The sequence below is a fragment of the Lissotriton vulgaris genome, chromosome 9 (genome assembly GCF_964263255.1).
Source record: "Lissotriton vulgaris chromosome 9, aLisVul1.2, whole genome shotgun sequence".
NCBI classification, from domain to species: domain Eukaryota; kingdom Metazoa; phylum Chordata; class Amphibia; order Caudata; family Salamandridae; genus Lissotriton; species Lissotriton vulgaris.
The window spans coordinates 947,479,096-947,551,184 of NC_141697.1; the positions used below are offsets into that span (position 1 = coordinate 947,479,096).

Genomic DNA, 72,089 nt, shown 5'->3' on the forward strand with positions numbered 1-72,089 from the left:
GACAAATGCAGAAAGAGGCAACAGAAGTCCAGAAAGACGAAGAAAAGTGCAGGAAGAAGCAAGAGATGTGCAGAAAGAACCAACAGAGGAGCAGAAAGTCCTCCTGTGCCTCTAGTTTTTTGCTGACAGGTACTGGTGGTAACTGACTCTGACTAACCAGGCCTAGAGCCAGTGCTATGCTAAACGACACTTAGAATACATTGAAAACACCTACATATACCAGGGAACACTACACATTGGGGTAACCCTGTGATTAGCATGACCTCCTCTGTATTTGCAATGAGTTAGTGCCGGGGTCATTGCATGAGTACATGGGTACTGACTGGAAGATTAGAGTACTGCAAGGAGAGTGCATGGTGAATTTATAAGTGTTTGGGTTTTGGCTGGACTGATTAGATAAGTACATGGTGCTGACTGGGTGATTGAAGGAGTGCATGGGTAGTGACAAGGAGATGGCTGTACTGTATCATTAGTGTTCAGGGGATTGTAGCAGTGCGTGTGTTAGTGCCTGGGTCATTGCATGAGTACATGGGTTGTGAGTGGATGATTAGAGTGCTGTAAGGACAGTGCATGGTGATTTTATAACTGCTTGGGTTTTGGCGGTGTGATAGGAAAAGTACATGATGCTGGATGGGTGATTAGAGGAGTGCATGGGTAGTGACAGAGGCATTTCTGGAGTGCATGGGTACTACCTGGGTAATTGGAGGAGTAAATCAGTAGTGTGTAGGTGGTTAGAGGTCTGCATGGGAAGTGCTCAGGGGATTGTAGCAGTGCATATGTTAGTGCCTGGGCCATTCCAGAAGTACATGGTGCTGGATGGGTGATTGGAGGAGTGCATGGGGAGTGACAGGGCGATAGCTGGACTGCATGGGTAGTGCTCAGGGGATTGTAGCAGTGGATGAGTTAGTGCCTGGGCCATTGCATGAGTGCATGGATAGTGACAGGATGATTAGAGTGCAGCAAAGAGAGTGTATGGTGAATATATAAGTGCTTGGGTTTTGGCGGAGTGATTTGATAAGTACATGGGTACTGACTGGTTGATGAGAGTACTGCAAGGAGAAAGCATGGTGAATTTATAAGTGCTGGGATTTTGGCAGAGTGATTGGATAAGTACATGTGCTGACTGGTGATTGGAGGAGTACATATGCAGTGACAGGGAAATGGCTGGACTGCATGGGTAGTGCTCAGGGGATTGTAGCAGTACACGTATTAGTGCCTGGGTCATTCCATGAGTACATGGGTACTCACTGGAAGATTAGAGTACTGCAAGGAGAGTGCCTGGTGATTTTATAAGTGCTTGAGTTTTGGTGGAGTGATTGGATAAGCACAAGATGCTGGCTGGGTGATTGGAGGAGTGCATGGGTAGTGACAGGGGGATTGCTGGAGTGCATGGGTACGACCTGGGTAATTGCAGCAGTGAATCAGTACTGTGCAGGTGGTTAGAGGTCTGCATGGGTAGTGCACAGGGGATTGTAGCAGTGCATGTGTTAGTGCCTGGGTCATAGTATAAGTGCATGGGTACTGATTGGAAGAAGAGAGTACTGCAAGGAAAGTGCATGGTGAATTTATAAGTGCTTGGGTTTTGGCAGAGTGATTGGATAAGTACATGGTGCTGGCTTGGTGCTTGGAAGACCGTATGGGCAGTGCACAGGTGATTATACCACTGCATGTGTTAGTGCCTGGGTCATTGCATGAGTACATGGGTAGTGACTGGATGATTAGAGTACTGTAAGGAGAGTACATGGTGAATTTATAAGTGGACTGATTGGATAAGTACATAGTGCTGGCTGGGTGATTGGAGGAATGCATAGGCAGTGACAGGGAAATGGCTGGACTGCATGGGTAGTGCTCAGGAGATTGTAGCAGTGCTTGTGTTAGTGCCTGGGTCATTGCATGAGTACATGGGTAGTGACTGGATGATTTGAGTGCTGCAAGGACAGTGCATTGTGATGTTATAAATGCTTGGGTTTTGGCGGAGTGATTGGCTAATTAGATGATGCAGGATGGGAGATTGGAGGAGTGCATGGGTAGTGACAGAGGGATTTCTGGAGTGCATGGGTACTACCTGGGTAATTGGAGGAGTGACTCAGTGGTGTGTAGGTGGTTAGAGGTCTGCATGGGAAGTGCTCAGGGGATTGTAGCAGTGCAAGTGTTAGTGCCTGGCCCATTGCCTGAGTACATGGGTACTGACTGGATGATTAGAGTACTGCAAGGCGAGTGCATGATGAATTTATGAGTGCTTGGGTTTTGGCGGAGTGATTGGATAAGTACATGGTGCTGACTAGGTGATTAGAGGAGTGCATGAGTAGTGACAGGGCGATGGCTGGACTGCATGGATAGAGCTCAGGGGATTGTATCAGTGCATGAGTTAGTGCCTGGGTCATTGCATAAGTGCATGGGTAGTGGCAGGAGGATTAAAGTGCTGCAAGGAGAGTGTATAGTGAATTTATAAGTGCTTGGATTTTAGCAGAGGGGTTTGATAATTACATGGTGCTGACTGGGTGATTGGAGGAGTGCATAGGCAGTGACAGGAAGATTGCTGACTGCATGGGCAGTGCTCAGGGGATTGTAGCAGTGCATGTGTTAGTACCTGGGTCATTACATGAGTACATGCGTACTGACTGAATGATTAGAGTACTGCAAGGAGAGTGCATGGTGAATGAGTAAATGCTTGGGTTATGGCGGAGTGATTGGATAAGTACATGGTGCTGGCTGGGTGAATGGAGGAGTGCATGAGCAGTGACAAGGAGATGACTGGACTGCATGAGTAGTGCTCAGGGGATTGTAGCAGTGCATGTGTTAGTGCCTGGGTACTTGCATGAGTACATGAGTAGTGACTGGATGATTAGAGTGCTGCAAGGATAGTGCATGGTAATTTTATAACTGCTTGGGATTTGGCGGAGTGATTGGATAAGTACATGATGCTGGATGGGTGATTGGACCAGTGCATGCGGAGTCACAGAAGGATTGCTGGAATGCATGGGTACTACCTGGGTAATTGTATGAGTGAATCAGTAGTGTGTAGGTGGTTAGAGGTCTGTATGGATAGTGCACAGGGGATTGTAGCAGTGCATGTGTTAGTGCCTGGGTCATTGCATGAGTAATCGGGTACTGACTAGATGATTAGAGTACTGCAAGGAGAGAGCATGGTGAATTTAGAAGTGCTTGGATTTTGATAGAGTGATTGGATAAGTACATTGTGATGAATGGGTGATGGGAGGAGTGCATGGGTAGTGACAGGGGGATTGCTGGAGTGCATGGGTACTATCTGGGTAATTGCAGGAGTGAATCAGTACTGTGTAGGTGGACTGATTGGATAAGTACATAGTGCTCGCTGGGTGATTGGAGGAGTGCATGGGTAGTGACAGGGCAATGGCTAGACGGCATGGGTAGTGCTCAGGGTATTGTAGCAGTGGATGAGTTAGTGCATGGGTCATTACATGAGTGCATGGGGAGAGACAGGATGATTAGAGTGCTGCAAGGAGAGTGCATGGTGAATTGATAAGTGCTTGGGTTTTGGCAGAGTGATTGGATAAGTACACACATGTCACATCAGGTCCCGCCCCCTCCCTTCACCACTGTGCAAATGCACCCCCTGGCGTGTTTTAAGTTGGGGGATTAATTGCCCGTAAATCCTGAGGGTCCCTGGGGGCCAACTAGCCCACCAGCTACCCCCAGTAAGCGCCACAGAGCTGCGTTGCAGAGTGAGTGGTGTAAAAAGGGGCTTGGCCTCAGACCACCTCTCTGCAACACAGCCCTGTGGCGCTTACTGGAGGTACCTGGTGGGCTAGTTGGCCCCCGGAACCCTCAGGACTGAAAGGGAATTAATCCCCCGACTTAAAACACATCACCGGGCGTATTTGCACAGTGGTGCATGTAGGGGGTGGGGCCTGATGTGACAAGTGTGTAAACGCGCCCCATGGCGCGTTTTGAGTTGAGAGATTAAGTCCCCTTGAATCCTGAGTGTCCCTGGGGTCCAACTAGCCCACCAGGTATCACACCCAGTACCTGAGAGCTCAGTCAGTCAACATAATCTAAAGGAGAGAAATAATTAAACGTTTGTATAGCAAATGCAAGCAGCAGTTTTGCAGATGAAGGAACAGGCCCAGGTCCTCTATTTGTCAACGGTTTGTAAAAGTACCCTCATGGTGCTGCTTCGATGGGGCCCTTTACATTATTATTCCAAGAAAGCCTATCAATAAACCAACATACTAGAAAGCTGTTCCTGAAGTTAACAACAACACAGTCACCTATTTCAGTTTTTGCCTGTGAACCTACCCATGAAACACGTTCAACATTATTTATATTGTGGTGCAAATCGTCACTTCTTGACCAATCCACTGCTTTTGCCAGCCAATGTACTGTTTTATTCTTAAGTTGCTTCCAGTCTTCCTCCTTATTGGTTGGCAGGAGACCAAAATTTTTAAGGACAATGACATATGGAGTAGTTTCATGGGGGAGGTGAAGTATTCTCTCTGCATCTTTTCGAGTGCCCGCTGTATGTTTATTATGCTGGCTGTCAGTAGAATTTGGCCTACCAGTCACCCTTTACGAAGATGTTGCACCTGTCCGGCCAGCACCTATCATATTGGTGTCTATTGTTGACAGTGCGACTTGCTGTGTTACAGTCTGAGTGATCTGAGGGGTATTACTGGGACGATCTTGAGCTGGGCGTGCCAAAAGAAGAGATGCTACCTGGGGTGTATCAGGATTAGAATTGGTGATGGGGTTCGAAACAGTGCCCTGGCCAGAGGTCATCTTCGAAATACTAGAACCGATTAATATTTTTAGGGACACATCTATACTGTTCAACACCCCTACAAGTGGTTCAAGAATTGACTTAATGATAGCCTCCAACGAGCTGGTGAGATTGGTAAAAGGTACAGAATCACCTGTGGACTCAGTATCCTTTTGGCCCATGACGGTGGCTGTAACAGTTTCTGAAGCTTGAGCCCTTGGTGCTCTCCTTGGGAGAGAAGCCACAGTTTTATTTTGTGTTATCAAGGGCAGTGCGTCTTTCTTGGCCTTACAACATGTATTTGATTTTCTAGATGGCGGAGGGCATAAAGTATCCAAGAACACCTCCCTGTTGGGTGGTGCTAATGTTGTCTACATTCCTGCATTTATTCAGGCCATTAGATGCTGGGGTCCCTGTTTCTTGATCTTTACTTTTATGGTTACCACCATCACCACCACCACCAGCGTGCTCCTCTGCAAGATCAAGCTCCAGGTCGATCTCCGTTGATACGTCGTTATCTAAGGCTCTTTGTGTTGCCCCCAGTCTTTCCTCTACAGACTCAATTCCGCTTGTCATTGCTCCCATTGCTGTTGTCAGAAAGCAGGTAATTGATGTATTTAAAGGGTGACACTTTGCAGAGGGCATGACGGTTTTGCACTTCCCCATCTCCTTACCTTAAAATGAGGTGTCCCAGCAGTCTGCCTTTGGTGAAGCAACGACCCTTGTATCCTGAATAAATAGCCAAGGGACCTGGCCCAGCCTCGTCCAGTCACGGATGGGCGCAGATAGAGCCGTCCTTGGCCCGGGCTTTCCCCAGGCTTGGCCCAGGCACGCATGCAGGCATCCCGTGCTGCGGGGGCCCGCAGCCACTTATATGCACCACCCAGCACTGCCTTTGCACAAAGGTGCCTCCCGGCGCTCAGCCTGCTGGGAGTTGCAGTCCCGTTGGACCCACTGGTCCGGGGACAGTGTCCTGTGCAAATAAAATGCTTGGTGCCTTGGTACCTCGTTGCTGGCAAGTAGTGTCAGGTGCTCCCACCCCGCGGGAGCCTGCAGCCGCTTATATCAGCCATCCGGCGCTGCCAAACCGTGTGGGCGCTTCCCGGCACTCAGCAGGCTGGGAGTTAAAGTTCCGTTGGACCCACCGGTCCAAAACAAGTTTCCAGTGCAAATAAAGTGCCTGGTGCCTTGGTACCTCGTTGCTGGCAAGTAGTGTAAGGCGCTCCTGCCCCGCGGGAGCCCACAGCCACTTATTTGCGCAACCCGGTGCTGCCAATGGGTGTAGGCGCCTCCCGGTGCTCAGCCTTCTGGGAGTTGCAGTCCCGTTGGACCCGCCTGTCCGAACAAAGTGTCCCATGCAAATAAAGTGCTTGGTGCCTTGGTACCTCATTGCAGGCAAGTAGTGTCAGGCGCTCCTACCTCGTAGGAGCCCACAGCCGCTTATATGTGCCACCTGGCACTGCCAATGCGCGTAGGCGCCTCCCGGCACTCAGCCTTCTGGGAGTTGCAGTCCCGTTGGACCCGCCTGTCCGAACAAAGTGTCCCATGCAAATAAAGTGCTTGGTGCCTTGGTACCTCATTGCAGGCAAGTAGTGTCAGGCGCTCCCACCTCGTGGGAGCCCACAGCCGCTTATATGTGCCACCCGGCACTGCCAAAGCATGTAGGTGCCTCCCGGCGCTCAGCAGGCTGGGAGTTGCATTTCCGTTGGACCCGCTGGTCCGAACAAAGTTTTCAATGCAAAGAAAGTGCTTGGTGCCTTGGTACCTCATTGCAGGCAAGTAGTGTCAGGCGCTCCCACCTCGTGGGAGCCCACAGCTGCTTATATGTGCCACCTGGCACTGCCAATGCGTGTAGGCACCTCCCGGCGCTCAGCCTGCTGGGAGTTGCGGTCCCGTTGAACCCGCCGGTCCGAACAAAGTGTCCCATGCAAATAAAGTATTTAGTGCCTTGGTACCTCAGTGCTGGCAAGTAGTGTCAGGTGCTCCCCAAACTGTATTAAGGTTATGAGAAAAACAAAAAAATCTATTTACAGTGAATGCAAAAACCAACAACACAGAACACTTGGAAGAATATTCCTTGTATTCTACCAATTCCTTGAACTATTAAAACAAGCATTTACAATGCAACGGTTTCGCCTTTGGAAAAGTTTGAGCTATTGGCTTTGTAAATGACAAAATTTGTATTTATGTGTTGGTTTTGAAAACAGATAAATAAATGGCATTGTCATTTACATTGCCAATAGCTCTAACTTTTCCAAAGGCGAAACTGTTGCATTGTAAATGCTTGTTTTAGTGTGTGAAGAGAGTGGAGAGGACACGGTGAATACTGTTCAACATATAAGTTAGTGGGTGTGCACAAACTCAAAGGTCATTCGAACACCACTACTACGCTTTCACACCTTCTTTTAGCTACAGTATGTAGAGTTGCAATAATGTGTGAAAATCTGAGACCTGCGACAATCCAAACGTTTATATAATATCAGCATAATCAGAGAGGCTCCCATAATTTGTCACATCACTGCATGGCACCAATTGGGACAAGTGGTGTCCATTTCAGAAGCATTACACGAAGGAATTTAAAAAAAAAAAATCACACCCCTGGGGTGCCAAGTGGCGTTTATTCCAATCCTAGCACTGCCCTCCCTAACTCTGTTCTTTTTCTGCTGCTTGGGGCTGCTCTATTGAGAAAAATTGTATTATCTTAGTGACGCACGCTGTTAGACCGCTCCATGTTTATAACTTCACCCCTCAATAACTTTAACAAAGTACGAGACCTATTTCTTTAGCCAACTAGCCGAGCTTGTCGATTTTACATTCTACAAAGCCACCAAATGCGCTGGGCTCCTTTTATCGACACAACCTCGCGTCTAATATTCATAAAAATAATTTGTGATCTTCAAATAATAAAAAAAGATGGAACGTTGCTGACTTAGTGACTCTTCGTGAAAAAGAAAATCGTGGAAATAAGAAAGCTGAGCCAATTCCCCAACGTTGGGCCTCTGGCTGGTTCAGCTATCACACCACCATATAATTCCAACCAGGTGCTGGATAGCAAGGAAGGCGGGGTGCAGGGGAGCCTGGGGGAGGGGACCAGAAAGTTAAAGGCAGACAAAGGAACACTAATCTACCACCTCTTTCGTGTTTGACTTTTTTATTTATTTATTTTATGAGTTTTTATATAGCGCGGACTTTACCCGAAGGTGTCAGAGCGCTTCACTATAGGAACAGTACTGATACATGAGGAGCAAATTACAAGTAAAGACGTGCACCCATTTTACTATCGCAACAACCGAACCACAAAAATGATGTAGTAGTAGCAGAAACCACTTGAATTTTGATGATGGGAATACCAAGACTACCAGGCGGGTCCCCCACAATTAGTTGCTACGGACCAGCTAACCCTCCAAAGCGATCTCTGTTTTTGGGGAGTTTTAAGTAGCGTGAACTCGAGCCGAAGGTTTTGGAGCGCCTTACATGAGCACCGGTACGTTACAGAAGGACACATTCATTTGGGGGAGGGGGTAGGCACCGGACGATAAAGTGATTTTCCAATTTCACAGGCTGTTGAGCTGACAACGAGATTAGAACCCAGATCCCCAGCTGCAAAATCGACAGACCCGTGAAAGTAATCCAAATATCGACAGAGGACAAACTAATCATATGAGATATCTATCCAAACGATACTATAACCTACCTCCAGTTCACACAGATCAGTGCGTAACTCGCGTTAGCCACCTGAGCTACCTCACCAGGACTGGAAGTTGTAGGCTCCTGGTAAAATAGTGCTCGCAGCAACAAAGGTATAATAACGCCTCTGAGCCAATCCGTTTGCACCGGAATACAAGGCAAGGGCTACACAGATATCTGCGGCAGGCACATGAACCCGCAAAGTCATTTAATGAGACGGAACCTCGCGCAGGAGCATTCACCCCGAGAGCTCCACAGTTCAGAGAGTGGAATAAACAAATAATGGTCGGTGAACCCGAGAGAGTACTATTTCCGGGGGTGACACGAGAATATGAGGGGATCAGGTCGAACAGCGTCAAGGGGGCCTCGGTTTTGGAAGCCTCGCGAGCTCGTACCTCTCCGGCGGACGCTCGAGGCGCACGGGCTGCGGTCTCCGAGTCTTGCTGCAGTTCACGACCGAGCACTGCCACTTCCTTTTTCCTCCACAAAAAAGGGGAAACAAGAAACAACGGCACAAACAGGGGGGCAGAGGCTTACCTCATGGCATGGCCTCGGTAGACGCTGCTCGGAATGCACAGCGTCCTGTAGGGATTCAGGAGCGTGCTCTCCCCTTCCCATTGGCTGGAAGGTAAAATTCCAGCCAATGGGAAGAGGAGAGGGCGGTACTTAAAAAAAGACCCAGAAACGCCCCCGAATCGGGTCAAGGCGGGCCCTGAACTGAGTGACGCTCCTCTTCTCCAATGGCTGGCCAGCATTTACGAGGCCAGCCAATGGAGAAGAGGGGCAGGTTCAGGCCCCCATACTACAAACATAAGATTTCGGCTCCGCCCACTGCTTACGCAGTGCGATGGTAGCCGAAACCTAAAAAAGAAAAAGCTATCAAGAGCTACAAATAGAACAATTCCTAACTCAAAGCATATCATAGTTACACAAACAGATTAAATGAATGCGCAATATAGTAGCAGCAAAATGTTTATATTTTCTAAAAGCCAAGGGCTGCCTTACCTCAAAACAACAGTCAAAATACTACTCTAAAAGAACATCAGAATCAACATGCCTTAAAAACAATAATTAACATTAGACCAATATCTCAAATCTAGCCCCTAAAACAATTTTATAAATAACAAAAATGTAAATTTATTTTTAGTACTCTAAAAGCAAAAATAAGCATTTTAAAAACATTTAGAATGATAAAAATGGACAAAAAGTATTATTATTACTCAAAAAATACATTGACATAAAAAAGAAAAACACTCAAATATAAAACACACATATCAATAGCATTATAATATGACACGTTTTAATACAAACACAAAATATAAAAACCCATTACAAAATATTAATCACATCCAACAATTAAACATTAATAAAAATCAATTCATACTTACAATTTTGAAGAAGAAGTCTTCTATATAGAATAATATTCAAAGTCAATCTATGAATCCACCAAAAAAACTTAAATAATTTAGATTTAACCAAAAATTTCAAAAATATATTAGGAAGAATAGAAATATTCAACCAGTGAGATTACACCAAATCCATTGACAATGTGGAACACCCAAAATATATTAAAAGTTAGAATGAATGCTCCAGGACACCTGCAAAAAACCCAAGGAAAATTCAAATCAAAAGTTAGTAGAAAAAAAATCCCAACTGATTTTCCTTGAAACAAAATTATACATGGCCACCTTCCAAAAATAAGGTTCCCTCAGAGATAATAAATCCTGCAAAAACGAAAACACAGAAACTCAGCCTTGAAGCAGAAGAAACTCATACAAAACCATAAAACACAACTAAAAACTATTACAGTAGTATAAAATATAACATACACACCTAACTGCACATATATATCAAACACTACACAATTAGGCCTGCAACCAACCCTATGCTACCTAACTCAAATCGTACAACTATACTAACCTATATTATTTCATAACCTAAGAAACTACCCTCCCAGACACCTAACTACTTGATAGATACGTGAGAAAAGGTTTTTACCTGGACTGGAGAACCACAACGAGGAATTGCGACGCAGGGGAACGTTGTTCAACTATGAAGACACACTGCAAAATATAATCAACAGTAAAGAAACATAGGGCAGACAAAAAAGACTTACTTTAAATTTAAAGAAATATAATACATATAAATGCCCATTGGATATTATGTTTAAAAAATGTAGAATTTTTTTTAAAATTTTTTTGAAAACTGTTATACATGTTAATGAAACCATACATTACAAATGCTCATAAATAATAGAAAATGTATTTATAGTATGCATTAATATGTAACAAACCTCAAAACAATTAAACTATGTCTTATATGTATTATAAAAATGTGAAGAAAATGTTAGTAATGCAATGGTAAAACTTATGGCTATTTGTAAAATAATGTTCAGACATTTATAATTGTATTATTTAAGCAACACAAAATAAAAAATAAAAAACATTATAATTTAAATATATAATTTGTACATAGAACTTATTTAAATATATCATGCCTTATATTATTATTAAAATGCAGGTAAATCAATAACATTTTATCACAGTATGACTTTGGGAAAATAAAACAAACTATTGCAACTCCAAAGTATGTATGAAATAAGTAAGTGGATGGAATAATGAAAGGATGAATAGATAGACGCTTGGATGGAAGAGACAAGAGAGCTTGTCTGGGGGTGGGGGGGTTGTAATGACTTGCTTCATTTGCTTGGTGCCAAAAGAGTTTTGGTTCAAATGGGGGTATTTTATTTTCCTAGCTACTTCCTTGACTCGAATGTGCTGCTTTTTGATATTTTTTCTCAAGGACCATAATTTTGTCTTTTTATGTTCACCTTTGGGGCCAACATACTGTGGGACTCTTTCAGTGGGTATGGTTGGACTGATATCTTTCTGTGGGGGCGCCAAAAAGGCATCATGAGATCACCAGTGCACAGGAGGCATTTTTATGTTTTAGCCATTCTTTTACTCATCCATCCTTTCATCTATCCACCATCCCTTTCACTTATCCATCCTTTCAGTCACACATCCATAAACACGTTCACTCACACATACAACTGTGCATCCTTTTACACACTCATTCACCTTTGTCTGCCAAGTTACAGACAGATGAGACCCATCAAGAACTTCACCCTACTTTAGCTGCTTTAGTTGAGGGTTCATGACACCCCAGCTCATCCCTTTCACTCATCCATCAATCTATCCTTTTTCTCATTCATCTACCCACCCTTTTATTTTGTCCATCCAGCCACCCTTTCACTCATCATCCATCCACCCTTTCACTCAGTCATCCATTTACCCTTTGATCCATCAAATCCACCCTCCCTTCCATTCATCCATGTATTCTTTCAGTTATCCAGCAATCCATTCTTACACCCCCTTTCACTAATCCATCCATTCTTTCATTCATCCACCCTTACATCTATCCAGCCATCCATAAACACATACACCCTTTGCGTCACACACCCACCCTTTAACACATGTACCTATCCATCCGTCCTTTCAATTAATCAACCCTTTCTCGTTATTGATGAGTTTTTGTCTGTCGAGTTTGCAGACATAAGAGGTTCATTCAGAACTCCACCCCCGCTGTAGCTTCTAAAGTGGGTGGTTGACGACGCCCCTGAGGAGGCAGGGCAAATGTTCTCTTCCACCTCAAACTAAGTACTATTGTGGATAGTATTGGACTTGGATGGGTGGCAGGGTTGTCATGTTTATTATTCTCACTCCAAACATAGCTATATTAGGGAAGAAAAGAACCTGAAGTGGATCTCTACTATAAGCGTGTTGCAGTCATGACAAGGGAATATGGTTTATGGACTTACTGGGGAGAAGAATAAGAGACAGAACCAACATTATGGACTTCCTGAAAAAGGTCTTGCCTGAAAGGTACCCTTGAAGAAATAAGACCAAGGCCTCATTGATAAAAAGTGGAAACAATTAACTACTCTGATCCTGATTCACAAAGGTTGGATGACAAAGTTTTGTGCTGACAGATGTTACTCACACGTCCAGCACCGACCGCTTATGCGGATATTTCTGTATTTGTGAAAGCTACTGTAGAAGTTTTGGGTGTTTCCTTGGAAGTATCAATCAATCAAACGGGTTTGTATAGCTCAGCTACTCCTCTGTGATGGTCTCAAGGCACTTAGGGGGAGGCTGCTGATCCATCTGGGTTCAGTCGAAAAACCAGTGATAGAATTGAAACGTAACATTGTCATATTACTCGTATTTTACCCGATATTATGTTAGCATTTATATAGCTAATACATTATATTTGCACACTGTGTATAGACGCAACTAGTAGATGCAGAAGTTGTGTTAGTTAGGTTGACATCTGTGCCACCATTTTAGTTCTCGAAGACGCCATTTTGTATTATAATCGAAACTGTTACTAGCTCATTTACGAGAAATGGTCCTTGGTAAGTTTCGTTTCTGCATTGTTGAAACTTGCTCATTAACGCATGCCTTTTCTGTTACTTAGAGGCCCTCTCCCACCTTTCTAAAGGGGAGGATAGGCCCGACGACCTTGGATAGTACATAACTTGTTCCAGGCTGTGAAATCAAAACTTATGCTCTGTAGCCCCATTGCAATACGACAGCTACCATAATTGTTCCATAGTAGAGGGGTCTTTGTGGGCTCCGCAACATACATAATGTAACTTTATGCTTGTTAGAGTAAGTCCCTCGTCGGCCATCATAGGAGGCTGGTCAGATTGGACTCCACTGCAGTGTACTTTGTGAATAAACTAGTTTGCTTGTATTCTCTACTGCGCCATCGACTCTTCATTCTTGGAAAGCTAAAGGAGGTCGAGAGTGACCCGGTGGTCCTAGTTGGGTCACTTCCTTCCCCAAGTCTTGAGATCCTTCCTGAATTGGGTCAGCAACGGGGATTGCCTGAAGTGGAGGGGCAGGGTGTTTCAGGTCTTGGTGGAGAGGTAGAAGGATCTTCCAATTCTTGTCTTGTGGATCTGAGGGGCAGAGTCAAGGGCCAGCAGGGCAGAACAGAGGTATCTGGCTGGAATGTGAAATGCGAGGCGGTGGTTCAGATATGCTGGTCCAGCAATGTGGAGGGCTTTGTAGGCGTGAGTGAGGGGCTTGAAGATGATTCTTTTGTCGACTGGGAGCAAGGAAGTTCACAAAGGTGTTCATCATGTGGCTGCAGCTGGGGGGTGTTGACGACCAGTCTGGCTGCGGCGTTTTGAACATTTTGGTGGTTCATTGTGAGCGAGGAGTCCAGTATGCAGTATGATGCCACGGTGTGACATGAGTCGTCAGGTAGAAGAGATTAACAACCACAGAGTCATTACCTTGTGAATTTTCACAAGCATTTACAATGTCTTATTACACTTTATTGCACTTCAAAAAAAACACCTATAGAAAACAGGCGTAATCTCAAAGTTGAGTATTAGAGAATGCATGCACAGCAGAGCCACATTTTTCATGGGTGGAAATCTTCACATAAAAAATTTATTCTATGTGAAGCAAAAAGAAAAACAGTTGAAATATCACAAATATGCTAACCCTATACTATTATTTCTTCCATAATGAAGGGAATCTATTTCAGAGGCAAGGGCATATACCAAGGAAATTACAAAGTTTGCATTGGACTGTCTCTTGTGTGAATCTCGATCTTTATTGGCATGTATTTTTGGATAGGCCTCCTGTGCTCGGGGGTAACCCTGGATGCAACTCAGGGAAAATAAAATTAACTTTTGTGCACTCAGAAAGGCACATTGTGTGCAGCTCAAGACAAACAAGGTTACCTCGAGATTAAACTCAAGGCCATCTAAATTAATTTTAGGTTTAACTGTTAAAGAGGAAAGCCTGCATGGGGCTTTAGGGCTTTCCAGAATGAACTATTGTTGCAGATCCTAAAATAAGAAGAGGAACAAGGCATTTGTTCTTACTTGAATTAGAACTTCAGGGGCACAGCTACTGCACACTCTATGTTAGCTGGTGGGAGACAAAGACCCTAGACTGGGTTCAAGCAGTGCTTTAAGTGGTGCGGGTCTTGGTGTAACTCGGAACCTGCAAAGTCATAAATCAATTGTAATGAGACAAGTCCCGCGGAGCCCTTGTAATGACCTCTGCAAAAAAACATTCTAGAGGAGGGGTGTGTGAAAGCAGGCCATTTATCTTGATGTGTGTGTAATTAGGATGTTCACTGTAAATATCTTACACACTGGTGTGATTCTGGAGCTGCCCTAACTGCCTCCTAGACTGGCAGTCTTTCCGCATCTGGGCACATAAGGGTGCACTGCTCCCATTTTCTCTTCAAGACATAAATACAAAACAAAAATAGAGCCCTTGCGGAAGTCAGTGACCTGAAGATTATCTATTTGAACCATTTGTCGATTTTTTGGGGATCAGTGCTTAATTTGTAAAATAATAAGTGCAACGGGTCTGACCAGGAGGCCAGTGCAGCTTACACCACCCATTGCCCCTGACATCGCTGCCAGTGACTCTACCAAACATCAACTAATCATCTCTCTCGCCTGCCAGTGCTACAGTTCTTATTATTGCAGGCCCCTAAAGCTAAAGGAATGGCTGAGGAGCCAGGTGTTATTTATTTTAATGTATATCTATACTAATATAATAAAGAGAGAGCCCAAACCTTTGAGGCGGGTAATCTCAGGAACCACAGCACCAATCACAACACCCAATACAGCGTTGGAAAGGGCAGTTGCAGCAGAAGGACATAGGCTATGCAGACGCCCACATATACATTTAAAGAACCGTGCCAGCAAAGCAGTCCCTTGTGGGCGTGTCTGCGTTGTGCTGTGGGCGTGTGCTGGGGGCATGACAAACGCTGGGGGCGTATGGTACGTTCTGCCCTTCATGCCATGTCTCATATTGTGTGCTGTGGGCGTGGGCGTGTGCGGGATTACAGAAAAAATAAAGCGAGCGTTGTGCCCAATATTTCATTGGTTTTTCTTCCCAGGTTCTGTACATTCCAGCTCCGAGTGTCCATCCTGCTCCCTTTAAATACCCGTGCACCCCATAATCATAACCCACCCTTACTCCTTAAAATACCCCAACACCCTTAAACACTAACCCATCTTAACCCTATAAGTATACACTGTACCCCAAAACCCAAACCTATCCCTAAACTCTAAAAATGCCCCTGTACCCCAAAACCCAAACCTAGCCCTGAACCGTTTAAATACCCCTGTACCTCAAAACCCAAACCTACCCCTAAACGCTAAAATTACCCCTGTACCCCAGAACCCAAACCTAGCCCTGAACCCTAAAAATACCCCAAAACCCAAACCTACCCTTGAACCCTAGAATACCCCTGTACCCCAAAACCCAAACCTATCCCTGAACCCTAAAAATACCCCTGTACCCCAAAACCCAAACCTAGCCCTGAACCCTAAAAATACCCCTGTACCCCAAAACCCAAACCTACCCCTGAACCCTAAAATACCCCTGTACCCCAAAACCCAAACCTACCCCTGAACCCTAAAATACCCCTATACCCCAAAACCCAAACCTAGCCCTGAACCCTTAAAATACCCCTGCACCCCAAAACCCAAACCTACCCCTGAACCCTAAAAATAACCCAGTACCCCAAAACCCAAACCTAGCCCTGAACCCTAAAAATACCCCTGTACCCCAAAACCCCAACCTACCCCTGAACCCTAAAATTCCCCTGTACCCCAAAACCCAAACGTAGCCCTGAACCCTAAAAATACCCCTGTACCCCAAAACCCAAACCTAACCCTGAACCCTTAAAATACCCCTGTACCCCAAAACCCAAACCTACCCATGAACCCTAACAATACCCCTATACCCCAAAACACAAACCTAGCCCTGAACCCTAAAAATACCCCTGTACCCCAAAACCCATACCTATCCCTAAACCCTAAAACTACCCCTGTACCCCATAACCCAAAACTATATCTGAACCCTTAAAATACCCAAACACCCCAAAACATATACCTCAGTACCCCAACATATATACCCCTATATCCATACTTACCTTATCCAAACATTAATAAAAAACATGCTTTTACCATTCATGCATTTTCAACGAATTTCGTTGTAAATGTATGCGTGGTAAAAGCATATAAAATGTAATGCCATGCGTTATAATGGCATTGCGGAGTCATGGTACTTTCGTAATGAAAGTATGCGGAGTGATGGTGTGCGGAAAAAAAATTGCGGAATAATGGGTGTTTACCCTCCCCCGGTAAGTACATTGGTGGCACGGCGGCCCACATCTCCAGCAACATACTCATATGTTTTCACCACCGATTTGAAAAATGCACAGGTCTCTCTCAGTGATGGCCAGCACCGACATACACTTTTAGACACACCTCCCGCCACAAGTTCTAGAATTGCGAACTTTAGAGCTGGGGAGCTACTTTCAAATCTCGGCATCAGCTCAACATCCTGTGATTCCAGGCAAATCGCTTTGTCTCCCCGTGCCTACCACAAATGAATGTGTTCAACTGTAATGTAAATTGTGCTCATGCCATGTTGTCAAGTTCGCGCTATATAATATTGCAAGGAAAAATAAAGTAGGGAAACTCGAGTTCACACACTACTGAACACGCACTCTTAAGTGCATCAGCAGTGCACTGTGAATCAGAGCGTTTCACAGGCCTGTCACAGATAAGAAATGCTATCAAAACGAAATCCTACAAAACAATATACTACTGGCCGGCAGCAATTCATACCCGGACAACGTCGGGACGGGCTGCTAGTTGTATTCATAAACAACCGATGTTCTGCTCATCTCTAAATTAGATGAGCAGCACCACCATGTGGCAGACTGTCATATGTGCAGTGCTCACAATTAAGCGCCGGTGCCGAAAAATGGAAACCACTGGCTCAAATTAAGCACTGTTTGGTATAGTTAAGCGTCCTGGCTTGGTCTCGCTGTGAGCAGACACATCTTTTTTGTTCCCACACACCGTTGATTAGATTTTCTGCTTCATTTCACAAGCCAGCTGAGAGCCAAAGTGAAATCTAAAGCTTGGGTTCTCGCAAACGTTTTCTCAAGGGCCACAAAGTTTGCTCTGCAATGTGACAAGGGACACATCGAAGTCAGCAGCGTGGCAATTTGGGGGGTGGGATGCGGTAAGGAGAGTATAGGGGAAGCAAATCATATACATCTAGGGCCAGATGTAGGTAATTCATATTTACCGACTCTTAAATACCGAATTTTACCAATTCGGTATTTAAGAGTCGGTAAATATGAAGGGGGGAGATGTAGGTAATTCGAATTTAAGAATTACCGAATCGGTAGGATTCGGTATTTACCGATTCGGTAAATACCAAATCGGTATTGCCCATTGATTCCTATGGGCCTTGAAGCCCATAGGAATCAATGGGCAATACTGATTTGGTATTTACCGAATCGGTAAATACCGAATCCTGCAAGGGTGCAGGGGGTGTCACTTTGACACCCTCTAGCACCCCAAATACAGGCATGTGTGACATGTGGCACACATACATGCCCTAAGGGCATGTCTGTGTGTCACATAGCACAGGTGTGCATGCACAGATGTGCATGCACACCTGCATTCAGTATTTTACCACCCAATTGGATTGGGTGGTAAAATACCGATTCTTAAGGGCCTGTGACACTCTTAGGAGTGTCACCTACATGTGGATTTACCGAATCGGTAAAATTACTGATTCAGTATTTTACAGAGTCGGTGAATTTACCGAATCGGTAAATTTACCGATTCTGTAAAATGATGGCCCCTACATGCCAAATCCTAAATACCGGTCGGTAACGGCCGAAATCGGTCGTTACCGACCGGTATTTTCTCACCTACATCTGGCCCCTAGTGGCTGAATTGCACAATGTGAAACCAGAAATCCTGAGATTAACCCCAGCTTCCCCACTTTACCAAATTGTGTAGAATGAAATACACTTTTTAAATTTTGAAGAGACATTATCATATTTTTACACTTTTGCTGTGAGATAGCTTTGAAAATTAAGGTATTCCTAGAGTTACGTTTAGCAGGACACAGTGGCGGCTCCTCCGCTAAGGCGGAGGAGCGTCACTTCACTGCTTTTTAGCACTGCAAATAAAAGAAATCTAAAATATGAATAACTTGTTGTTGGCAGGGGAAGAGTGGGTGGCCCACTCCAAGTGCGAATGAAGGCTTGGCCGGCCATTTCGGGCTGGCCAAACATTCATGCACACTTTGCATGTTCTCCATGCAGGCTGCATTACAGCCTGGGTGGAGAACATGCCCAGGGCCCCAGTCGCTGGCTGAGTGCCAAACCACAGCACTCAGACCAATCATAACGCTGCATTGCAGAGTTGTGATTAGCCACGACGGACACGTGAGGCGGGTGCTTTCTGCTACCCTGTTCCAGACTGTAGGGACGGCGGAGGAATGGCCCATTATCTTAAGTAGCATTTCCTATACATTGACTTTCACGTTAATATGAGTCATTGTCTCTATATAATGTGTGTGATGTAACGCACTCCGACACCCTGCCCTACATAATTGGGATGAGTAACACTATAAGAGAAATTAAATACACATGAGAGACAGTCTAAGTGAAGATGAGGGGCACCATTGAAGGGTGAAAGCAAGGCAGGACTGGCCGGACTGGGCATCGGGTGTTTCCCTGGGAGGCTGGAAAGGGGTGGGGGGCTATTTTGTTACAGGGGGCTGGTACTCCAAAGTTCCTTATATATCCAGTAGTTTTCAATCAACAATAAAAGCAGCTTCACTTATATTCAGGTTTGGTTCACCATTGTCTGGTGATTAATGTACCTGCTGGAATGAGATGCGAATTTTGAATTGTCTAATGCAGCAAGCTGCAGCCAAACTGAAAAACCGTGAAGTGCACGATTGTCTCAACCTAATATAAACCTATTTTGACTTGTACTGAGATGGTTGTCTATTTACTTACATATATACTATTGCGCGACCACCTCTGACTTATCTGTAAAACGTACCTTCTGTCCCGAAGTTTTGTCCTGAATTTTGACCTTTTGTCGTGAATTTTTGTCCTGAATTTTGACCCTTTGTCCTGAATTTTTACACTCACCGTCCTGAATTTGCACCTATGCCAGTTGGTCACCCTATCTCCACTACTACTCTACTCTCCCACACCGCCTGCGCGACCCAATGTGTTGTCTTGAAATTCGGAACACAATTGCCTCCATTTACGAGTGTAAATTCATGTTCTTGAACGTCCACCTGTAAATGGACTACATCTGTATCCAGTGTGGGTCTGTAGAGGCCATCTAAACAAGCATTGGAAATGCAATAGGTCTCGCAGCATTAGAGTTAGTGCTTTTAGAATTGTTTAAGGGTTTTTTTGTAAATCTTTAGCATTTTTGTTTCCTGTAGCCAATGCTAAAGAATAAAAAAAAAAGCCATAAACATTTCTAAAAGCTCTAACTCAAATGCTCCGAGACCTATTGCACTGTGTGAGGGTGAGGGGTTGAGGGTGAGTGAGGGTGAGTGAGGGTGAGGGTGGGTGAGGGTGAGTGAGGGTGAGTGAGGGGTTGAGGGTGAGTGAGAGTGAGGGTGAGTGAGGGTGAGTGAGGGTGAGTGAGAGTGAGGGTGAGTGAGGGTGAGAGTGGGTGAGGGTGAGTGAGGGTGAGGGTGAGTGAGGGTGAGGGTGAGTGAGGGTGAGTGAGTGAGGGTGAGGGTGAGTGAGGGTGAGGGTGAGTGAGGGTGAGGGTGAGTGAGGGTGAGTGAGGGTAAGTGAGGGTGAGTGAGGGTGAGGGGTTGATGTTGAGGGGTTGAGGGTGAGTGAGAGTGAGGGTGAGTGAGGGTGAGTGAGGGTGAGTGAGGGTGAGTGAGGGTGAGTGAGAGTGAGGGTGAGTGAGAGTGAGGGTGAGTGAGGGTGAGAGTGGGTGAGGGTGAGAGTGGGTGAGGGTGAGTGAGGGTGAGTGAGGGTGAGTGAGGGTGAGGGTGAGTGAGGGTGAGGGTGAGTGAGGGTGAGTGAGGGTGAGGGTGAGTGAGGGTGAGGGTGAGTGAGGGTGAGGGTGAGTGAGGGTGAGTGAGGGTGAGGGTGAGTGAGGGTGAGTGAGGGGTTGATGTTGAGGGGTTGAGGGTGAGTGAGGGTGAGTGAGGGGTTGAGGGTGAGTGAGGGTGAGGGTGAGTTAGGGTGAGGGGTTGAGGGTGAGTGAGGGTGAGGGTGGGGGGTTGAGGGTGAGTGAGGATGAGTGAGAGTGAGGGTGAGTGAGGGGTTGAGGGTGAGGGGGTGAGTGAGGGTGAGTGAGGGTGAGTGAGGGTGAGTGAGGGTGAGTGAGGGTGAGTGAGGGTGAGTGAGTGAGGGTGAGTGAGGGTGAGTGAGGGTGAGTGAGGGTGAGTGAGAGTGAGGGTGAGGGGTTGAGGGTGAGTGAGGGTGGGTGAGGGTGAGTGAGGGTGAGTGAGGGTGAGGGGTTGAGGGTGAGTGAGGGTGAGTGAGGGTGAGGGTGAGTGAGGGTGAGTGAGGGGTTGAGGGTGAGGGGTTGAGGGTGAGTGAGGGTGAGTGAGGGTGAGGGGTTGAGGGTGAGTGAGGGTGAGGGGTTGAGGGTGAGTGAGTGTGAGGGTGAGTGAGGGTGAGGGAGTGAGGGTGAGTGAGGGGTTGAGGGTGAGTGAGGGTGAGGGGTTGAGGGTGAGTGAGGGTGAGGGTGAGGGTGAGTGAGGGTGAGGGTGAGTGAGGGTGAGTGAGGGTGAGGGTGAGTGAGGGTGAGGGTGAGTGAGGGTGAGTGAGGGTGAGTGAGGGTGAGTGAGGGTGAGGGGTTGAGGGTGAGTGAGGGTGAGTGAGGGTGAGTGAGGGTGAGTGAGTGAGTGTGAGTGAGGGTTCAAATCGGTATTTGGGGGGTAGCTTTGAAATCAGTAGTCTTCGATCTGAACCGGGTGTGTTGGAATGTAAGGTGTCTGGCAGTGGATTAATGAGTCATGACCTGTATTTAAGACCATCCGCCTCGATATCAGGCGAGACGAGATTTACTCGTACAACCGTGGGCTTCTGAGCAGAGCTTCGGGCATAGACACTTTGTTTTTAAAATAAATTAAACACTGCTCTTAGTCCCAAATCAGACACTCTATCACTGACGCTTTGGGAGCTTACGGGATTATTGCCCCAGCTACCATGTCAGGGAGGGAACGAGAGAAGCACCGGGAAGCCAGCAGCTCCCAGTGCAGGATATGGGCTGCCACGGTATACAAAAAGAGAATGATAGTAGGAGACTCGTAAAGTGCAAAAGGCATATACGCGCACAGACAATTATATAAAATCGGTCCACCAATGGTGCCAAAGTAGGAGATTGCGAGGGCGTTAAAGTTTGTGGTCATGAAGAGAGCACTTCCTCCTCCCCACGGGGTCTGTAGAAAGGAGCAGAGGAGGGAGAGAGGCTTGAATGGAGCGAGGGGAACCTGCATAGATAATGAGCCCCATTCACAAAAATGCACGGAGAGGGGGAGGGGAGATGCTCGCAGCCTCTGCTGAGAAGGAGCTGAGTGCAATTAGCTGCATCCATCACAGAGAAGAGGAGGGGGCTTGGGGGATGGGAGGGGGAAATGGGATGTGCCAATTTGCCAGCACATACAAAAACATCCGCTTGCTGCCAAAGGCAAGAGACACTTTTCCAGACAGGGGGAGGGGAGACAAGCATGGGGGAGGGGAGTTATGACTTATAAAACAAACCCCACTTTAAAAATGTATAATACGCCATTGTGAGCGAGCGGAGATAAATACATGCCAGATGGTGGGTGCCCAAGTGTCACTAAAGCTAGGGAAATGTGTGTGGGGCTGGTCCGACGTGGCGCTCTGAGTGACGGACCAGGAAGTTACATAGCGCCTTCGATTAGATCTGGCAGCTGTTTAATTGGACAACAACAAAAAATCAAATTGGATTGTAAAGAAATCGCTAAACCCTTTCATGTTATTTTTGCACACCGCAAAGTGAAAGAAACGGGGCACGAGAAATTGTTCACCTAAGTCCTTTATTGGTGGGGAGGGGGCACATTTTATGCGGTGGCTCATATGGTGGCTTTAAGTTTAGTTGTGCTTGAATGTTACGGTAGGTGTATTGGGCACGCAGCTAACATCAGACACACAATTAAGGGGCATTTTAGCAAGGGAAAGGTGTCTTAGTAAATAACGAATTGCGTTTTTAAAGCATAGAGTAAAAAAATGCCTCTCCGTACTTACGTTGTTGACATGAAATTGCACGTCTCGGCCGGAGCAGGGGGCGGAGCAGGGAGAGCGGGCTTTGGAATGTAATTGACACGGCCGGCCGGTCGTGAAACTGAAAGCATGGCCGGCCGGCCGTGAAAGCCTTTGATGCGGCAGGGGAAATGCGAGACGGCGGGGAGGGGGCGGAGCGGGTAAACAAAGACGGACGTGCACGCGCTTTTAAGCTCAATGCGCATGCGCATTGAGCTTAAAAGTCACGGGCACTGCAAGGAATCGCCACGATTCCTTGCAGTGTGGATAAAGAGTAGATAAGTCCCAATACTCTCGCCTTGCTCGATGCGCATGCGCATCGACAGGCGAGACCTAAAAAAGTAGGGGGTTTGTAAGAAAAGAGTTCTAAAGAAGTAATCATATTGGAACGTGTTTACGTCTGGATGGTTGTTCCGCATAAACGTGATTAACTATCACCAAATTCTAATAATTAAAGTGCATTATACTGCTTAGCTTTTTTAATGTGCCTATGAAATGTTTTTTGAAGGAATCAAGTCTACTAATTGTGTTTCTGCATTGTTTATTTCATTTGTAGTCTCAGTAAAATTTGGGTCAGTTTGGGAATTTGTTAGGCATACATGTCTAGTTCACAAATATCAGGACACGCCCCGAGCTAGACCATCTATCTTTCTACGGGTTTATGAATGGCTTCTTAGGCAAAACAAAGTGTAAAGAGCCCTCCTTTTTAAAGCACTGGGTTCGAGAGCTCGTGGAAAGGACTTTTGAGCTAGAACCTTCGGGGACAGGCGCACTCTCACTGCATTTCATTGACCGCAGACATGGCGCCGGATTGCTGTGTTTATAGGAAAGGTCCTGGCATCAGTGCCTCTCTCTTCCTCTCGCCTGGACTGTCGCTTTCAGTTAACGTCAGCAGTGCTCGCTTCATTTACCCATGGAACCGCGTGTCAGAGAGATGCAAAGATGCCAAGACAAAACTAACCCATATTCCACAAAATCACCACTGACCTGTTAAATCTGATCTTTCCCAACCTCAAATAGAAGCAGACTTCGAATCTCGGTGCTGCCAGCCAGGCCTCACTGCTGACGAAGTATAGCGAGGCAACATAATTTATGCGAAAATTCGAGCAATGCGACATATTTTTTAAGTTGTAGGAAAAATATATATTTTTTTACTCTTTCGGAGGTTCCTCTGACCTACCACAGTTGGTAAACATTAAAATCAAGCTCAATGCAATACATTATGGCTTTCGGGTTTCACATTTACTCTATGATAACAGTACGATTGATATCCTCTCCAGTACATTAACTCGTGCATTCAAATGTATTCTGGGAAATAAAATCCAAATGTTCTAAATTATGAGTATCCCACTCAGGAGTTGAACATCATTTATCCCAATATTACACCGAGGATACGCCATCTCAGATTTGGTGTGAAAAATTCAAAAATTTCTCTAAATTCGATTTGGATTCTTGACAATAATTTGGGAAACATGCCCAAACGTCGCTGCACCGACTCTCATATAGATACACCGACACCCACTGGAACGTCCTCGTGGTCTTCTACTGATTGTGACGCCACGGCTTCTTCTTCTGATTGTGACGTCACGGGTTTCTTCTTCTGATTGTGACGTCACGGATTCTAAAGAAGCGGCGAGCCATAGTGACCAGAAGTGAACAACGCCGGTGCTTCACAGACATAGCTCCCAGCCGCAACCATGTAAGCACAGAGGTGTAGGCGCTGGGCTCGGAAAACGAGGCAAAAAACTAACAAATAACAATGAGCAAAGCGGAATCCTCGCGGGTATCTCAGAGTCCTTTGACCTTCTCTAACTCGAAGAGCCCCAGCTCTCGCGGCACCGCATTTGCAGATCATGACCCGTCAGAGAAGTATAAAGATTTTGCGGCGATTGTGATAGACACCGGCACAGGTTTTACCAAAGCTGGTTTCTCCGGCGATGAGAACCCCCGGTGCATTCTGAAGACTAACGTGGGTGTCCCGAGGATGAGAGAAAAGGACAGCCCACTCTACTACATTGGCGACGGCATCCCCAAGAACCGGTCTGACGTTCAGACCAGGAACGTGATGACGCATGGCGTGGTGACCGACTGGGATGCTCTGGAAATGTTGTGGCATCACATTTTCTACACGGAGCTCAGTGTCTGCCCAGAAGAGCTTGCCGTCCTGGTCACCGATGCCCCCATGTCCCCAGGTAGCAATCGAGAGAAGGCTGCTGAGCTACTGTTTGAGAATTTTGGGGTCCCAGCTATGTACGTGTCACACCAGTCCCTGCTGTCAATGTATTCTTATGGTCGTGTCTCTGGCCTGGTGGTGGAGTCTGGCTATGGGACCTCCTACACAGCCCCCATCCACGATGGGTACGTCCTGCCACATGCCACCTACCGACTTGACCTGGCAGGCTATGCCTTGACAGGATACTTAGCCGAGCTAATGGCTCAATCTGGAAATCCCTTTGGAGCTGATGAGATGGGCCTGGTGTGTGATATCAAAGAGAAATACTGCTACATTGCCAGTGACTTTGAGATGGAGATGCAAGGAGAAGAGAACAACTACTTGATGGATTACAGTCTTCCAGATGGGCAGGTCATCTCCATTGGCAGTGAAAGGTTCCGCTGTCCTGAGGCCTTCTTCAACCCAACGGCTGCAGGTGTTCCTGAGGTGGGCCTCCATGTGCTTGCCATGAACAGCGTGCTGAAGTGTAACCCTGAGCACCAGGCCCAACTTCTCTCAAATGTGGTGGTCTGTGGCGGGTCGTCGCTGTTCCGCGGCTTCCTTGAGCGAATCAAAAAGGAGCTGTCGCTGTCAGAAAAGGCCAAGACAGCCATCAACGTGATGGCGTCTCCACACCGCAAAATTGCCGCTTGGCTGGGAGGTTCTATAGTGAGCTGTCTAGACTCCTTCCAAAACCTCTGGATCAACCGCAAACTATATGATGACAATGGGCCCAGCGTGGTGCACCGCCACTGCTTCTGAAGTCTGGGAGCTGGAATGGAAGCAACTGCACTAATACAACTGGAGGGTACGCAAGCCGCAAGAGATGTAGAGGAGAAGGACCAAATACCAGAATCAAAATGGACGCAACATTTAGAATGAATACAACTTTGAAGTATATCTGACCATGAATATAGGAATGCTTTTTATTGTACAGAAGCCTTTGTCTCAATATTCGGAGATTTTGTGCGTGTGCGTGTGTGTGTTTGTGTGTGCATACTCATATGTATGGAGCCGTAAGGCCTTCCTAGTGTACTGTCCTATTTTAATGGGTCAGGCATGTTGGCAGATTGCAATCAATGGTTTGTCTGCCTCAGCAGTCCATACCTAATCACAGAGGAAGAAAGGTTATATTTTTAGTTCAGAGGAAGTGTGGAGTCAAAGGGTTGCTGCAGAGGTCCAACTGACTGAGATTCTAAATAGCTGACAGGATCTACAGCCCAAATACCACGGTTTTCACTAATTTAGGAGGGTTCCATAGTAGTTGGTTATTTTTAGATCTTGCCTGAGTTGGCTGAACCTTAGGACTCGTATGGATTCTTCTTTGGGTAGAACAGGCGGTCAATGCCACTGGGGCATCTGGTAAGACCTCTCTCTGCTGGAGGGGGATGGAGCTTTGTCTGCTCCCCAGGAGATGGGGGAAGGGGGCTGCTGCATGAGTCATGCGGGGACTAGGTTAGGGTGCTGCCCGTGCTGTACCAAAGTCAGGCCCAGAGCCTCCGGGTCCACAATGACCAAGTTTGGAGTTTCAGGCCGATAATTCTAGGCTTCGAGACACTTGTAATTCTGAATTGTGGAAATTCACCCCGAGTTATTGCTCCAGGAGAAATACACTAACTCACAACGATAGCCTGAGAGTGCTTTTATGCAGCCTTTGCATCAGGATAGATGTAGTGATTGCATGTTCCTTTAATGGTTAATGGAATTGTAATATGCATTAGAATCTTGTTCGTGGTGTTCTGGAGAGTCGACTTATTCATGAAGGAGGTCACAACAATAGACTGCAGCCTCAAGTCCCATCATAAGGCTCTTAGTTCCTAACACTTCTTAGTTATTGCTTTTCATTACAAGTTTGAGGTGCTGCCCTCACAATAGTAGTACAATGTCTCTCAATCAATCAATCAATCAATCAGGGGTTTGTAAGCGTGCTACTCACTGTGAGGGTCTCAAGGCGCTGGGGGGGGCAGGGCAGCGGGGGGGGGCAGCTCCGGGTCAGTCGAAGAGGCTCTTCCTGAAGATGGTTAGAGTGGGGGAGCGTCTGATGTTGACTGGAAGCTTGTTCCAGGTCTGTGCTGCGACGTAGGAGAAGGCTCGTCCACCTGCCCTGGTTCTGCAGATGCGTGGGGTCTCTGCTAGGGCGAGGGCTACGGAGCGGAGGTGCTTTTTGGGTACGTGGAAGGAGACTCTTTCGTTGAGGTATTTGGGTCTGATGTTGTGGATGGGATTTGTAGGTGTGGGTGAGTAGCTTGAAGATTACTCTCTTCTCGATGGGGAGCCAGTGGAGGTCTCCTAGGTGTGGGGTCATGTGCTCATGTCGTGGGGTTCCAAGGGCGGGTCTGGCTGCGGTGTTCTGGATGGTTTGGAGCTTGTGTAGCATGGTTTAGTTGATTCATGTGTAGAGGGCATTACCATAGTCCCGTCTGCTTGTTACGAGTGCGTGGGTGATGGTCTTTCTGCATTCCTGGGGAATCCACTTGAAGGTCTTTCGGAGGATGCAGAGGGAGTTGAAGCAGGTCGAGGGTACAGCTTTGATCTGGGTGGTCATGATGAGGGAGGAGTCTAGGATGATGCCGAGATTCCGGGTGTGGTCCGTCTGCGTCGGTGGGTTTCCGAGAGCAGGGGGCCACCAGGAGCTGTCCCACGCCGTGGGGGAGGGTCCAAGGACAAGGTCTTCTCTGAGTTCAGTTTTAGGCAGATGTTGCTCATCCTGGCTGCAACGTCTTTCATTCCTTCTTGGAAGCTGAGTCTGGTGTCTTAGGGGTTCTTCGTGAGAGAGAGGTTAAGCTGGGTGTCATCGGTGTAAGATACTATGCTGCATGACAATGGGTGGCGAGGGGGGCCATGTAGATGTTGCAAAGCGTGGAGCTGAGCGAGGATCCTTGGGGTACTCCACAGTTTATCTCAGTAGGTTCTGAGAGGAAGGGAGGGAGTCTGATCCTTTGGGTTCTGCCGGAGAGAAAGGAGCAAATCCAGTCGAGGGCAGTTCCTCGTATACCGGCATCGTGGAGTCTGGCTGCAAGAGTGTGGTGTGAGACGGTGCGAAAGGCTGCAGAGAGGTCTAGTAGGATGAGGGCCGCAGTGTGGCCCTGGTCGAGTAGCATGCGGATATCATCAGTGGTGGCGAGGAGGGCGGTCTCGGTGCTGTGGTTGCTGCGGAATCCGGACTGGGAGGAGCTGAGGATGGAGTTCTCTTCGATGAAGGTGGTCAGCTGGGCATTGATGAACCTCTCTGTAACTTTGGCTGCGAAGGGAAGAAGAGAGATGGGCCGGTAGTTTTTCAGGTCCATCGGGTCAGGTGAGGGTTTCTTGAGGAGGGGCTTGACTTCTGCCTCCTTCCAGTATTTGGGGAAGATGCATGAGTCGAGGGAGGCGTTGATGGTCCGGCCGAGTTCAGGAGCTATGGCGGCGGCGGCTCTGTGGTAGATGTGCGGTGGGCAGGGGTCCATTGGAGCTCCTGAGTGGGTGTTCTTCATGGTCTTGGTGGTGTCTTCAGTGGTAGCAGGTTTCCAGGTGGTGATTATCGGCCGGTTGTCGGTGGTGGAGAGGATGGTGATGTCAGGAGTATGTTCGCTGAAGTTGTCGTAGAGGGCCTTGATTTTCAGGTTGAAGTAGGAGCTGAGCTTGTTGCCAAGTTCCTGTGATGGAGGGACGTCTGTGGCTTTGCTGGGGGGTTTGGTGAACTGCTGTATGACGTTGAAGAGTTATTTTGCGTTGTTTGCGTTGGAGTGGATTTTGTTCTTGAGAATGGTCCTTTTGGTGGCTCCGATGCGCTTGTGGTATTCATTCATGGCGTTCCTGTAGTTGTTCTGATATTCAGTAATTTTGTTGTTCCACCACAGTTTCTCAAGGCGTCTGCAGGCGCGTCGGGCTTCTAGGAGGTCGGTGGTGAACCAGGCTGGCTTCAGAGGGCATTGATTGATGGGGGGGGGGGGGGGGGCGGAGGGGTGCGAGCTTGTCAGCGCATCTGGTGATCAAGCAGTGCAGTTCTTTCAGTGCGGAGATGGCGTTGGTCGTGCTGGAGGGAGGGTTGTGGAAGAGGGTGGCGTTGAGGTGTTCCTCTGTGATCTTGCTCCAGTTCCTTCGGGGCAGGTGCAGGGTAGGTTTGGGTGCGGTGGTGGTATTGAAGGTGAAGTGTAAGCAGTGGTGGTCTGTCCAAAGGGGCGGCTTGGTGTGGCTGAAGTGGATGTTAGTCCCTCCTGCGAAAATGGGTTCAAGGGTGTAAACCGGCTTTGTGGGTCGGGGTGTCGACGAGATGCTCCAGTCCGAAGTTGTCAAGGAGGGTGGTGGAGTCGGGGTGGTTGTCAAGGTGGAAGTTCAGGTCTCCTATGACGATGCAGTCCGTGGAGGCGATGGTGTAGGGTCCGACGAGGTCGGCAATGGTGGTGACGGAGCAGGCACGAGGTCCGGGGGGTCTGTAGATAAGGGTCCCACGTAGCGTGGTTCTGGGGCTGGTCTGGATCTAGAAGTGGAGGTGCTCTGTGTTGGAGAGGGTGTCGCTCGTGTTGGAGGTGGAGAGTTGGAGGGAGCTCTTGTGTGCAATGGCGAGTCCTCCTCCTGGACAGTGGGGGCGGTCCTTTCTTTGGATCTTGTATCCATTTGGGATGGCGTTGATGATGTCGGGGGCGGAGATGGCGTTGGTACATGTTTCAGTGAAGAAGGCGACGTCTGTTGAGAGGGTGTCGAGCGGGTCCCAGATCTCAGTGGCGTGTCTGTGGAAGGAGCACACTTGGAAGAGGATGCACATCAGGGCTTCGGTGGTGAGGGGCATCCGTCATAAGTTGGGCGGTCGTGGGGGCTGTTGATGGTGAAGGAGTGCGAGGAGGCAGCTGAGTTGTAGCGGTGGATGGTCGAAGGGCCAGGATCCCTGGCGCTGGCTGCGGTCGGGTCGCGGACGGGCGCGGATGGGCTTACCTTTGGCGTGCCAGTGGCATGGCCGCTGCACGTGTCTGCTTCATGGCCATTAAGTTGGGGAGGGGGAAGGATGAGCAGCTGGGAGGCGGGAAGTGGGAGGCTGGAAACCACAGAGGGGTAGGGGCCGAGGGGGCAGCAGCGGTGGGAAGGCACAGGGCAGCAATGGGTACCAGCAAAATAGAGAGGGACAACAGGAGAGACGAGCAAAGAAATTGAAAATATAAGAGAGGATGCAGAAAACAGAGACAGCAGGCAGAAAAAGGCAGAAAAGGCACACGGGCACTGGCGAGAACAGAAAAAAAATGAAGGATGGCACAGACACAGCAATGGCCAGCAGAAGAGAGGATGCAGAAAACAGAGACAGTAGGCAGACAAAGGCACTGAACCACCAGGGATGAGGCGCAGGCAGGAGCCTGCGGTGAAGGAGGGACTCAACACCTGCCAGAAAGGCACTTAGGAGCAGAGATGCGGGGGAAGAACTGGTCTCTGACCAGGGGGTCAGGGGTCTCTGACCAGGAGGTCAGGGGTCCTGCTCTCTCTGATAACCAATGAAGAGTTTCAGCAATATAACCTGTTCCCCAGTCAGGTTAGGTTGCAGTAATGGTAATAAATATGCTTTATCGGAAGCCAAGGTAGTTTCCACAGCACGGGTCTCATGGAGGCTCGACTTCAACAGTACCCAAGCCACCACATTCTGGACCCATTGTAATCTGTTCAGATGGGTCTGGGACACCCCAGAAATAGAATGTTGCAGTAGTTCAGCCTGGATATCACCAGTGCCTGGATCACAGTTTTTTGGGTGTCCTCTGGTCAAAGATGAGGAATTTTCCTCAGCAACGTCAGTATCCCAAAGCACTTTCCTGAGGGGGGCAGTAATTTGAGCATCAAAAGATAGTTTAGCGCCAAACCAGATGCCTATGTTTTTCACTTTGGCCTTAGGAATCAGGCCACCAGGCTGTAGTATGTGGGTAAGTTGTGTTTTGTTGCTTTAAGCTTCTCTCAGAACTCTGGCATGTCACTGTGTTTCTGATTCTTTAGAACCTGAGGCTTGGGTAGCCTAGCAGATTTCAGTTGGGTGATTACTTTCCTGCTCGTCTGTTGTCTAGCGTGGGTTTCTGATTGTTGGACTTTACCCAATAAATGCCTTTTTATCTACTTGACCGCCTCAGCCTTAAGTCCTTTCAGCTTCACCCCGATACTACATTTTGGTACCAGGAGTGGGGTATTCTGATTTGACTGAAACCATCCTGTGACTGCCTTCTGCTAACGAGGTTAACCCACCAGCTGTTTAACCTATTCCGGCTCATAGTACTTTATTTCTAGATCCTTCACCGAACTTCCTGAGGTGTGTAATTTATTTTCCATTCATTTTGGAACTGTGTTTTCGGCTGAGCCATTGGGAGCTGCCTGCCTCGCGCTTTTAGCTCGTACTGACTGCTGGACGCGCGTGTACCTCATTGCAGGTCTCCGCTCCCTTATCCATTTTTTTTGCATGTGACCGCAGCTGGCATTGTTGCCTCTCTCCACCCTCCCATCATCTTCCTGGCTGTGGGAGCTTGTGGGTGACAGACTTACCGGTGCTCGCGCTTGGGAACTCCGACGCGGTCTCCTATGACTCATCCGACGCCTTCAGAAGATTGTGGGTAAGCGTGCTTTCGTCACGTGCACAACAGCCATCTTTGTTGTGGATTTTCTCCAAGATGCTTAATTTCTTCAAGGCGGCTTTACTTACGTGCTGATTTCACCTTATCCGCTATGAAGGGGGTTTGAAGGCTAATCTGCTGTGTCATTCATCGGTGATTCGCACACCAGTTGTACGACACTGGAATCAGTGATTTGCACACCAACTGTGTTTTACTTGTATTTCAAGCCTGGCAAGTCATTATTCTGCTCTTGCCTCAAATTTACATTTATTGTATTTCCAGCAGTTATTTGATTCGCCTGAAGGAAACCTGTATTTTGAAAAGTCTGTTGGGGCCAGTTTTTTCCCTTAACAATTTGCAGTTGCACTTTGTCTCATATACTTAATTTGCTTATCACTGCTTTGTACATGCTTGCCATTCAGAGTTTTTACGCTTTATATTTTAATTCTTGATGTTGTGTACATTATTATTCCTAATTATGGCCAGCAGTCAAGGTGTCATCCAACCACTATCTTTCTTACAGAAAGCTGGCAAACCCGACATCAAGTGGTTGGAGTGGCTTCGCATTTTTGAAAACTTCCTGACCGCAATTGACGCTGAGGGGTTACTCCCCTACAAGAAAAATGACTATATAATTCAACCACTTGGATGTAGCAGGGCAGAGAGTTTTTGACAATCTTCCTCACTCTCCTGCACCAGTGTTGGAGGACAATCCCTGGTGTTTACCTGGAAGGCAAGGAGCAAATGAGGATGCATCTAGCGTTCTTTTAGAAAGATTTAGTTTTGCAATGTGCAAGCAGTCCTGTGATGAATCAGTAGAAGACTATGTCGCTACTTTAAGGGTACTAGTGGAAAAGTGTGAATTTGGTGCAAATGTTGACATGTACATTCGGGACCAGTTTGTCTTTTATTGTTTAAAAAAAAAGAAATACAAACGCTCTTGCTGACATGTGGCAATCCAACTTCAGCGGAAACTATAGATTTTGCCCAACGCATTGAAAGATCAATTGTTACTTCTAAGGTTCTGTCCAGTCATGCTGCTCATTCCCAATTGTCAGTCAATGCTGTGACAGATGAAGATGTTGTTTGTGCAGTCAGCAGCAAACAGAGTTATGACAAAAAGATCATAAGAACCAACCTGGTTGAGGGCAGTTGGTTTGTTTTCGTTATGGGTTGAAGATTCACGTAGGAAACAATTCAAATTGTCCTGCGATTGGTAGGTAGTGTAATCGCTGCTGCAAGATGGACAAGGAGTTTGTAGAGGGGCGGCTAGCATTGTTAGTAATCTGAGCAAAGTCAAGATTTCTAATGTATGCGTGGATGATTCTGCGGGTGAGGTGCAAGAGTGAGGCAAGAAATGTTCTAATGTGTTACTTACTGTTGATGCTTCCGATAGTTCGGGTGTCAGTCCAGAGAAAATAATCGAGGGGCCCATTGTTGATGGAAGATTAATTTCTGTAATGGCGGACTCAGAAGCACCTGTACACTATCCTTGTGAATCGTATGTTTAATGATTTTTAGCCAACCAAAACTCTTCTTTCTACTCCTGAATTTATTCCCAAGGCTTTTGGGGAACAAGATATAGACATGTTAGGTTTCTTTTGAAATGATGCTGCATGCCTGGGCAGATTTATCAAAACTAAAGTCTATGTGGCAGTGAATGGGAGAGATATTGTGGGATGGAAAAATCTTGCACGGTTGAGGATAATTTTGCGCCCAGGACAAGATCCTCCAATCATTTTATGACCAACTCCCACTGATCTTTTATCTTTAGATTTTGAAGGAAGATACAGTTGGTAGCATGATCGCACCCTACCCTGCAGGTATTAAGGATTTTGTTGGGACTGTAACTGGTTTTGTTACTGTTACTGACTACCTTGCCTTTACTCACCAAGGAGCTTCTGACCATCTTAGCTGGGCGAGTGAAATCGGGTTCTCCAGCTGACCCCTGTCCCCCCAAAATGTTTAAGATGGCATTGCCGGGTATTGAGGACAAGGTGCTCTCCCTCCTGAATAGCTCCTTGGAAACAGGGCTTGTTCCCTCCAATTTAAAGGAGGCCCAAGTGATTCCGCTCTTAAAGAAACCGGGCGCTGACGCTAAGAATTTAACGAACTTTAGGCCAATTTTGCAGCTGCCTTTTTTAGCAAAAATACTAGAACAGCACGTTTTACAATCCCTTTCCCGCCATCTGGACACTAACCATCTTCTTGAGTTTAATCAGGCTGGGTTCAGAGCTCATCATAGCACGGAATTAGTTATGCTCTCCGTGCTAGATGATTTGAGACTCAGGGCAGACAGAAAGGTGCTGTGTGCCCTGGCATTACTGGACCTATCCGCGCCATTTGACACGGTTAATCATGGCCAATTGCTATCGCGGATCGCGGACCTAGGAATCCAGGGCACGGTTCTTGCCTGGCTGACCTCCTTCTTTAGATACTGCTCCCAGCGAGTCCAAATAGCGGATCTGGTGTCCTATCCAGCCACTCTGGCATGTGGAGTGCCTCAGGGTTCAGCATTATCACCTCTGCTTTTCAATGCTTATTTGCAGCCCTTGATTGCAGCACTGAACCAGATTGAGTGCAGGGTTTACAACTATGCCGACGACACTCAAATTCTGATCCAGATTGGCCATTCACCTACAGCTCATTCAAGAATGAAGGATATTCTCAAATTTACCATCAACTGGATGTTGGTCAATTCGTTAAAAATAAACCCTGACAAAATGGAGATTGAAAGCAATTACAGCACCATTGAAAGGGAGGTGATAGGAATTGTTTGGGCGGTGCAAACATTTAAGACATATATTTGGGGGAAAGGATGTCAAATCTTTACTGACCATAAACCTTTCATGTTAGCTGGCAATGGTTAGGTAAGGCCTCGGCACACTTGTAAGATTACTATCCAAATTAAAAAAGTATGATCTTGTGGTAAAGTACATTCAGATGGAAGAAATATCTGAGCAGACTGTTTGTCTCATCTTCCTTTACCTTGTGATAGTGATGTTGATGATGATTTTTGACGATTATTGTCTGGTTGCTCTGGTTGATGCTGTGTCTGCTTGTGATGGGAGTATCACTCAGGACAAATGGCTGGCATCTATGGACAAAGAAGAAGTTTTGAGGAGAGTGTAGCTCTTCATTAGAAGTAAATGGACTGCTGGTAATGCGCTCAGTTGGGAATTGAGGAGCTTTGCCCAAATCAGTGAAAAAATGTCGTTTGAAAATGGTATTTGTGTAAGGAATGGTTTGTTTGTACCTCCAGTACACTTGAGGGAGAGGATTATTGGCATTGCTCATGATGGGCACATAGGAATTTCGACTATGGGTAAGAAGCTCAAGCACATTTAGTGGTTGCCGGGTCTGGATGTACAAGTTGCCACTTTTGTTTCAAAATGTCCCCATTGTGTATCAGATCAACACTGGAAGTTGAACAAGAAGCCTTTGTTTTCCTGTTCCATTTTCTGAAATGGCTTGGGAGAAGATTGCCTTACATTTCTCTGGACCTTTCAATCTGACACAGCGATCAGTCAGGGGCTGGAGGGGGTGAGCATATTCTCCATGCAGGCTGTAATGCAGCCGGCATGGAGAACAGCGGAGTGTGCATGACTGTTTTGGGTAGACGGAGAGGGCCGACCAGACAGTAGTTGTGCACAGGAGTGTTTTCTCGCACTCCTCCTCTACAGCTCCACCCCACCCCCTCATGCACTGCCGCAGCAGGTGATAAAAATAAAATGATAACATTCCGTTATTATCATTTAATTTTTTCCTTTCTTTGCTGCTCCTGGCAGTGGGACGACGGTCCTCCGCCTTAGCAGTGGAGCCTCCACTAGTTGGTGGAATAAATATTGTGTTGTCAGGCTCACAGACAGTCAAGTAGACACCTTCAGGCGTATGAATGCTGACAGGGATGATGAAAGTGACTCAAATCTAGTTTATGATGTCCATGCTGCTATCACATTTGACCCTGCTATTCTTGAACATGGTTCATCTGAGATTGCTGATTTACAATTTTTTTTCTCCACTTGTTGGACGTGAAAGTGGATACACTGCACCATCACATAGCCTTTGTCACAAATATCTAGTGCTCCCGCGTAGTCCGTAGGTCGTAGCAAGCCCCGCCCCGTAGAGGGACGGGAAGACCCCGATGATGAAGCATGACACTAATGGATTTTTTTAGTGTGTGAGGGGTATTTTAAAAAGCACACAAATGCTCTCATCTTTCCATTGTATAAGAGAGAGCTTAGTTTTTCACTGCACATATTGAAATCCAAATAAAAATATCACCATCACACATTGATAAAATCTCTTTGTTTATATAAATTCGTTAGGAGGGTGATTCTATCATTACCTCTACGCTTCCTCTTTTGTTTTGACATTCCCATGTCTACCAGTGTTGGTAAATGTGGCAATGTGTCAGAATGCGTGAGTGGATGCGTGGGAACACCCATGCGCTACCCATGCTGCGCCTCCTTGCTGCAGAGTAACGCAAGGCAGTGATTTGCGCAGCCTTGCACTACGCTTGATTATTTTAAGCCAAGCTGGGTGGCCTTGCGTGGTGCAAGGGTAATACAAAACTTGATAAATATGAGCCTACATTTCGAGCTGGTAGGCATTCCATGGGTGGAGAATGGGTGTTCCCGTTCATCTACTCATGGACCTGGTGCAGTTCCAAAAATTGGTATGGCTCCCAGAGTATGACATAACGAGGAAGAAAATCTTTTTTTACTCCTTGTTATTTCCTCTTTCTTTGCGTGATGCATTCTCTCTCTTTAATGCAATACAGCGCTAGCAAGTTCTCTTACTGCCCGGCACTCATATAATAGTAAATATGCCCCTAAGGCCTGTTCTATATCAAATACCTAGCAACATAAATTACTCAGTGGGCCACTAAGTGTCAACCTTTAAAGACAATTAATTGGATCTATCATTTTTTTTTTTTCATTTCAAGAAGATTTTATTGAGCGAAATAATGATCCAAATAATATCCAAATCAAAATACAAAGATGCGATACATTCCAATATGAGTAGAAATGCGAAAACATGGGCAATATTTGAACAATAACAAGCTCAATGTAAGTAAAATTGGAGAACAGGCACCTAAAATGAGGGTAATGAATTGAGCCAAAAGAGAAATACATTGTTCAGAACGTAGAACGTATCAGTCTGTAAGGTGAGGACAGGGGCAGGGGGAGGTAAGAGGAACAACAGGAAGAAGTAAGGAGAGCAAGGAAAAAAGCAGCAGAAAGAAGGAACGGGAAGAGAGGACAGGAAAGAGGAAGAAAGAAAGAAGGAATCCCACAGGAACAACCCAATGTAACGCAACTTACCAAACAAAAAATTAGGTAGACATAACAGCAGGAAATTGAGGGACTACACCATTCGCAGAGAGTTCCATATATTCATCCAGGGTTGCCCAAACCCCACTAGAGATGGAGGGTGACAGATGTGCTAGATCTACTGAAGTGTGAGCACTGCGTAAGAAGGAAACCCATGCCCACCAAGTGTGATAGGAGACAGACGAGAAAGACTTCCACTCCATAAGAATAACTTTGATCGCTACAGATAAAAGAAGGTCTAACAGTTGAAATTGTAATGGCTCAAGGGGAAGAGGCGTAGGAGCCGCCCAGGGGCCTAGAATAACTAAAGGGAAAGAGAGCTGGAGCTCAATTTCAAAGATAAGAGACAAATGTCGCTGAATAAGGTCCCAGAAAGATTTAAGTAAGGAACAGTTATAGAACATATGAGGAAAATCACCTGTCTCAACGCCACAACTCCAACAGAGGTCATCCTCTTTAAGGTTGAGAGAATGAAGACGCACCGGAGTCCAGTGGAGTAGATTGATCGAGAAAAACTTGGACTGTATTAAGGAAGGAGCAATTTTGTTACGTAACGCTAATTTGCCAATGGATTGCCAAGCTTCGGAGGAGATATGGTCCGTAATATTGTGATCAAAATGACGCGACCATTTTTGCTGTGCAACCGTCTGATCTGGAAGCGTAGAAGAGGATAGAAACCTATAAATGCGGGAAGCAACATGCCCCGCTTTGAGCCAGATAGAAAACAAAGAGACGGTGGACGAGGAGGGGTGAAGACGAGTTTTCGAGATCGCAACCTTGATTTTAAGAAAAGTATAGAAGTCTAGATTTGTTAGAGAGTATTTGAGCGCTAAGTTAGAGAAAGGTAAGGGCTCACCAGACTCATTATACAGATGGTGTACAAGAGAGACACCCTTCATTGCCCAATACGATATGAGTGCAGGGGTGATATTGATTTTAATTTTGGAATTACGCCAAATGGAAGACCATCTGGTCTTGTGTAGAGGAAACGCCATTTTCTTATCCACTTTCTTAATTGCGGTGATTGTATCAATGATGATAGATCGGGAGAATAGAATATGTAGAGTGGAAGTAGTACACAAAGAAGCAAGTGGTAAGGGAGCAGCTAAATCCTGTTCTATGAGTAACCAGAGAGGGATATGACGGGTTGGGGGAGAAAACCAGAGGGCACCTTGAGAGGCCAAAAAAGCAGTCTGGTATTTTTCCCAATCCGGGAAGTTACAACCACCCATATCACAGGGTCTACGTAAATATTTGTATGCCAACCGAGCACGTTTTCCGTTCCATAAAAATTTGGAGGTGATACCATCAATTTCCCGAAAAAAAGAGTCAGATAATTTAATCGGAATCATGGAAGAAACAAAATTGATGATCGGCGTGATCATCATTTTAAGGGTTTGTAAGCGCCCCCACCAAGAAATATGTTTTGGAGACCAAGTATCCAGAAGACGACGAACTTTAGCCAGAGTTTGAGACTCATTATACGTAACCGTGGTATGGAGTGTCGAACAAAAATAAATGCCTAGATATTTAAGATGGGTAGCTTGCCATTTAAAGCCAGCCGAGCCCATATGCGCAGGAAAGCAATAGGCATTTAAAGGGAACATTTCTGTCTTGTCTTTATTTAGGGTATATCCCGAAACTTTAGAAAATAAAGAAATGGTGTCAGAGATCGCAGGAATGGCTAATGCGATGTCGTCCGAGAAAATAAGAACATCGTCTGCGTAGGCTGCAGTTTTTAGGCAGTGAGGGCCAAAAGAGAACCCTTTGATATCGGGGTGTAAATCAATCAGCCGAAGGAGAGGATCGATAGATAACAAAAACAATAGCGGGGATAAAGGACAACCTTGTCTCGTTCCTTGGCAGAGATTAAAAAAAGAGGATGTGGAACCATTAACTCTAATATTAGCTTTAGGTTGGGAATACAAAGACATTACCATGTTAATAAAGGAGTCCCCGAGATTATGTGCATGTAAAACAGCTCGAAGAAAAGGCCAAGAAACCTTATCGAAGGCCTTCTCCGCATCGAGGGCCAAGGCCGCGGCAGGTAATTGGGATCGCTTGGCCGCCCCAATAATATGGCAGAAAGTGCGAATATTATGTCTTGCTAACCTACCCTTAACAAAACCAGTTTGGGAGGGATGGACTAAATGGGGAATAAAGGATTCTAGACGTTTCGCCAGGATTTTAGCAAAAATCTTCGCTTCCATATTGAGAAGCGAAATAGGGCGGAAATTCTTAGGGTCCGAATGGTCTTTCCCTTCTTTTGGGATCACCACTATGGTGGCTTCGGCAGCCGTACCAGAGACAGAGCCATTACGAACAAAAGCGTCAAAGACAGCCTGCAACTTAGGAACAAGCAACGGGAGAAAGGTTTTATAAAATAAGATCGGATAACCATCAGGGCCTGGAGCTTTCCCCGAACGGGTGGCCTTGATAGCAGAAACTATTTCCTCAGGTGAGATAGGTTCATTGAGAGTGGAGCGATCTTCCTCTGATACTGATTGAATCGGAATTGATTTTAAGAAATCTTGGCATTTGTCAAAAGAGGCTTGGTTGGAGGGGGTATACAATTTGTTATAGAAATCACGAAAAACTTCAAGAATTTCTTCAGTTTGGAATTTTTTAGAGCCATTATGGTCCTTAATAGAAGAGATCTGAGAGGATCTAGAGGAGGAGTCTTGGAATTTTAATGTAGCAGCCAAAAGTTTGCCAGCCCGATTCTTTAAAAGTAATTTTTTGGACTTTTGTGCTTGGAAACCAATATGAGCTCTTTTAGTGACAATTGTATTATATTTGTATTTTAGAAGCTTAATTTGTTGTAGGAAAGTCGGATCTTTAGTATGTCTAAAGGAAGCCTCCAAAGACTTGATTTCAGATGATAAATCAGTAAGTTCTTTTTTAATCGCCAAATTGCGTTTGGACATGCATGCAATAACTTGACCACGGAAAGTACATTTAAAGGAGTCCCAAAGAATTATTGGAGAAGCTACAGACTCCTCATTTTCACAGAAAAAAGTGTTGATATCCTTGGAAAATTCTTCCACTTGAGTAGAGTCATATAACACCTCCGTATTAAGTCTCCAGGAACGACCACGTGGTTTCGGAGCAAAGGACGAAAGCGTAAAAGTAACCGCAGCATGATCGGAGATGACAATGGGATGTATAAGCGGAGAGGAAGAGGCTGCAACAAGAGAAGAGTGAACTAGGAGGTAGTCAATGCGAGAAAATGAGGAATGAGGGGAGGAAAAGAAAGAAAAGTCACTACCAGTGGGATTGTGGAGACGCCAAATATCATGCAAATTAGCAATGGAGCACATATTAAGCATCTGTTTGTGTGCTTTAGGCGGACGAAACTGAAAAGCGGAATTCCTGTCCAATAAAGGGTCCATAGGTAAGTTAAAATCTCCACCCACAATAAGATTACCCGCATGTGGGGTATCATTCAGTTTTTTAGAAATGGATTTCCAAAAAGCAGGGTTATCAATATTTGGAGCATAGATATTCATAACAAACAGATCATGCTGTCCATCTGATAATTTAGATAGGAGCCATCGACCATCAGAGTCATGCTCAGAAGAGATAATCGATAAACCCGAATTTCTCGAAACCAACGTAACCACACCATTGCGTTTACCAGAAGCATCCGAACAAGACACATCCGACACCCATTCTTTCTTCAAAAATAGCGCTTCTCTACTAGTGATCTTAGATTCTTGAAATAGGACTAAGTCCGCTGAGAGAGATTTACAATAATCTAAGATTTTAGATCGCTTGACCGGATGATTTAAGCCCTTAACATTAAGGGATAAAACATTTAAACCTGGCATCTACCTGAAGGGGAGACACTCGAAGACAACAATGATAACAGAGAAGAGACGAAGTTCAGGAATATGGTAGACGAACCACAAGACAAAATAGATGTTACGGGAGCAACCACGTGGGAAAACCATGAAAAAAGAAAAGCCAGAAAGAGAGAAGAAAGATTAGAAAGGAGAGAGAGACGAGGCAGAGGGGGAGGTCTAAAAGAGACCCATAACATGCAACGGAGAACGTGGAAAAGGCGAGTCGAAGACCCGTTAAGGAGCAAAAGTTGGTAGAGAAGAATGGCCCATCATGAAAAAAACGACTGATAGTGAACTAAAAAGCAATAGAAAATTCATACACATAAAAATACATTTTATAATGAGATATTACATTGCTATTAGAAGAAAAATACCACTCAGATTAGATTAACATTACCCCAACAAGCGCAAAAGCATGACATAAATAACAATATCATAACATGTAGGAAAAGCTGCATTATGTATGAAACATCGTGAATAGCATATATCATTTTGTGAATAGAGGAACAAAGAAGTGCTGAAATCGCATATGAATCAAGCCAAAACACCTAATTCTAACTAACTATAAAATGGAGTGACATAAGAGGAACGATAGAAGGTGTGTGAAAACAGCATGGAGACACGAGGAAGAAACCGAGAGGGAAGATGAAAACGAGCATAAAGAAAAAGGAGAAGTCTACACCACTATGCTACAATGCTACATAGTATAATGCAAATATAATAACAATGCCATCGAAAGGAGTAATAATACTTGATTAAACAGATAATAAATCTGCAACTAAGAACTCTAAAAAGTGCAGGTAACTAGTAAGTATAAACAGCAACCATATAAGTGAAACACACCGTAATAAAAATAGAGAGGAGCAAGAAAAAAAGGGATTTGAAACAGAGGCACACACGAAATCAGAGAAGACGGGTGAGAGAAAGAAGAAGAAAAAAAGTGAAAGGATCTACAAGAAGTTTCTCGAAAAATAATGAAGAGAAAAAAGAAGAAGAGGATGGATACTAGAAAGAAAGGAGAGCTATCAGAGTAGTACAGAAAGAAAAACAGAGATAGGACATACGATAGCAGAGGAGAAGATCAACAAGAAAACCTGGCTGGAGAAAAAAGAGAAGGTAACAATGCAGAAAAAGACATAACCAGAAGTAAAGAGAACAATAAATCAGGTCCCTGAGGCCCCAGGAGACTGCGTCGTTGCACGTTGAATCTCCATCTCTATCTCCTCCTGGTTGTCCAAAAACGTTGTCAAGTCTGCCGGTTCATCGAAGATTCTGGAACGCCCTTTATAAGTAATGCGAAACTTGGATGGACCAGAAAAGGAAAAAGAGATGCCCAAGTCTGTGAGACGTTTTCGAAGATTCAAGAAACCTTTCCGTCTTATGACCGTGTCTCTGGCAAAGTCTTGGGAAATGGATATGCGATGGCCCTCCCAGTTGAGTTGTTTAATCTTGCGCATATGTGACAAAATCAGTTCAGTGTGTTGATGTCGTAAGGGCTTAAAAATGATTGCTCTTGGCTGGGTGGCTGCCTTAGAACGGAACGTTGGAACACGGTGTGCTCTTTCAATCTCAAAGTCTCTGTGAAAAGATAGTTGAAGTGTATCAGGAATCCAATGAGATAAGAAGTCAATCATGGAGGAGGATGATTTCTCTGAGTCCTCCGGTAGGCCAAAAATACGCAGGTTAGATCTCCTATTACGGTCCTCCTGCTCCGTGAGGTCTCTGCGCATTGCCGCCATAGACCGCTCCATCTGAGAAAGCGACCTGGATTGCTTTTGCATACCATCCTCTGCGGAACTTATCCGTGTTTCTGTTGCTGATACACGTAGAGATAGGGCTTTAAAATCATTCCTGATGGCAGATACTTCCACTTGTAGTAAGTCAGTGTTAGTTTTAGTTGACTGCGCAATATCATGAACCTCATTCAGGCGCGCCAAAATGGTGTCCAATGTGGAAGTATTGTCCGCCTGAGGTGATTCAGGAGTCGGAGAGACTGACTTAAGTCGCTTTAAAGAAGTGCCTGGGTCTTTAGAGTCTTTGCCGTTCAAGGAGCGACTCATAATGACAGTGTTGTAGCAGGAGACTAGCAAAAATGTCACAGGGATAGAGTATAGCACCAGAGTTGCGCAAAATATCCAGAAACAGTGAAAAAAGAGGCAATTCACGCTCCAAACACGCTATGCTAATCTAGCGGTTGAAAAAAGAGCAAAAATAAACAGGAAGACACCTCATGATATCGACATGAGCACCTCAATGAATCATGTGGAGAGAAAAAAAAAACTGCGAGCACCTTCAAACCCAGCCAAGCATCAAAAAGTAACATTAGAAAGAAAGCAGAAATGTTACCAATGTAGCCTTCGTGTGAAGAAATCCTTAGATATACGCGAAATGCTGTTAAATTGTATCCGCGGCGGCGCCTCAGAGAACAGATGACAGGAACGTCATACGCGGCAAGATGGCGGCCGCTCCTCAGGGATGCGAGCGCCTGCGAGGATGGAAGCAGAACGCATAATTCCGGTAGTTGCAGTCGCGGAAAAACAGCGTCGTGGAGATCAGCGCATATTCCGCCGTAGGTATGTGGATTTTCAGCTGAAAAGGGCACGAAGAAACGGAGAAAAACGCTCAACGGGAACAACTCACCCCGGAGCTCAAGCGCAACACGCCATATCACAGCGGCGCGCAAGCCACGCCCCAATTGGATCTATCATTAAATAAAAAAAGATAGCACACAGCTTCCTAAATCCAATCACACTTAATAGATGTAAATGAACCTTTCAACCTCAATATCTTGTCAAGTAAAGGAAGATTTACCTTTTTTATCCTATGTCCCAAGAATGGAAGCCTTATTATCATCGAAAACGGTCACTTTGGTCTTTGACCAATATCGTAATCTTCAGCTTTCTGGAGCTGTGTGTTTGATTGCCCTAGAAGCCTCAAAGGGCAACCAGCCACCCAGTTACAGATTTACTTGCCCAAAAATCTGTCCTCTCACTTGCATCCAATGCATCGAAGAACCCAACCATGACAATTCTCCAAGCCTTGCTCTGCCTTACTTCCCTTGCCCGCCCAATCATGCACTAAGCAACACTGCCCTACTGAAGTCCAAGCTCATGGTGTCTCCCCGTGTGCTTACTCTTCATAGGTAAACTATGTTTGTCTTTTTGACCCAATTGGGCAGTCTGCATGACTGCTGAGGCAACGGAGAACCACCTCCCCACCTTCACCAGTGTGACAGGGATTGGCACATCCTGTTTCCAGTTCTCTACTAGTATAGCTGAGATTTTCAACACAAAAAAACAATAATGGGCAGGTCACTAAAAATGTCAGCCCACTTGTTAATGTGTTAGTTTCCAAGGAACAAATTCCCAAAAGGAGGGCTTCTTTTTGAGAAACTGAAATCAAATGTCCCTCATGTGTAGGAAGTATTCTTCCTAAGTATTTTGTTGATTTCAGGGCTTCTTGTCTGGGACCTCCACGCCTTAGATAGTGTGGGCAGAAACAGTGTTGTAAGGCCGAGTGTAAGTCGGGCGGGCTTCCAGTGTTCAGACACCGGCCGTCCTGTGGTTCATAGGCTGTCAGTCAATGATTTTTGACAAAGGGGCCAGATGAAGCTACATGGTCAGTAACCTGGCAGTTCCTCCACCGTTAAATGTTCAGGAAATTCACAAGTTTGGCAGGGCACAGGACTACTGATTTATTGTGGCAGTCTGGCTCCGGCACACCCCTAATGAAGCCCATTGTCTCCTGCCTCTTCTATCCCTCCCCCGTCCTTCTCAATACAAATAACTGACTAATATCCACCACTCAAATTACATTATACTAATTTACCACTAATCGTTTATGGGTTCCGGAGTAGTGTCCTACTCACCGAAAAAAGCGTCTCAACACCCCAACAGGGGTAACAAGTGCTATATAAATGCAAACCTTTTTCCCTTTCGCCACTATCCTTCTGAATCCAAATAACTGACTAATATCCACTACTCAAATTACTTTCATATTTCACTATACTAATTCAACACTAATCCTTTATGGGCTCCGGGGCACTATATAAATGCAATTACAAAACAATACAATAACATTAAGTCCTGCAGCAACCACTATGTATGTGCCATTTAGAAGCATGGTTAGTGGTTGCATAGAACTGGAGAGGAAGGTATGGAAAAAGAGACCCGAGTCTTGATGGAAGCTGCACCCAAGGTTACACACGGGTCAACATTCTACGCTACAACATGGTAGAAGGGTACAAGCTGCAAAGCTTTCTTCGAAGAAAATGCATATAGTGTATGTGCAACCATTACCCAAACACCATTACACAAACAACACTACAGTTGAGAAATCCCAAAAAGTAAAAAATGTCACAAAATAAATAAAAAAAATTAGATGTTAAGAAGAAAAGATATAACAAAAGCAAAAATACTCCATTTAAAAGTATTGGAAAAAGTGCCCAGATCATTCTTTGGAAAATGTACAGGAAGTTAAAAAAATGGTCAGTATCTTTCATGACGTTGACCGGGACCTAGGTAGCCTCTGGGACTGAGTCCACAGTGCATTTGGTCAGTTGGAAGGTAGCGGTTTGTCCCACTGAAAGGTTTTACCTGTGGCATAGACACTTTTTGGAAGGTTGAAAATCATCACCAGGCAAAGCCTGGAAACTGCAGAGGAGCATATTGTTCAAATATGTTGAATTATTCTGCTCATTTTGGAAAAACACTAAGGGCCAGTTTTGGAGTTTGGCAGACAGTGGACTTTGCCACAAATGTGGCAGAGTAACTGTCTATCAAACCCTTGGGCACCTTGTTTATTATGACTCGGCAGACTGCCATCTTTGCGATGGTGGTGTCCCCATTGACTTTGCCATCAGAAAGGGTATTTGGACTAAAAACCAGAAACACAATTATCGTGGGACAGAATATTGTGTAAAAAATATCGAGGCTAAGAATATTGTGAAGGTTACTTTCTATGGACAAGTAAAGTTTTACTATATGTGACTCCACGTATATGTACTTTGACAGTATATATTTCTTCAAGGTACATAGATCTGGAGTTAAGAATTGTAAATATATACTTGCCTATTTTCACTTACCTAGTCAATATTCTTATCCTTGATATTTTTGGCATGATATTCTGTCCACACAGTATGTGTGCTTCTGCCACTGATTACACTGAAGGGACGATAGAGAATGGGCCATCAGAGTAAGGAATCAGACCACCCACCCTATTTGAAGTGGACGGTCTAGTGTATTTTTTTTTTTCTGTCACAAATCTGGCAGTGTGGACAGAAAAAAAATAACCCCCACTTCCAGGGAGAAAGCACTTAGGATGTGGGAGTCCTCTGTCTTTTGTTTTTGAATAACAAATTCACTAATTTCCTCTGAAGGACCAGAGATCACTACTGGACTGGCATTGCTCCTTTGAAGACAATCCTCAAATCTTCAGGACAAGCTCATCAGGCTCCAGTCCACTTTTCAAGTTGGAGGAGCAAGTGGACCACTACAATTCTTTACAGCAAGCAAAAACGTCTTCTGTCTAAGGACTGTCTCCTCCCTTGACCCTCAGTTGGAAAGTTCAACATGGAAACTAAAATAACATATAACACATCACACAACCACACATCACACATCATATACCTTAACATCAAATATGACATATACCATACATCACATACAACATATACCATTGCGTGTAACATAAAACACTAGATATAGCATATACACTTCACATCACTAATATAACATCACATCAAACATTACATATAGCCTCAATAGCCCATCACATATATAATATAAAATATATCATCATACAACATAACATATCAAATAAAACATTACATAAAGTATCACATGACAAAACACAACACATCACCCACACCAGACAAGCCTCTCTCATTTCTTCAATCATTAATTCACTTTAACTAAATCTTTATTTTCCAGTCTGTGCTACAGCACATTTCTGAAAGAGTATATTTTGTGCATGCGCAAAATCAAGAAACAAATTTGAGCATTCGCTAGATGAATATGTGCATTCAATAGACCTGGCCCCTTGAAATATACCCGTAAACAAATTGTTGTCCAGAGATTTTCATTTTTGATTTGTGTTTTTGTATCATTAGAGAAGTAATTTAGCTTGGGTAGACATTGTTAATCGAGGCCAAATTTTTCTGGACAACATTTTAAAAAAAGGAGGATGTGTTGCAGTGATAATGTTATATTTCAGTAACCATGAGAATTATCTACTTCATTTTAGTGTCGAAACATATTTTTGGGGGTCAAGTAGTCTTTTAGAGACAGAAAATAACTCCTTAGAGGAACCTTTCTGCCATTTTCCCAAATTGCGGCTCTATAATGATGTGTTTTAGCCTTCATATTGGTAATTTGTGTTAATATAGTTTTTGTTTCAGGTTTTCTGTAGATTCAAATACGTAAACATGAGTGAAGCAGGTGGTAGCAGAGGACCTTACCTCCTGACAGAGTGTTGCTAACTACAAAATCTGAGGACTCCTTCAACAAAGAAAAATGTATCATATGCCAAACTAATGCAAAAGAAAAACTAAAATCAACTACAGCTGGACAGAAGAGAGTTTGAGATGCTGGAGAAATACGGCAAGACGATGTTCACAAAGATTGAAACTGATGGGTGATGAGTATCAAATATTTTATAATTCTAAAAACGAATGCTGCAAGTCACAACAATAGAAAAAAGCCTGGAAAATATTAGTAAAAGAATAGCAGAAACCAGTGAATCACAACAAGAATCTGAGTCTTCTGAGAAAGTGACGGCAACTAACCCCGGTTTCCATCCACTTAAAAAAGCAATGGCTACACCTCATCCACCTCAAACAATTGATCAGAAAGCAGAGGATCTTCAATGTGTTATCTATGGTTTTTCCAGGACAAGGGCCAAAGGGATTGATGAAAGAACAAAGTACAGAGTAGGTGAGTCTCAAAGGGCAAACGTGTTTTTATCTGCAGCTAGTTTATTCCAAGATGAAGTTTTCAGACGAGTAGCTGATCTAAACAGCAAAGTGAATGTAATAGAAGCAGATTTGTATGCCTACTCGAACTGCATCCGTGCATATATTCTAAAATATAAATGTGCAATGAGCTCCCAGCAAAAACATAAACACCAGCCTTCAGTTAAGTTTGCATTCTTTGAAAAAGCAAATTAAGTTTTAAAGCCGATCTTGAGTGCTGGCTCCGGGTTCACGCCCAGTAAGGGCAGGGAAATAATGGTCAACATTGGTAAAATAAAACTATATTAATGACACAATTCATTTTAGTCACTCAAGAAGAATAAGCCACTTATGGTGTTCTGTGCTTATTTGATTTTTTAAGTTTTTGCTTCCAAAATAAGATCACAGAATGCAGTAAAATCAGCAGGGACCATTTTAAGAAATGTCTTGAAAGATTTAAATAGTGGACATAATGACAAAGTTTGTGATGCTCCAGAGTTCCGCAAATCAAGGATGTCAACATGAATGTCTGATGTTGTCTTAACGTTTTTTACATCATTGTTTAATATCAGAAAAGTAAAACTGTTATAAACTAAAGCTCTTGAGTTTGGAAAAGAAGTTAACAACATTGATGATAGCTTGGAAGATATAAGCAAAGAAGTGAAAGACAATCACATGAACCAACAGTGTTATGCTGTGCAAATCTACTATCTTTTCCAAATCATATTTTATGAAATACATCAATGCAAAAATAAAACTCCGCTACAAACGATGACTGCCCACACAATCTGTGACAAGTGCAAAATAATCACTTCAATGAATAGGATTGGTGTATCAACAAGTTATAATGACATAGTACGGAGCAGGAACTCGTTTAGCAGCACATGTTGTTAAATCTTGTGAATCCAACAGCACACCAATGCTAAGTCAATTTATCAGGAAAGAATTTACAATTGCTGCTCTTGATAATTTTGATTTTGAAGGCAGCTCTTCTTAGTCTGGAACATCCAGCATACATGATACTGCCATGGTGCTTTTTCAAGACTGTACCAGTGAAGTAGGTGCTGGAAACAAGCTGTGTCAGTTGTAGGCATGATCAAGCGAAGCTGCAAACTTATAACCCAACTGCCTTGCCAATGCAGGAAAAATCACTACAAGCCATCAACATGTCCCAGCCTATTCCAAAGTTTCAAAGTGGCTGAGGACATTGACCTTCTTCTACCGCTGCTGTGGTCCGCAAAGCTGATCTAACTGCATTTTTCATATTGCTTATTCGGTGCAGACTAAAATATGAAGAAAAATCAGATCCTCTGTGGGCTGAAGTTTATGCTCTGATTTCCCAGAAAACTGTCCCACTGTAGACAGGCCTGCTGGGAGGACTGGGGGCGGCGTGGCGGCTATTATCCGCTCTGAACATGTTTTCTCTGAGATTTCGGTAAACCCCATTCCTAAAACTGAACTATTGGCACTACAATTCTCCTCCCCTAAATCCTCCTTCGTTTGTGTCCTTGCCTACCGACCTCCGGACTCTATGCCTCTCTTTCCCCAATCCTTCAGCGACGCAATTGCTCACTTAGCAATTAACCACGCTAATATTGTGGTAATTGGAGATTTTAATTACTGGCCAGCCGATGCCCATGAAAATCATTCGTCGGTGGAATTCACTGACCTGCTCACGGGCATGAATCTTACCCAACACATTCACACCCCCACCCATCTGAAAGGTCATACTCTTGACCAAGTTTGGACCTCTAACCTCGACATATCATCTCTTTCGGTTTTCCCTTGCTCCTGGTCTGATCACTATTTCATTTCCTTCCACCTACACTTGCACACCCTCTGCCCCCCTCCCCGTCCCTCCAACGTCATGGCTCGTAACTGGAAAAGGGCCAACCTGCCTGACTTCCTTGACTCACTGATCTCTACCGCACCCCTGTCGTCGACCTCATTAGAGCATCAAGCAGATAATCTTGAGGAATGGCTGCAACAGGCTAGCAATGAAGTTGCCCCTCTAAAGAAAATTAAAACTAAGCGTCCCCACGACGCTCAACGTTGGTTCACGGACCAACTCAAAGCAGAAAAACTTGCACTGCGACAATCAGAACGCCGTTGGCGTCATCATTACGACCCCCTGCTTAAACTAGCCTACATCGAGGCCCTGAAATCCTACAAACGTTTAATCTTGGAGGCCAAGACGGCATACTTTTCTCAAAAAATTTTGAACTCCAACAATAAAACTAAGGATATTTTTTCAACTGTAAATGAGCTCTCCATGCCAGACAGAGTCACCCTCCAATTGCAGCCGACTCAAACCCTCTGTGACTCACTTAATTCTTATTTTATAGATAAAATAATCACAATAAAAAATAATATTCCATCTCCGGCTTTCCCCACTTCTCCTCTTCTCCCCCCTACAAATACTAATATCCTTACAGAGTTCCCTCCTATATCCTTAGTAGAGTTCACTAATCTTCTCCATAAAGTCAGCTCGGGCTCTCCTAACGACTGCTGCCCCCCGCAGGTCTTAAAAGAAGCTTTCCTTGCTTGCCCAGGTCCCCCTCTGGCACTACTTAACAACTCCCTTGCCACCGGGAAGGTCCCATCTTCATTTAAGCAAGCTGCAGTTTTACCGATACTAAAGAAATCTACCGCAGATCCTTCAACACTTAGCAATTACAGACCTATCTCTCTCCTACCTTATTTAGGAAAGATCCTGGAGACCTTTGTCACTCGCTGTTTGAGCTCTTTTATAGAGCAATCTTCCTTCCTAGACCCCCAACAAGCAGGATTTAGACCCCTCCACTCCACCGAGGCGGTCATCGTAGCTGTTATGGACACCCTTAGGAAAGGTGCGGATAAAAACACCCCTCAAGCCCTTGTCCTATTAGACCTCTCGGCAGCTTTCGACACGGTGGATCACACTCTTTTGATCGACCGTGTCCACAACGCTGGCATTCAGGGCGTGGCCCTTGATTGGCTCAAATCTTTTCTCCATCAACGCTCTCAGTCTGTCCACTTATCCTCCTTCTCCGCTCCTTACACTTCCCTTCCTTGCGGAGTCCCTCAGGGCTCAGCACTTTCTCCTCTCCTTTTTAATTTGTACCTCCAACCTTTATTAGCTTCCCTCCGCAACTCCCCGGTCAAAATATTTAATTACGCCGATGATCTTCAGTTAATTTTCCCCATAGACTCCCTCCCTTCTTCCCGCACTAATTTTCAGACCACCATGATGACCATCGCGGAGTGGATGCACCACAGCCACTTAAAGCTGAACCCCACAAAAACTGAGCTCGTCCTGGTAGGAGGCCCCAATCATCCCTGGAACCCTACGTTCTGGCCAACTTCCTTGGGGCTTGCACCCTCTCCCGTGAGCTCTGTTAAAAGCCTGGGGGTGATTATTTCTGAGGACCTGTCAATGCGACCCCAGATCAACGCGGTCACTTCTGCCTGTTTTTTCCATCTCAGGCGGATCCGCAAGATCAGCAGGTATTTCAGTAAAGAAGCCCTGACCCAAGTGGTCATTGCTCTTATCACCTCCAGGCTCGATTACGCCAACATTCTCTATGCAGGGATTCCAGCTTGCCACCTTCAACGGCTGCAGCTGGTGCAGAATCAGGCCGCTCGCCTGATCTACCACCAGCCTAAGCACCAACATGTCACTCCCCTCCTTCGTAGCCTACACTGGCTCCCGGTATCCAAACGCTGCACCTTTAAACTGGCATGTACCACCTTTAAAGCCCTTTCTGATGCAGCGCCTGTTTTCATTTCCTCGGCTCTGACCCGTCACATCCCTACGAGAGCCCTTCGCTCAGCCTCATCAAACCTCCTTGTGGTGCCTAGATTTAAAAGGAAAAAGCACGGTGGTCTGAGCTTCTCCGTCCTGGCCCCCTCCACTTGGAACTCCCTTCCCCTTTCCCTTCGTCTCTGTCCAAAGCTAGACTGTTTTCGCAGACTATTAAAGACTCTGCTCTTCCAAGCTGCATTTGACTAAACCTCCTGCTTTCGGTCCCCCATTTGTCTATCAGCGCCAAGAAACCAATGGTGATAGAGCGCGTTACAAATGTTTTTTAATAATAATAAGGCTGGGCTTTTACCAGCAATACCATCTCTAGTCCCAAACTACCTAACAGTAAACACAGCTCTAAAAAAATTCAAAACGGTGCCTGCTCAGCTTGAAGACCAGCCCATCCTACCAATTTGCTGCAATTAAGGTGTTTTCTATATTGTAAATAAAATGTTTATGAATAATCCAGTAGAATGTGATGACCTTTATCCAATGATGGGAGTTTTCCACATGAAAACGTTGCATTGCAGTGAGCAGAAAGTTATCTCAGTGGATAGGGCATGGAAAATGAACTTATTGAGGCTGAAATCTTTGGAAGAAAAACTGTCCAGTCAGTATTGAGTGGAATTTATTTTGTTAGTTTGTTACAAGGCATGCTACTCATATCTGAGACTATAGAAACATTGCATTTGAATGTTTTCTGGAACATGAATTCCAAATTAGGTTTTGCATATCTTATCTCAAGTGAACCAGGCACAGAGTGCACTTCATTCAAAAGACATAATGCAAAGCCAGGCAATGTTCAATACACTCAGTTCAAAATTGGAAAGCCTAGTTGATAGAGTTTGTCAAAGAATGTGACGAACAATCAGAACTTTGAAAGTCCTGGGGACATTTTTTACACATGACAGGTCTAGTGAAAAACTTGGTACATGCTGATCAGGAAGATGATTGGGAGCGGCACGTGAAGACTGTGGAGCCACTGAGTCCTGTGTTTTGTGAAATTTGATTGCATAATCTACCTGAGATATGGGTCCTGGTATTAGTAAAGAGTGAAAAAACTAGAGGTGGAAAAACCCTACAACTCCCGAAAATAAATCCAAAGACATTTTTGGGTGAAAGACAGAGAGGGACGGTTCAATGCTGTGGCTCCAGATATAAAACTGGAGCAGATGATCCAGAGATCACAGAAAAACTCTAAGGTAATTGTTGGTCAGACACATAAAAGTGAATATGTTACTCAATGTTACCATGATGTCCTTTCTATTTGAAATGTTTTCAGAGAGATGACAAATTCAAAATTATTGGACCATTGGGAAACTGGTCCTCACCACAAATGTGTGGGAAAGAGAGGGAACCATTTAATGAACATGTTGACAGCCTTCTTCATTTCATGCAGCAGCAAGGAAACCCTTTTGAAATGACTGAGCCTGTGCGACTACACAACTTTTCCACCAAAGAATATGTGGATAGTGATATAAAGACAAGTCTACTAGATGTCCTCGAATGTGGATCAAAACTATACTCATAAGTGAAGCAAGATACATTTGTATTGCAAGAGAAAAATCTGTTTGACATAATCACTAAGGCTAAACTTCCACGCTTTAATTGCCATAGTAAGAGTTTTGTCCAACCAGCCACTGTAAAACAGGTTACAAAACACAACTTTCACATGCACATAAAGAGATGGATTTAGCAAAAGAAAGTGTTGATTTTTATCAAGGATATTCTTTTGCATGTTCTTTTTCCAACAAACACATTATTTGATGGTGATTCTGCAATCAAACCAGTGAAGCACAAACTTGTACAAGAGCTTTTCACCTCAAGAATTTGGATTTGAAAAGGCGTCCTCATTGATAACTGCTGTTGTTTTGGACTATATGTCACAATTGCATATCGTCAAGATTTCATTCATGCAAAACTTCAGAGAGGTCGTTCAGACTGTTCTACAGATAAGAAAGTCAGTGTGCACTTTGGAAGAACTGCTCATTTTCTTTGACAGTTACCTTGAACTATCTGTCAAAAAATGTGAGAGAATCAGACAAATGTCTACAAGTAGAACTATTGACCTTGCCTGCATCAAAAATTGGACACCTATACCTTGCAACTTGATAAATGCTGGTCAGTAAGTCACACAGCTTTATTCGGTCTTTTGTATATAGACCATAAAAGCACAACAGCTCATATAAAATAATGTCAAGTTATTAAATACATATTTACATTGGTTAAAATAAGTATTAAACAAATTTGCTGTGATCAGAAATAGGACCTTTAAAATCATTTGCATGAAAGGAGAGAACGATTCATAATAAAAAAAAAGTTACACACTACTATCAAAAAGTGGTCCCACCTTTTTCCTCTTCCTAAAACAGGCCCATAGAAATTAAGCAACACAGAAACATACAAATGGGTCTGGTAAAGCCTTTAAAAAATAAATGGCGACCCGGCATTGCCTAAATTTATGGTGCCTAAGGATTGGAAGTATAAATATTTTCCTTTCCTCAAAGTAGTTTTTACAAAATAGTAAAACATGCAGGTCCGACTGCACAGCATGGTTGTTATAGGGGCAGGGAGCGAGATCTGCTAATCTATATTTATTTTGTGGGTAGCCTAAGAGTATCAGGATCATATTCAGTCTGAAGCGTAATAATATGAATCTGTGCTGCGAATTGTTTATGCGAGAAAAATAATGAAACCCCTCTCCTGATAATGGTGGAACCAGGTTCATAAATGCTGGTCATCAACATCGAACTTGGAGATGATAACTCGCCAAAACATTGTTAATGCGTCAGTGAACACTAAATTTCCAATTATTGCAAGTGGAATGATTGTCAATGAGGAGTTGGTTCCTGCAGAGATATATTCAAAAGGTAGGGGCCATATTGTTCAAGAGTGTAACAGCAAATTGGAAGTAATTGACCAGGCCTGGACAAAGTTTGCGGAGTTTTGGAACTCCGCAAAGTGACAAAAAACTCTGCTAAGTTCCGCAAGTGGAGAAGTGCAGTGCGAACTGCCATTTGCGCTGGGCTTCCTGCCGCTTGGGTAGAAATTCTACCCGACCAGCAGCTCACGTTTGCAAATTTACCGTGTGCGAGCGTGAGTGGGGGAAAAACTCTGCTGCACTATGCAGAGTGGAGTTTTCACACTCCGTAAGCTCCGCGGAGCGCGCATTGCAGAAAACTCTGAAAACTCCATGAACGGAGCAAAGTTCACCTGATCTAGCGGCTTACCAGCAACAGGTAATCCAACACCATATACTCACCTGGACCCATACACACATTCACAACAACCTGGCAATAACCGCTGGGGCAATGTTTAATTTTCTTACCATATCAAGATTAGTTACCTCTGGTTCCTAACTAATCTTTCCTGATCAAAAAGTTCTTTCCTCTGGTCGATGGACTATTAGTTGAACTAGTTGATGGTGAAATGACTTAAATCAACTTACTTGCAATTTTTTAAATGATCACAGGGTCAGGAAGTGTTTTAAATCATTATCTAAGAATAATTTCATGTGAACCACTTACAAAGTACAGAACAGTCTCCGTCTCCTCATAGAAAGGAAGATTCAAATAATCAATTTTCAAATGCATTCAAATATACTATGCAATGACTATGCATGGAAAGGAGAGGATAGAGAGAAAAAGACATAGGCACATAAACAGACATATAATTATAATTACCAAGTATGGTGTGAAAACCAGCCCCCTAGCCAAAGGGGTGGGAAGGGTCACCAAGGAAAGTTCTGGCAACCAAAGGCTTCAGGACAGGAATCAGGACAGGACAGAGGACCTCTCTATCACCGACGCATGTATAGCGCCCCTCTCTGACACTCTCTTCCTCCTCGAGATTCTTCAGCGATCTTCTTCTAAATTATTTTAATTTAGAAATAAAGTAGCTCTGCATTTGATTCTTCTTCAGCTTCTCTCGTCACTCCGACAGCATCCCGAGCTCTCTAGCATTCAGCATACTCTGCTCTACTAAATAACTAAGACCTACCTCAATTATACACTACAATATTCATGTACCTCCCAAAAATGTTTCAATATCATGAAACTCCTACCTCTGATTGGACAGGCAAGGGGAGGTGATCATCAAACCATGCTTACATGTCACTCTTTTCAGTTAGCCCTTTGTTAATAAACCCGTCCCCTTAATTATTTAGTCAAACTGTATTTCCTACCTGCATCCGCATTATCTTTGCGTCATTTATAATAGCTTTCACAGATTCTGCCACCCTGGTGGACTCTTCACCATTTGGTTCCCAGGCTAGGACACTCGGTGGCCTTGGCATGTATTCAGGTTTGCAGTCCTCATTCCAGATTCACTCTCAATAGGCATGCATAGATGAACATTTCAGTCACATGACTCTGCTTGCTTCTGTCACACTTGATAGGCCCAAATGTGCACTAATAATAAAGCCAGAAAGATAGATGTTATGTTTAAGAATGAATGGTTTCACTGTATACCATCTATCTCTATTCAAACCCCATTTACTTATTAATACTCTCCCAGCGTTAGCCTTAGTAAAATAGCTTGTTTTAGGTTCGGCAAAGCAGGTGCTGTGCCTGTGAGTTTCAAAGCAGCCATTTTGTTAGCATTTGCGCAAGCGCAAGAAATTCCCTCCAAGCACCTAGATACAGTAGACGCATGCACACTAAAGTTATTCAGTTAGCGGCCATTTTAGAATGTCACTCGAGTTACTCATTAGTAAAACACGTAGGCAAGCTTCTTGTTTCTTTAGTGTAGTTTGTTGTGCATATTAATTCACACAATACAAGGTTAATATGGGATTAAAGTTACATGAGAGGATTGTGTCTGAGCAAGTCTCTTTTCTACGAGCCCTTGCTCCATCACACCGCCCCGACCTAAAGCTGACCTGCGTGTTTTGCCTCATGTTGAGTGGGCTGTTTGAAATCGTTTCTATCAAGTAATTGTAGCGTCAAATAACACAGATGTTATTACTGTGCTACTTAGATTTGTTGCAATGTTCATAAATCAAGGATTGTCAGAGTTATGGATACGTTATGGAACAGGCGAGAAAAGACACTTAATACTGCGTCATATTCTGTACAAGAAACTTGACCCAGAGGTGCCCAGTGTTATTATCAAGGCATTCTTAGAAGTGATAGACTATGAGCAACATTGAAACAAAGGTTGGAGCTGTAACTGCTGAACTTGTGAAGTTTCTAAAAGGATTTGCTGAGACAGAAGAAAATGTGTCTTTAAAAGCATAGAAAAATATATTGTGCATGAGTGGAAAACAAGTTCTGACTGTCACACATTTGATGATCTTCGGTACAGTGAGTAGAAGAGATAAGTCCTGCTAAGTGACCTTCCACCAACGTCATATTCTGTACATGCACACATTAAAAGAGTGTTCTACTTGATCAGAAGATGTGTAAATGTTTTGGATCATGCATATGTAGAGAAAGATCCATGTGAATTTGGTTTGGAAGATATTTGATTATTAATTAAAAAAATGTAAACTATTTTTATTAATTTTTATGAATAGACATTTCAACCAGACATATAATGCACAAATCAATTGTACATCCTGGCTAGAAGAACAGTCACCAGTATGGTATTTAGAAGTGTCTTCATTACAACAATATCAACAAACAAAAAAATCCTACTACAGAGCCGTTTTTACATACTTGTCGAGCAGCTAACGAAACAGATAGAATGCAGTTATCTCACGATGTTCAAGCAAGGCAATACGTTCTGACACTTACATAGATAAGAGCAGGGTGTAATGCATTACCCAGCCTACCCATGAAGAGTAAATCTGTGATTACGGATACACCAACTCACCTAGGGGCTCATTAAATGCGACTGCAGGTAAGTTTTTAGGGATTGCCAAATGTCTCGGAGACCTGATGAGGCAGGCATAAGTGTTGCATACGTGTCACACATAACATCACAATATGTAAGATCCCGAATCCATGTCCCCACTAACGGTGAGTGCTGTCAACCCCACTGTAATCCCACTAAACAACAAGAGAGAGAGGGATTTTCTTTACGAGCACTCTTAGTCCCCTGACAATATATTCAAACAACAAAAGAGTGAACCTTCTTAGAAGAAGAAAAGAGCAGGAGAAAAAAAATCAGATGTGATTCTTTAGAAAGCCCTCACTCACCAACCTAGTTGGTGACATGCTTCATCATCGGCCCTACCAGGAAGGCAGAGTACCACCCCGGTGTTCTTCGAGGCCAGAATTACTGCGGAGCTGGTTCGTTTTGTATAATGTGAGAGTGAGAGTGAAGTGAGTTAAAAGTGTCTGGGTTGTGTCTAAAAATAATTTATTTGATGGCCAACCAGGCACAGTAAAAAAAGTGAGTGATGGATGCTGGATAGATAGTTCAGCTGTGTCTCACTGTGGGTGGTCAGGTAGTCAACATGTTTCTGCCTGTATGTTGCAACTAGCTAGGCACTCGTCAGGACCAGTGTGTCGACCCCGGCGGTATGAGCGCGCTAAAGCTCACCCTAACCAGGAGGTCAAACGTGTAAAAAACAGGAATTTTTTTTTTCAAAACCTGTTATGTATGAGGGAACCTGATCTTTATCAGGAATCCAGCAGTTATCTGGAAGGGAAGAAAACAGACAAACATAGACAAACAAATAGAAAAGGAGGACATTTCAGGTTATGGTTGTCAGATGTTTGTATTTTGCAATTTTCTGGGAGCAGCAGTAGTTTTCAAATGTCATCTGTGATAGGAACGCCTAAATCGTGCTCCCAGGTTACACGCACCCTAGAACCTACCGGTGGGCGAAGTGTAAGCGACAAATGATATAGGCGTGACACTAAATGGGTACTATCAGGGGAAGTGATGAGAAGTGTGAGTGTTGGAAAATCAACTGGTTTGGTTTGGAAGATATTGATGGAGTGCTAAAACCTACACAATTTCTAAAGCCTCTACCCTCACAACTTACACATACATTTACTTGCAAAGCCTGTGCTTCAAAAAGATGTCCCTGTCAATATGCTCTTCTCAAATGCTCAACACTCGCAAATCTACCACAAGCAATTGCTGAAACAAATAAATAAAGTGAATTATGAAAATGCGTCTAAAACAGGAGTGATAAAACATTAATTTATTTTCATATTCAGATCATAAACATGTTTTAGTGTATTATAAGTATTACAAACAATCATTTTTTGTTTCATTTCTAAATATGCCTCTTCTTCCTTTATTATAGATGCCATGTTAGAAAATGGGGGAAGGGTTGCTCTGAGAAGTTATTTTCTGTCTCTATAAGACTACTTGACCCCGAAAACCTATGTTTTGACACCAAAATGAAGTATATAGGTCTCGTGGGGCATATTACCAACAACTAGTGATAATTATCGCTATGTTGGTTTAGCGGCAATATTTTTATCGCCGAGCTGCGGCGATTTTTATCGCTTCGGAGCCTTGCTATTATCAAGGTTTATCTCCTAAGCGATAAAAATCGGCCAAAATGCATGAATATCGCTGTAAAGTCAGCGATATTCATGCATTACCGAGCAAATGCTCCTAGCCATGTTATCCACCTACCATTGGATAACATGGCTAAGAACTGCTCAAGGGCAGGTGTTAGCTTTTGGAGATATTCGCGCTTAGCGCGAATATCTCCAAAAGTTGGTAATAGGAGATAGCGATGTTAGCGACTGTTTCCAGTAGCTAACATCTTGGCACGCCCACTTTGCATGTCATTAGTGATAAATATCACTGACATGCAAAGCGGGGCCCAGGATGGTCGCTATCTCCTACTAGCTGTCGCTAACTGGTGTTAGCGACAGCTAGGTAATAGGGAGATAATTTTATCTCCGCTTTCTTGATAATATGCCCCATGGTTCTCGAAATATTACCTCATCACTGCAACACAGCCATCATTTTTAGATCTTGCCTAGCAACACAGCACATGAGTTGCTCGCCTTGGTGAGATCTATTGTGGTCAGTTTGTTGGCCGAGAAGGTACAGGACATGTGCATGCGTGGGGAAGACAGGACATGTGCACGCGTACGTCTTACGGCTTAGCAGAAGACACAGCAGATGCGCGCATACGGGTGACAGGAGATGTGCACACGTGCTCTGTTTGGTTGCTCTGTCTCTCCTTCCGTGTCTGCGCACACGCAGGACAAAACATATGCACTCGCTCCGCCTCTGCTTGCATTGTTAAACTCCTGAGCGCTCGCTCCCTTTATGTTTTTATCAAGTCCCTCGTGTTCTATTCTCAGCCGCGTGGTATTTACTTTCGTTTTTCTTCACTTTTGCCTCCTCAACACACAATAGTGCTTAGTCTGTTCTGCCAGCTATCCTCATGTTCTTGCCTCACCGTGCCTGTCCCTCTGCCCCGTACTCTGTCCTGCCACCTATCATCATGTTCTTGCCTCGCCGTGCCTGCCCCTCTGCCCAGCAGTCTCTCCTGCCACCTATCCTCATGTTCACACTGATCTCTCTCCTTCCGTGTGTGCGCTCACACAGGAAAAAACATATGTGCCCGCTCTGCCTCTGGTTGCGTTGTTAAACTCATGGTCGCTCGCTCCCTTTCTGTCTTTATTAAGTCCCTCATGCTCTATTCTCCGCCACATAGAATTTACTTTCGCTTTTCTTCACTTTTGCCGCCTCAACACACAATACTGCTGTACTCTCTTCTGCCACCTATCCTCATGTTCCTGCCTCGCCGTGCCTGTCCCTCTGCTCCGCACTCTGTTCTGCCACCTATCCTCATATTCTTGCTGCCTCGCCATGACTTTCACTCTGCCCCACACTCTGTCCTGCCACTTATCCTCATGTTCTTGCCTAGCCATTCCTGTCCCTCTGGCCGGCACTCTGTCCTGCAACCTATCCTCATGTTCTTGCCTCGTCGTGCCTTTCACTCTGCCCCGCACTCTGTCCTGCCACCTAGCCTCATGTTCTTGCCTAGCTGTGCCTGTCCCTCTTTCTGCACTCTGTACTGCCACCTATCTTCATGTTCTTGCCTCGCCATGCCTGTCCCTCTGCCCCGCACTCTGTCCTGCGACCTATCCTCATGTTCTTGCCTCACCATGCCTGTCCGTCTGCCCCGCATTCTTTTCTGCCACCTATCCTCCTGTTCTTGCCTCTCCGTGCCTGTCCCTCTGCTCCGCACTCTGTCCTGCCACCTATCATCATGTTACAGCACACAAACACATATACTACATTATATACTGCTATTCACAAACACATATACTTTAACAAACTCAGCAACTACTCATTGCGGTACTCAACACTACAAACTAAGACGACTTACTACTATTACCGTTCACAAACTGCAACACGAATAGTCACACCACATACAGCACACATAAATACCAGTACTTACACATACTATATACACACTAACTCAAAACAACACCAATGCACAACACAAAATTACAAATCCAATAACTCTAACTCAACCTAATGTGAGACCTGTTGCTTTGCAAATGCTTGTTAAAAATGTAATCCAGAAAAATTCAGCCCAGATCAGCAATGTTACCCAAGCTAAATTACTTCTCTACTGACCCAAAAAAACAAATCCAAAAGGAAAATTTCTGGAAAACAATTTTTTACTGAGGTATATCATGGGGCCGGTAATACAAATTGCACCAGAACATGAATGCCTTCCAGAATTTGCAACTGGCAGGTGGTTCAGCAGCTGCAGCAGATTGAGGTCTGTAGACCCCTCTGTCTGTTTACTTTTGGTTTGTTTTTGTGCTGTCTCACTGCCTGTGCATCTTTGCCTCTGTGTCTGTTTTCCTGCTTTGTCTTTGTGCAAGTTGTCCTCTTTGTCACCTTTTCTCTTGTCCTCTTTGTGCCTCCTTTGCCCATGTTTCGCTCCGTTCTGTGAACGTTTGCTAATTTATGCGCTATTTTCCACTGTGTTTCTGTGACTTTCCACAAGATGCATCAAGCACCCACTCTGCGAATTCTAAATAGCAAAAAACACCGAATCGCTAACTAGAATTCACAGAATGAGATGCATCATCAAAATCGCTAATAAAGTGCGAATCGCAATCGCCGTATGCGAATTCCCCAAAATTGCAATTAAATCGCATAATCGGCTGTTTCCCAACCCCAAACTGTGATTTCGCAAATATCGAAATCGCAAATAGCAATCTCGCAGATTGCGAGATAGCAAAAACGGGAAGTCGCATTTTGAACACAATGATGACATCACAACCAGGCAGCTCCATGACTCTTTTGGAACACAGAGCTGGATAGAAGAGGAGGCACAGCGCTGAGCTCCAGGAGACACAGCCTGCAGTCCCAAGACAGGACACACATTGAAACCACAATGTCCCAGGATGCAGTAGGATCCAGTGAAACTGGCAGGAAGAGGAAAATCAAGTTCTCCGAACAAGAGCTGGAGTACTTGATTGAGGGAGTCAGCAGGGACCATGACAAGCTTTTTGGAAAGCTTTCCAGGAAGGTGCCCGAGGCTGACTAAAGGCTCATTTGACTGCACATCAGGGCAAAGGTCAATGCCGTAGGAGTGACACAGCGGTCAATCGATGACCTTAAGAAGAGGTGGTATGACCTCAGAGGCTGTGGCAAGGAGCGCATCGCGGAGAGGCTGGGGGAGAGAATGGCCATGGGAGGAGGGGACTCCACAGTTCCCGCAAACACACCACTGGAGGACTTGGTTGAGGACACCATCAATCCTGCAGCCTGCGTGGAGGTCACTCAGCTGGACACCTCCAGAGCCACAGACCATTTGGTGACCCTTGTAATGCAGTCCCTGCCCATCGGAAACGCCCAATTGCATTGTGGGAACTGTAGTCTGACAATGTGCCCTGGTAGCCACACACAGCCAGAACAGTCAAGTGAAACATACCCCTAAAGCCATTCAGGGAATGCAAGCCTGCATGTATGTTGCTACATCCCAGGTGCCAGAATCATAGCATTAATCGTGCACTCATTCACATCACAGGTGCTGCAGATGCTGAGACCTCAGATAGCGAGGCACTCCATATTGCGGAGACTCCGGATGAGACGGAGGGAGAGAGCCATCCTGCCCCAGCACCAGGACCGTCACATGCACCTGCACCAGTACCAGCACCATCCCAAATGCACAGGGCCACTCCTGCAGCCACAGGAGGAGTGAAACCACCCCAGGCGTCACGCATGGCAGTGGATCAGACCCCACCACCACCCAGGAGGCAGACACGGCGCACAGCCACTGTGCGGTCCCAGGCAACGGGCCGGTTGAGGCAGCAGCGCACCTTGGCCACACGACCAGACAGGGAGCAACAGGCCCAAAATCTAGGCCTGGGAGTTGAAGCCCGGATGCTAGCTGTGCATCGCAAGCAGCCACACCACATGGCAGCCATGCAGCTGCAGCTGTACAAAACTGCATGCAATATCAACCAGCTGACAGAAAGTGTGCAGGTGCTAACGGCTGCAGTGAAGGAAAACAACCAACTGATGGTGGCGCAGCAGGACATCACCCGCCAATGCCACCGCCAGCTGCTGACCCGGCTATCTGCATATACCCAGTCAAACCACCTGATTGAGAAAGCAACATCACAACTGTCGTGCAGGTCATTGGCCATGCAGCTATAAATGGTGCAATGCTGCCAAGACGTAGCAAGGGCCTTGGAGCATGTTACCACTGCAATTGAAAATCAACAGGTGTGCAGCCATGGCCATGCAAGGGGGGGTGATGATGCCAGAGAGGACACAATGAGCCTGAGCAGCATGTCTGTTCCAGTGCTACCTGAAAGGCACCGCAGTGCCAGGCCCAGTGCTGCATTACGGCCGGACACTCCCAACGTGGAGTTGGAGAGGCGACAGGGTGCCTCTGGCAGGAGGCGCCAGTGACTGACTGAACATTACCAGCAGTGCCATGGTGATGGAACCATGCACGCCTGCTCTGAATACAAGAGCCTGTATGACGCAATACATTTGTAATATTTTGTGATCATTTAAAGCACCTCTAGAGCTTGTTGAAGATAAAAATAAGATTTCATTTTGAACACAAATCTTCCTCATGCCATTAATTCATGTGGCATGCATGAGTGTTGTCTGAGGGGTATGGGTGCACTAGAAATAGTTCAGTGTGATGTTGTTACGGCACCTGTGTCCTTCAGCAGGATTCTCCCCACGTGCATGATGCACATGTGCAGGTGGCAGGTCGTCCCCCTTCGACTCACTACCAGACACCTCCACAGGTATCCTCCGCTTGGTGGCAATATTGTGGTGTATGGCACACACGGCCACGATGCGGCAGCAGACCACAGGCTGGTATTTGAGGGCCCGCCAGTCTTGTGAAGGATGCGGAATCGACTCTTTAACATGCCAAATGTCCGCTCAACATTCCTTGTGTGTGTATGTGCGCAACATTGTAACGCCATTCCTGTGGTGTAGTAGGGTTGAGGTATGGGGTGAGAAGGTATTCACTGAGGCCGTAGGCGCTGTCACCTGAAGGATAGGAGCAGAGGGTCAGTGCCTGTTATGCGCAGCGACATGGTCTTGACATACTGTATGTGGGCATGTGTACTTACCTAGGAGATGTCCTTCGCCAAATTCACCCCTGGCCAAGCGGGTGTGTATGCCGCTGTGCCAGAAGATGAAGGAATCATGCGTGCTCCCCGGGTATTGGGCCACAATGTCAGTGAGGATGGTCTTCGCATTGCAGACCATCTGGATGTTGAGTGAGTGGTATGACTTGCGGTTCCGGTACATGTATTCGGTCTCAGCGGGTGGACAGATGTGAATGTGGGTGCAGTCAATGCAGCCAATGACATGGGGGAAATGGGCGGTGTGATACAAGTCCAGTTTAGTTTGCGTTAAGTCCTGTTGGGTTGTAGGGAAGGTGATGTAGTGGTGGATCCGGCTCAACATGGCATCCAGGAAACTCCGCAGGCAGCGTGACAGGGTACTATGTGATATACCCCCTGCATATGCTACTATCCCCTGGAAGCTTCCGGAGGCCAGGAGGTGCAGGCAGCACAGGACCTGCACATGGGTGGGCACGGCGTTGGTCTTCTGTGTTGGGTGCTGCATCAGGGGGTCAAGGTCTCTGATGAGCTGCTATATCATTGCCCCATTCTGCCTGTATTTTGAGTAGATCTCCTCTTCAGTCTGTCCCAGGAGTGTAATCCGCAGCCGGAAGATGCGCTCCTGGATCCTGCCTCGGTTCTGGGGTTCTCTCTGGAGCCTCAGCTGCCTTGCCACGATGTAGAGACCTGGCATTGTGACTTTCCTCATGCTCCTGCTGAGTCTCCTTAAGTGTGTTTGTTTTACCCTACACCTGTTTCTTGGTTTTTTTTTCCAATTGAACTTTATGGTTACCACCTGGCTTAGCTTCTCCTTAAATTGCGAATCGTTTTTCGCGATTTTGGGTATTTTCGCTAATTGCGATTTATGATGAATTTGATTTGCGATTTGTTTTGCGATTTCGCAATATATTAACGATTTTGCTATATATTTGGAAATTCGCAAGATATTTCGCAGAAAATGTGGGAAATCGCAGTTAAGGAATCGCAATGTGATTTGACAAATGGTTTTGCAAATATTTATTTTGCGAATTCGCTATTTGCTGCTTTTGTAGTTGATGAATTGCGGGAGCGGAAATCGCAATCGCAATCGCTGTTTCGCAGCTATTGCGATCGCTATTTTGCTTGATGAATCTATGCCTTAATCCTAACTTTTTTGTCGTTTTTCTCACCGTTTTGAGACATATTCATCAAATATAAAAAAGAACACTTGCAAAATGAAGGAGGGTTCTGTGGTGAATATGAGACTTAGGCACACAATCACCCCAAAAAAAAAATACCAGGAGTCATCGTCATTTTCTTTATTTACATTACTTAAAATGCATAAAAATACATATAAAAAAGTGTTTGAAAGAAACATCTCAAGCAATACACAGTTACACATAGTACTTAAAATATTTGGGTTCACTGGGAATTATCCAAGAATTATTACCAGCTCCAGATATCCAGATCTTTACACTGAAAATACAATACTCAGTTCAAATAGAATTAATCTGCACACTTAATCACATTTTCATAACATTTCTAAAATTCATAATCTTAATTAGTTTATTTATATTAAAAAGAGAAACTATTTTTAAGATTTGTCATGAAGGCTCCCGATTCTCTACAGCTGCCCATAAAAATGATACAATCATATAGTATATGTACGGGGTTCCTCATTGTTGGATCAATGATAAGGCTACACGCAGATGTTTCAGACAAAATTTTCGTAATAGCGGAACAATAAACTTTTGCCTCTCATGGGTATAGAAGGAACAGAAGAAAAGAATGTGCAAAGTTGTCTGTATGGACTTTCCATCACATTGACAGGAAGGGAGCTGAGCGATGGAATACAGGTTGTCGGGGTAGCCCAGCATAAGTGCGATATAATTTAGGCAAAACCTAGTTAAAATAAAATGATGATGCAGATTCTCAACCAATGACAAATAAGACCGAGATCCATACATCAAGGGGGGCAGTTCCAGGTATTCCAATAAAGTGATTTTACCCTTATTGCTCTCTTTCCTATCACTTGCGCTTTCTGCCCAATAAATCTCGTTTAGCATCGATTTCCAGAAATTGCCACGTAAGCTTGGAGTATCATAAAGTTGTTTTTAACCCTAGAGCTGGGGTATCCAACCTTTTTGGTTATAAGAGCTACTTATTGTTAGAACTGTCTATTTCTGGTAGGCTAAGGCTGACGCCAAAGCCAGGCAAAAAACACCATTCTAGTCAGGGCAAGGGTGTCACACGCCAAGATAACCCCTGCTCACCTCCTGGTAGCTTGGCACGAGCAGTAAGGCTAAACTCGGAGGCAATGTGTAAAGCATTTGCGCCAGCACACAACAGCAACATACTAGGCACACCACAAAAGGAACTCCACTCAAGGTTATTATAAAATAACTTTTGTATTGTAAAAACACATCAGATAGTACCACACAAAATATATGGTGCCAACTGGCACGGGCAATATTCACAAGGGATTATTCACAGGAGACAGGGCCACGTGGGCCACTGTCAGAATCAGAAATAGCACTTTTAGAATAAGGAATACTAAGGAATAAAAATCATAGTAGCACAAATTAGCAACTATGTCACACAACCAGTAACCACTGGTAACAGGAACCAGGACCTCACTAGGACCACCTGTACTAAAAGAACAACCACCTAAAAATAAAATACATTTAGGGGTATAAACAAGAGCACATTACCCATGATGCATGAACACACATTCAGAGGAGTAATAAAGGAAAAACACATGATGCCTAAAAACATTCAGAGGTGTAAGACAAGGGAAACACATGATGCATAAGCCTACACATTCAGCGGTGTTCAGAACAAAGCACATGATGCAATAAAATACATTCAGAGGTGCAGCGCAAGAAGACACATGATGCCTAAAACATTCAGAGGTGCAGCGCAGGGAAAAGGAAGACACATGATGCCTAAAAACATTCAGAGGTGCCAGAACAATACAATAGCGCAAAAATCATATGATGCCTAAAAACATTCAGAGGTGCAGGAATAACACATGATGCAAGAAAACACATTCAGAGGTGCAATAGCCATACAATTGCGCAAAACTTACATAAGCCACCACCTGTGGCAGTCCCTAGGCCAACTGGCCTTGTTGGGGCTAAGACGCTCTGTGTCCAAATGTCAGGGCGCGCTGCCATGCAGCGCCAGTCCAAGCACAAGCCTAAACGTAGCAGGTGCCCACTACTTGCTGGGCACTTGTGAAATCCCAAGACCTAAACGGTGCAGCTGCCCACTAATTGCTGGGCAGCTGGGAATCATCAAAGAAACTGCGACAGGGTCCTCACTGACCCTTGGGCGCAAACTGCACCCACTGTGGGAGCCACACAGGCTCTAAAAACACATTCCACGCAGGCAGGAGAGGGCGGGCACCGGCAATGTGCCCCGACGCCCCCTCTATCTAATATGGCCCTCGAGCCTCGCTGGGCTCGTAAATCATGTATGTCCCCTAGAGCCTCCGTGGCTCTAAACACAAAAATGGCCCTCTGAGCCACACAGGCTCTCTAAACAATTCTGCCCCCACGTTGGAGCGGCCCTCTGCCATCGGGGACGCTCTGAAGATGGGCGCAGGGGGAGGGGGTGGGCACCGACAACCTGCCCCGGCACCACCCTCCCCTAAAGGACAAAGCGTGGGCCCCTCCAGGCCCGTGCAACCATCCGCCTCGTTGGAGCGGCCCACTGCCACACGGGGCCACTCTTAACACAGTGCCTCCACCGGCACCACAAAAATCCATCTGCTCCCTCACGGAGCAGCAACAGGACTGCCCCCGCCTCACCCGGCCCAGCCCAGACTCACCAACCTCGGCTGGGCAGGCGGCGCGGGACTTCTCTCCCTCCCCGGGGCTCCCCCTTCACTCAGGAGCCCCGGGATGGACACGGCAGACGGCTTCCTCTCCTCTCGCGGCAGGGCTCCCTCGGCACAAGGGAGCCCTGTTCACCGGCCGCCATGCTTCTCCTCTTGGGACACCAGCCAATCCTGTCGCGGCTCCACAGCCGAGCCTCCAAACGACGTCACGCGGCTTCCAGGAGGCAGCCTATCGCAGCGCGGCTCCTGGACCAGGCCCACGGCCAAGGCCCAATCAGAGCGCGCCTCTCCTCGTGGCTCGGCCAATCAGGTAGCGGCCTCTTCGTGGTTGTTTCTGCAGCTCCGGGAACACTCAAGTCAGTTTCAGGCCCCCGGGCCGCGGCGGTGAACTGCGGGTAGATGAATCTAAAGCGCCCAGGGACAGTAGGGCAATTTGAATATCGCGAATCCCCCACAAGGATTCCTTTGTTCTAGAAACACTCTCGGGCGCACGGCCACCACTTCCCACGTGCCGATGAGCACGTCGATATCCCAGCACAGCAGCTGAGGGGCAGGCAATTCACAGCGCGGCGCCCTCAAGCCAGACAGAGGACAGCCAGCGCTTCACACGGGCAAATGATCGATAGCTCAAGCAAACAGCTCACGATCTCTGCAGCACACAGCAAGCCCCTAGAAATGACCCCTATAGCAAGAAGGGTCCACAGAAGTTCTTCAGGGGATGTAGCAAGTCCTTCCAGGCATCTTAGGCTATAACAAGCCTTGGCAAAAGCGAGAGAAAGTTCCCAGAAGTCTGCAGCAGGGGACCACAGGCACAGGTCCCCAGGGAAAGTCCATCAGGTGTCCAGGGGCTGGGCAGGGACCAGGGATTCCCCTGAGCCCAAGCAGCAGCACGCCCCTGGCAGATTCAAGTTAGAAACAAGAACATTTTGGAAGGGGACACAGCCCCTTCTTATACAGAGAAAAGTCTTTGAAGTCTTTGTGCAGGCAGTGTGAGAACCAGCTAAGACTGGTTATAGGGAATTCCTGTCAGTATCAGGGACAGAGGTGACAGTCGCCCAGCGGGAGTTGGAGCCAGCATTGTGGTCAGGCAGGCACAGCCCTTCACTATCAGGTGCTATCTCCTCCCACTTCCCTGGCAGCAGATGCTGCCTTTCATCCACGGGCTGACTCAGACAACCTCCTGGGGGCTCTGCAACCCCTGTCATCCTCAAACCAGACAGTCAATCCACAAGCAGGCCAGGCACTCCTGACCCAGGCTCACCAGCTAATCACACGCCATACACAAATTACACAAATATGCCAACTTCTAAAAGTGGCACTTCTAGTTTAGACACAGTCATGCCGCATATACCATTTCGCAGTATTCAGTCTCACGAGTTCTCTCATACCAAACTCGCCCCTTCACTCCCCACACATCAGGAACTACCATGGGCATACATATTCCCCATTCATTCCTATGGGAAGGCAGGTCACTCACCACACATACACAGAGAGCTCAAGCACTTTACACTGTACCACAGTGAAAAAGTGCGCAGAGGCCTAAAATCACCACCACCAGATTCCAGAAACAGGCTAGGAAAAAGCAAAAAGTCTCGGGGTGAACCTGCCTAAAGGGCCGGGTCCAACACTTATGTTCAATGAAAATCCTCTTGAGGTATTGATATTATTAGTGTTGTACACATCATATAAGATTACATTAGTGGCCACCTAGGTGCAGGGTTGCCAGCAGTAATGTAAAAATACTTTGCCAATGTGGCTTGCCTCTACAAGGTAATACATAACAGGCACAGCATCAATGTCCCTGTCACCAAGGTAATAATGTCAGTAATAGGTCTCCAAATGCAGCATAATTTAGCATCCAAACATCAGCTTTAAATATATTTTGGAAATAGATTCTGAAAATGCACACATTTTAGTCTTGAATACCCACATTTCAATATTGGCATACATATATTATATCAACCAAGCAAAAGCTTTTAATTTATTAGACTTGGCTGCACACAGGAGAGATACTTACAGGTAGCTGGAGAGCTACCAGTAGCTCACAAGCTACTCGTTGGATAAGCCTGCCTAGAGTGATTAGAGTCAAGCCTTTTATACCTCACCCATGGGATTCTATTTATATGCTCTAATTATAGTATGTCTTTTAACACTGATTGATTTAATTCAACTGAGTTTAGTTTCCATATTGAAAGCCGCAGTAATAGGGGGGCCAATTTAATGTTGTCACTAATATAAGGGGAATGAAACAATTGATGTGCGGAATGCTGGACAATGCAAACAATCACCCCCAGTCACAAAGATCTGGGTTTAATCCATCATTCTTTTGATCACCACACCAACCCAGTTTGGACCCAGCCATATACAAATCAGTTGTGTCCCTGTTTCTTGTGGAACAGTCCAGCCCGAACTACCAAGCCAGGTGCTCCCAGGACCGGAAACAAACATCCCCAGACCAGTTTCTGGGCATCACCCTTCATCAGCCAGACTATCTTGAATCCAGTGGTGTAGTGAACACGGGACCTACATCTGGGCATACCCTTCCCACTTAGGGCCACATATGCAAAAGAAACAATTGATGGACGGAATGCTGGACAATGCAAACATTCACCCCCAGTCACAAGGATCTGTGTTTAATCCATCATTCTTTTGCTCACCACACTATCCCAGTCATATGCAAATCAGTTTTGACCCTGTTCCTTGTGGGAGCAGTCCAGCCTGAACTGCCAAGCCAGGTCCTCCCTGGACCGGTAACAAGCATTCTTGGACTTGTTTCTGGGCATTACCCTTCATCAGCCAGGTTAGTTTGAATCCAGTGGTGTAGTGAGCACGGGACCCACGTCTTGGTATACTTTCCCCACTTAGGGTGACATATGCAAAAGAAACAATTTATGGACGGAATACTGGACATTGCAAACATTCACCCCCAGTCAGAAGGATCTGTGACTGGGGGTGGGTGTCTGAAAAGTTTCAGCGCTCCGTCCATAGTCTCCTTGTGTTTGCTTTGTTCGACCTAAGTTGGCAGGGTATGCCCCGACAGGGGTCCATTGCTCACATTGCCCCTGGATTCAAACTAGCCTGACTCAAGAGGGGTGTTACCCCTAAAGAGGTTCCAGGATGCTTGTTTCTGGTCCAGGGAAGACGTGGCTTAGCATTTTGGGCTCGACTGTTCCAATGAGGCACAGGGTCAAAACTGATTTGCATATAGCTGTGTCTGAACTGGGGTTGCGAAGTGAGCTAAAGAATGATGATGGATTCTACCCAGATCTGTGACTAGGGGTGAGTGTCTGAAATGTTTCAACGCTCCTTCCATCATCTCCTTGTATTCACTAATATAAGGGAGACCCAATTCTGTATGGCAAAATAATTAGAACAAGCACGTGTCACAGAAATTCATCTCCCACAAAATCAATCCCCTGCATGTTGCAATAGATTATCATCCCCTGTGCCCAAATTGCTGCCCCATAGGTTGCCATAGCTGTGGCTTTAGCAAGATTTAAAGCCTAGCTTTTTAAAAACTAAATATAGCAGTTGTACTTTTCTCCATAAAGTTTGCTCTATTAGCTGCCATGTCCTTCCAGTTTGATCTAGAATCTAAGAAAACTCCTAGATACATAAAGTTCTCTACCCATTCTATTCTTTTTTGCCCTATTGAGAATTTCGCCCACTTCTGTGAATCATCCACAACAACCATTACAAAAGGTGTTGATTAATTTACATACACATCCAATTTGACAATGAATGAGGTATACTTCTCTATGAGATTCTGCAAAGCTGTTATTGTTCTCGCTAGTAAGACTGTGTTATCCGCATAGATAAGAATAGGAACAACACAGGGGGTATCCTTTTCAGTATCCATCAAAACCTCATTTAGCTTATTTGAGTAAATAGTAAATAAAAAGGGGACAAACATGCATCCCTGTCTTATGCCTTTTTCTATATTAAAATGGTTCGTGGGGGGGCGTGGCCAAGGCGGCTGACATGGCGGACGTGGCTTAGAGTAGCTCCATCCCGCCGTTCCTATCACTGGACATTTACCCTACCTCCCCCCTCATCAGCTCCCGTCCCGTGGCAGAGAATAGTGACGTAGGGTGTCCGGCAGGTGTGGCGAGAATCTTAGCCGCTCCGGTGACTCGGACCGGGTGCAATCGGCCCCGGAGGCGGAGCGGCCTGCGCTGAAAGGTGACGCCGGGACCTCGATTTCGAGGGCGCCCGGGGTGGGAACCATCGGACGGCGGAGCAGGGCGGCGCGGCGGCCCGACCCCACCTGAAACATAGCTACTGGTGAGTGACCGCTGCCGGTACCCTGCGTTGAGCAGCGTGCTGTGCCGGGGGGGGCCAACTGTTGCTGAGAAGCCACGGCTAGCACGACATCGGCCAACTGACCGGAGGTGGGGGCGAGGACCCTGAGGGAGGCCAGAAGCCCGGCGAGGTGACCTCTGTGGTGGGTGTGCGCTGGGACACGCAATAGTAACCTAGAAGAGTGGAAGAGTGACGAGAGGACTGTGGGGACCCGGCGGTCAGATCGGACCGC

General features: G+C 45.4%; 1 pseudogene; it reads left to right on the forward strand.

The window, feature by feature from the left end:
- Nucleotides 1–24,326: 24,326 nt before the first annotated feature.
- LOC147692594 (actin, cytoskeletal 1A pseudogene) lies at nucleotides 24,327–25,541 on the forward strand (annotated as a pseudogene).
- The last annotated feature ends 46,548 nt before the right edge of the window (nucleotides 25,542–72,089 follow it).